General features: G+C 41.2%; 1 protein-coding gene across 3 annotated transcripts; it reads left to right on the top strand.

Moving 5' to 3' along the window:
- Positions 1 to 3,479: 3,479 nt before the first annotated feature.
- On the top strand, positions 3,480 to 57,055 carry LOC127625713 (inter-alpha-trypsin inhibitor heavy chain H3-like). 3 transcript variants are annotated; one of them, XM_052101067.1, is made up of 22 exons: positions 3,480 to 3,625; positions 4,001 to 4,164; positions 4,773 to 4,877; positions 4,977 to 5,139; positions 5,308 to 5,418; positions 5,518 to 5,640; positions 16,991 to 17,107; positions 17,274 to 17,442; positions 18,114 to 18,224; positions 18,825 to 19,006; positions 19,113 to 19,292; positions 20,225 to 20,352; positions 21,713 to 21,903; positions 26,227 to 26,283; positions 27,548 to 27,598; positions 31,863 to 31,901; positions 32,086 to 32,127; positions 32,312 to 32,440; positions 32,557 to 32,731; positions 34,098 to 34,246; positions 45,379 to 45,463; positions 55,895 to 57,055. In XM_052101067.1, exons 1-22 carry the CDS (start codon positions 3,548 to 3,550, stop codon positions 56,007 to 56,009), a joined length of 2,664 nt encoding a protein of 887 aa, XP_051957027.1. In that variant the 5' UTR covers positions 3,480 to 3,547; the 3' UTR covers positions 56,010 to 57,055. The 3 variants fall into 3 exon arrangements, with proteins under 3 accessions (XP_051957027.1, XP_051957028.1, XP_051957029.1); XM_052101068.1 differs by lacking the exon at positions 27,548 to 27,598; XM_052101069.1 differs by lacking the exons at positions 26,227 to 26,283; positions 27,548 to 27,598.
- The last annotated feature ends 3,893 nt before the right edge of the window (positions 57,056 to 60,948 follow it).

Genomic DNA, 60,948 nt, shown 5'->3' with positions numbered 1-60,948 from the left:
TGACATGGCCTGGAGCTGACTCTGGCGTGGCATGGCCTGGAGCTGAATATGGCGTGGCCGTGGCATGGCCTGGAGATGACTCTGGCGTGGCTGTGACATGGCCTGGAGCTGACTCTGGCGTGGCTGTAGCATGACCTGGAGCTGACTCTGGCGTAGGCAGAGACTCTGGAATGACCTCTGTGGTCGGCAGCAAGGACTGAGACTCGGAAACAACCTCCATAGTCGTGAACATGACTATGGGCAGAGACTTGGAAATGACCTCCGGGATCTTAAACATGGGCAGAGACTTGCAAACGATCTCCGTGGTTGTGAACATCAGCAGAGACGCGGAAACGACCTCAGTTGTTGTGAATATAGGCAGACTTGGGAGAACACATGAACAAGATAACCAAGCAAAAGACTGAACTAATAAACAAGATAGCAAGACAATGACCATGAACCAATGAAATAACTAGAACTGATAATAACATAATGAAACAATAAACCAATGAAAACAAGACATGTGAACATGGATGGAGGGAAAAACAGGACATCACATGACTAGTGTAACACATGACATGAACAGGAACTAAACTTTTCAAAATAAAAGACATGGAATCAAGACATGAACCAAAACACATCTAAACATGATAAGGTGATGTGGGCAGGGGCTTCATTACATTTATTGGTGATTGGGAAGGTTAATGTTATTAAAATGAATTGTATTCCAAAATTCAACTACCTGCTACAGATGTACCCCTCTCTTATGTCAAGCAATTTGATAGCATGGTGAAGTCCTTGGTTGATTGACAAAGATTGGCTACGCCTACCCAAGATATTGTTTTATTATTATGCATTTGGTCTCAGTCACTTGGCTCATTGGTCGCTTCCACCTGAGAGACCCTCTCCCTGGTTTTGTATTTCACCATGGCAAAGCCTTTCTATCAAACTAACCAGAGAAGTTAAGTTACAACATGTTATCTCGAATTTGCACTTGGAATGGACAAAAGTGTCCAGAGTGTTTAATTCAGACATTTATTTAAATGTTGCCTCGAGCATATGGCTGAAACCCAAATTATGTATTAATAAGTCCCCTATCTGCTGGTCAGAGTGGATTGTGTACACTCACCTAAAGGATTATTAGGAACACCTGTTCAATTTGTCATTAATGCAATTATCTAATCAACCAATCACATGGCAGTTGCTTCAATGCATTTAGGGGTGTGGTCCTGGTCAAGACAATCTCCTGAACTCCAAACTGAATGTCAGAATGGGAAAGAAAGGTGATTTAAGCAATTTTGAGCGTGGCATGGTTGTTGGTGCCAGACGGGCCGGTCTGAGTATTTCACAATCTGCTCAGTTACTGGGATTTTCACGCACAACCATTTCTAGGGTTTACAAAGAATGGTGTGAAAAGGGAAAAACATCCAGTATGCGGCAGTCCTGTGGGCGAAAATGCCCTGCTGATGCTAGAGGTCAGAGGAGAATGGGCCGACTGATTCAAGCTGTTAGAAGAGCAACTTTGCCTGAAATAACCACTCGTTACAACCGAGGTATGCAGCAAAGCATTTGTGAAGCCACAACACGCACAACCTTGAGGCGGATGGGCTACAACAGCAGAAGACCCCACCGGGTACCACTCATCTCCACTACAAATAGGAAAAAGAGGCTACAATTTGCAAGAGCTCACCAAAATTGGACAGTTGAAGACTGGAAAAATGTTGCCTGGTCTGATGAGTCTCGATTTCTGTTGAGACATTCAGATGGTAGAGTCAGAATTTGGTGTAAACAGAATGAGAACATGGATCCATCATGCCTTGTTACCACTGTGCAGGCTGGTGGTGGTGGTGTAATGGTGTGGGGGATGTTTTCTTGGCACAGTTTAGGCCCCTTAGTGCCAATTGGGTATTGTTTAAATGCCACGGCCTACCTGAGCATTGTTTCTGACCATGTCCATCCCTTTATGGCCACCATGTACCCATCCTCTGATGGCTACTTCCAGCAGGATAATGCACCATGTCACAAAGCTCAAATCATTTCAAATTGGTTTCTTGAACATGACAATGAGTTCACTGTACTAAAATGGCCCCCACAGTCACCAGATCTCAACCCAATAGAGCATCTTTGGGATGTGGTGGAACGGGAGCTTCGTGCCCTGGATGTGCATCCCACAAATCTCCATCAACTGCAAGATGCTATCCTATCAATATGGGCCAACATTTCTAAAGAATGCTTTAAGCACCTTGTTGAATCAATGCCATGTAGAATTAAGGCAGTTCTGAAGGCGAAAGGGGGTCAAACACAGTATTAGTATGGTGTTCCTAATAATCCTTTAGGTGAGTGTATATGAGAGTGGAGTGTTGAGATCCTTTGAAAATTTGGTTCAACATTTTGGAATTCCGATATCTCAGTTTGTTAGGTATTTACAGCTGTGCCCCCCTAAAGCGGCAGACACTCTGGATGATTACTGCTTTTGGAAAAGGTCATGAGGCATCAGTGTATTACTCCATGATAATTCAGATTCAGTGAGGGTTAAGTATTGATTCTGTTTTTAAATGTTTTTCTTTTTTTATTTTAATATATAAATCAATAAAAAAATTTAATCACAAAAAAAGGTTTGAACCCTGAAACTGAAGGATTCTAATTTGGTGGTCTCAGAAAACGCTTCATTGTAATTACAGACTAATATGTCAAGTCTGCTTTATTTCTGCTTGGAGTATAGTCCCCATAGCTTCAGCTACTGAAGCAGCGTCGAAGTGACTGACTTGAAAGGGAACTTATGTACACCATAAGTGAGTGCATGAAACACTAAATTTAACATGTGATACATCACATTTTACTAAACCCAAATACATCAATGACAGTCAAAGTGTAATCATAAAACTATTTCCTTAGTGATAGTGCTAGCTGGTTTGTAGCTCTGTGTGTTTTGGAGGGCAAACATTTGAACTCACCGAATGCGTATTTACAAATGTAGATTTCAACCCCAAATTCACAAAATATCCATCAAAATAGAAAATTTTAAAACTGAGATTCACTACAAATGGGACAGAATAGTAAAGTTTTGCTTATGCTGAATTTAATCAGATCACAGCTAGCTAGTTCTCGGTCTCATTTGGCTTGATGACTCCTGCACGTAAGGTTGAGTGTGCACCAAAATGTTAGAGCGGGATGTCATCACTCACTCATTTTAATAATGAATTAATAATTTTAGTCATTGACATACAGTACATATACTATTAATCTGAGCTCAATTGCATTTGTATTAATATCTGTATATATTTATAGTATTATACTGTACATTTCATAATGTAGTTGAAATTATTACATAATTACTGTGTTTTTTGCATTAATGATGATATAATCGGTCTTTATTGCTACTAGACAGAAAATTGCCTTTGTAAATGATAAAAATGTGACTGCAAAACTCCGCCTTATGTGAGGTTCATTTCACAAAAACAAATAGCAAAAGGGGTGGTTTCAGCATCCTGTCAAAAATAGCCAATAGCACTGTGTGGAAAAGAGTATAAAGGCAGTATGTGTTTTGAAGTTTCTTCCTGAGCAGTTCATGATGGATCGAACTGCAATCAGACTGATTTTCTTGGGCGTCTTTGTCATCATTGCCACTTCAGCTTCTGTTAAGAAGGTGAGGGTAAAAGATCACTTTAAGATGTGAATTGTGAGGATGTGAGTCAAAATTCTTAAGAAAAAAAAAAAAAGCTAAATTAACAGTGTTGTAATGAAAGTGCATATGTACCAGATACATTGCTGAAAATGTTTGAAAATGTTTACTGTGTTATGCAATTGTTGACCGGAAAATGCAATCTGAATCAAATTTGAACATTCTGTTGCTCACTAGATGTAACCATAAAATTGTAGTTGCCCTTTAGACCAAAGACCTTTTCTTTGTGTTATTTGGAGCAGTAAATATTTGAGCAATCCCACGCTAAAAGTAAATATGCACTAGCCAATCATTCTCTGCTTTATGAGCATAACATTTACTTTTGATTTCTCAACACAGAAACAAAACGTGGATATTTACAGCTTCCACATTAACACTACTGTGACCAGCCGCTATGCCACCACAGTCATCACAAGCCGTGTGGTGAACACACTGAACGAATCACAAGAGGTCCATTTTGAGGTCAAGATACCCAAGAATGCCTTTATCAGCAAATTCAGAATGTGGGTACATATGAACGGTGTTACACACTAAGAGATACAGGAAGAGAAAGAAGCCATTTTCAATAATACATATTTACATATTCAATAATAACTCACATACTCACACACTGGGATGCGCTTAAGAGTAATAAATTGGCAATAAAATGCCAAAAATAATCCCATAGATTTACAGTACACTGTATTAGGACCCTTGCCATTTCTCAGGACCAGAATATCATAGAAACCATTGAGTGGGCTCTTTTAATTTGGGTCAGTGGGTAACCACTTAGCGACCACCCAGAAAAACCTTGAAACCACCAAGAATACTATAGCAACACAAAGTAATGTTATGACAACCACTCAGCACACTCTAGCAAAGGGATTTTCAAAATACATAAATCGTGGGCTAATTTTTAAAAATTGTTGAGTGACCAGGGGTCAGTAAATAAAATTACCTGGTGAAACCTGGTATACTTAACTTACAGTGGCAAGAAAAAGTATTTGAACACTTTGGAATTAACTGGTTTTCAGCATTAATTGTACATAAATTGTGATCTCATCTTTATCAAATTTACCAGTAGCCTCGGTATGCAGTATATCTCACTGCTGGTGATTGTCTTTCTCTGTAGGACCATAGAGGGCAAGACATATGACGGGGTTGTTAAGGAAAAAGATGCAGCTAAGCAGCAGTACACTCAAGCAGTATCACGAGGACAAAGTGCTGGACTGATCAAGTACTGAACATTTAAAAAATGTGTACACTTAGAATAGAATACTTCCATTCTAACAATATAGCAAAGTTATTTATGAAATGGGCTCAATTTCTGTTTCAGATCTGTTGGAAGGACTTTAGAAGACTTTAAAACATCAGTTACAGTGGCTGCTCTCAGTAAAGTGACCTTTGAGTTGACCTATGAGGAACTGCTAAAGCGTCGTCTTGGCAAATACGAGCTACTCGTTAATGCCCACCCGATGCAGCCAGTGGCAGACTTCAAGGTCGGAGAAGAAACAAAGAGGAATCAGATGATAATATAAGATTGATAGATGCATGGTTAAAATACAGGGTTAAAAATGTGTACATTTATTTACGCTTATATACTTACATAAGCTTAAATAAATCTATATTTAAATCAGATTTTTTTTGTTTTGTTTTTTTTATGTTAGATTGATGTACACATCCATGAGAAACCAGGAATTTCTTTCTTTGAGGTGAAAGGAGATCTGAGTACCAATGACCTGGCCAATGCCATCAAAACAACCAGAGCAGATGAAGATGTAAGATCTTCAACTGAGGAGTGGATTACAAAAATGCAGTTTAGATGTTCTCATTTTACTTCAAACTAATTTATCAGATGACCAAACTGTCAATTTCAGGTATGGGTGTCCTTCTACCCCACTCGAGATCAGCAGACAAAATGTTGTGGTGAAAATGGGCTGAATGGAGACCTGCTCATAACATACGATGTTGAAAGACGAAATCCACAAGGGGAAATAATGGTGAGTTTTTCCGAAAAGTCCATCAGATCCAAAGTAAAATTTGTGTTATCAAAATAGACTATTTAGACAGACAAATGCTGAGAGTTTCTGAAACAGGCCAAGATATAGACTGTTAAGAATAGTGGGGCAATGACATAAAATGGGGGGAATAAATATTAAACCATATATTATGATTAAAATTAGAATGTAAAGTAAAACTTTCTTGTCTAACTAACCCATTATTGCAGTGCCAGCATCTCAAGTATACTACCAGTTTTTGCATTTTGAGATCAATAACATGTTAGACATGGTTCATATTATTTATACATATAAATACAAAAAATAATCAGCTGCAATTTGATCAAATTATTATTTATTAGAAGACAAAAACATCTCAAAATTGGTACAACAACATAAATAATGTTGCCAGTTTCTGTGTGTTGGTTATTCATGGTACTATTCAACCATCTCAAAATCCCCTTTCAAAAACGTTGCCTCCTGTGGGTTTACCATGGTACAGTGATGGTATTGTAATATTGCGGTACTTTGATAAATGCATTGGTCATAAACTATATTTTCATGGTACTCCAAGGTACTTCAAAGAATAACATAGTACTACCACAGCATGCAATTTCATGACATGGTAATATCATGCTACTTTTTCATGTTCTGGTTTGATACTCTTTAGGGTGGAAATGTCATCAATAGTCCTTCAAAAGCTACACTAGCAGTGATTACATTTAATAGACTTTTTCCTATACTTTCAAACGAAAAGATGCAGTGTTCATTTCAGTTGATTGAAGGTAAATATTCTACTTCAAGCTCTATTTTTGTTCTCTGAAGTAGCCTGTCTGTCATTCTGTCACTGTTTTATTGATTAAGAAACGACTCCAAAGTAATCAGTGCATGATTCAGCTTCAACGTGCTGAAAGTTCACTGACTTGTGAGTAACGTTTACAAATATTTTTATATATATATATATACTGTATATATATATATACATAGCTTTATTTTCAATTATGATACAGAAAGAAACATTTATACATAAAATTACAACAATTGTTTTTCTTTTCTTTCACAAAAACCAAAAAGAAAAAAAAAAACGCAACAGCTAAATTTTTTTTTTAATTAATTATCTGTACTAATCATTAGTTCCCTGTCTGTCGCTCACTTCGATGTTGTGTCGAAGAAGCGACTCTAGGGGTCTCTCTTGAGAGCCTTTTCCATCTCTGATCAATGAGAAATTGGCAGACAGAATTTGCATGTCCCGCCCCCGGACATACGGGTATAAATGGAGGGAAATGCATCCGTTTCATTCAGAAATTTTCTTCGGAGCTGACAGGTTGTGTAAGCAGCGAGCTGCGAGTCACAAACTGTTCCTCCCATCTCTGAGCGATTGCTGTTTGATCATATCAGCGGCTTTCTCCTTCTCTGCTCGGCAGTGCAGCTTTGCCCCTGGGCTCTTTGACAGCGTTAAAGAGTTTATTTCACTAAAAGAGCATATACACAGCTGGCGTTGAACGTCCTTTTCAGGACGCGTCTTTATAAAGATGCCCTTCCGCCCCTGTGTAGTTCCTGGATGCGGTAGAGTGCTCTCCACTCCTGACGGCCACAGGCGCTGTCTCGTGTCTGGGCAGTGATCACACCAAGGCAGCGTTTGTGGATGGCTCATGTTCTCACAGCGAGAACATGACCATGGTAACGTTGTGGTCACGGCTTTCCTTCCTCAGAAGGAACGCCACTCCAGCCGCCCCCCGCGTCGCTCCTTCTTCCCACAGGATTGAGGACGACCCGGCTGGCGATGGAGGAGATTTGGGGATGGCAGTGGGCGCGGTTTCACGGGTACGTCCCCGCGAACCACCTGCCCCCCCGACAAGCTCGTTGACTTCCGTCTGTGCTCGAGGCAATGGCGGCTCACCTCACGGCCAGCCTGCCAATCCTCTTGAGCCCCCTGAGTGGATGACTCGACTGGGCTGCCACCTTCGGGCCAGTATGCCCAGACTGAGGCTGACGCCCAGATGTCCGACATGCTTGCCCGGGCCGTCGTCAGCGTGGGGCTGGATTGGAACCCTCCGTCCTCCCCTCAGCCTTTGCGGCTGGATGATTGGTTCCTCGGGTCTGCACACCGCTTCCTTTGTATGATGAGCTGACGAGTTCGTGGAGAACACCCTTCTACAAATTCTAGGATCATTAAGAATGGGAATATCTATATCTATTTCCAAAAGTCATTTAAAACAGGGCAATTCAAATGCATATGTTTTACATCTTTGACAATTTGATGAAATATCAGTATTTAACATGTGAAGTTTTTGATGAGTGTAATATGTTCTATGCAGAATATTACATTGGATTTGTCTATGTTTGGTAGATATTAACATAGTTTGCATTCTTTCCATAACACACTCCCACTCTACAGGGTCATTTGTACAGTCAAGATCTCCCTCTCACCTTTGTCTCAATTCTATGTTGTCAAATGGCTTAATATTATCTGTTAATGTGCTGTATCCTACAGAAGCAATACCTCTTGGAGATGACACCATCTTGTTAAACAAACATTTTTCAAGAGGTGATAGGTTTGTAATGTTAGGGAATGTCTGGGGAGTGATCTCTTTTACCCAGTGTCTGTGGCATATATTTAAAGAAATTATGTTTTGGAATTGTATATTTCTGGGATAGCAACTCAAAGCTCATTAAAGAATTGCTAGTATACAAGTCCTTAAGCATATTTATACCTTTACTAGTCCATGCTTTTAGGAAACTATCAGCAATACATGCAGGTGTAATGGGGTTTTCCTAAGGGGGGTGGTGGGGGGGGTCTGAGTGGAGTAAAACTAAGACCAAGTAGTTGATGTGATTCCACCCAAGCAGAGAATGTATGAAGGATTATCAGATTGTTGGTGTATTTAGATAAACTTCTTTTGGGCCCCAAAAAAGGAATGACCTTTAATGGGATGGAAGTCATGTCCCACTGTTCTATTACTTTTCAGCTAGTATTAATCTTATCAGGATTCAAACAGACCCATATAGTGCAAAGTTGTGAAGCTAAATAATAATGTCTAAAATTTGGAAGATTCAGTCCACCTATATTATATGGTGCTTGGAGTTTAAGAATTGTTACTCTGGGGTTTTTACCTTTACACAAACAAGAAAGCACCTTATTTAGTTATTTAAAGTAAGACATGGGAATGTTCAAGGGAAGACACTGAAATTTATACAAATGTTTAGGTAAAATGTTCATTTTTATAATGTTGATTTATACCAATTAGTGATAAGGGTAGTTCTTTCCATTTATGCATATCCTCATAAAAAAAAGTAAGGAATAATTTATCTGGAACATGTCATCATGTGTTAAACCAATATGGATACCTAAATATTTAAAACCTCTGGGGCACAGTTTAAATGGTTTGAATATATGATTCGGTATATTAATAGGGAGGGCTTCGCTCTTGTCATAATTCAATTTATAGCCAGAGATTTTACTATATTTCTTAAATACATGCAGTAAGGGGGGTATAGAGGATTGTCGATTGGTCAGGTATATTAACAGGTCATCAGCATAAAGGGATAATTTGTGTTCTATAGTGTCAAATTGAATTCCTTTTTTACAGTATGGGTCCTTATTGCAATTACGAGAGGTTAATTAGCAAGGGCAAATAATAAGTGGGATATTGGACAGCCTTGTCTACAGCCTCTAGATAGTGTGAAAGTGCTTGACATAACACCATTGGCAAATATTTATGCTTTAGGGTAGTTAAAAATAGTTTTTATCCAATGGACTTAAATCCAAAGCTCATGGCTTCTAGGGTTGCGAAAAGGAAATTAATTTCTGTCAAAAGCCTTTTCAGCATCCATAGACAGAATAAAAATAAATTATTTCTACTTCTGCGCAATATCAATTATATGTAGAAGTCTTCTAACATTATTGGAGCCTTGTCTATTCTTAACAAATCTGTCTGATCTGGGTGTATTACTTTGGGTATAGACTAGTTTCTAGTCTTAGGGCAAATTATTTGGTCAAAACTTTATAATCAGCATTAAGGAGACTTAATGGCCTATAAGACCAATATTTCCGCCTGTTCTTCCCCGGCTTAAGAAGTAATATTATTGTTGCCTGCTCCAGAGGGTGTGGAAGTGAGCCTCTCTCAAGTGATTCTTTAATCATGTTTGTTAGTGGAGCTAATAACAACAATATTTGAAAACGCCTTAAAGTACTCAAGTACTCAATTGGAAAGCCGTCTGGCCCTTGGGCCTTGTTTTTTCCAAAGCATTTATAGCTCCAAGTACCTCATTCTCAGTTATGTCTGAATTCAATAGTACATTATCTTAGTCATCAGTTTTAGGTAGTTGTATTTTGCTAAATTGTTTTAGCACACATTTTCCTGGGTGGAAGTTTTGTATAGATTTTCATAAAAATCCTTGAAGAAAATATTAATTTCCTTAGGTCCTGTTACATGTTTTCCATCATTCAATTTTATGGAGTGAATATGTATATCTGATACTTCTTTCTTTATTTGCCATGACAATAGTCTGCTAGTCTTATCTCCAAATTTTAGCAATTATATTTTGTTCTTGCCACAATCTGGGTGCACATATTATTGGATAAAATCCGTTTTTGAGCGAGTTGAGTCAAACATTCATCTTTATTTGTCAATGAATGTTCTAATTCTAATGATCTTATTTCTTTTTTAATTTTGTTAAAACAGCTTTCTTTTATTTATGTTTATATGCCCCTTATGAAAGAATATGTCCTCTCATTAATGATTTAACCGCCTCCCATATGTTTGAGTTGCCCTCAAGAAATATTTGAATTTGAGTGGTCATGAACTGTATAAATTCTGGATCTTTTAGCATGTAAGTTCTAAATCTCCAATTTTTGTAATAGGGTAAACAGTTGTTGGTTCTTACATAAGCTTAGAAGGGTTGTGATCAGAGATGGAAACGGGAAGGTAACTGCAGTCCTTCACTTGATAAGCTATTGACTGCATTGCAAAAAAATCTATTCTTGATTAAACATTGTTCCCTGAGGGAGGGAACGAGAGGTTGTGTTGAATGAAGTGACACAAGGGGTCTTCCTTGGGAGCCTCGCGTACCTCTTAACTTGAGAAAAGGCCAATGAGAAATTGGTAGACAGAATTTGCATGTCCCACCCCCAAACATACGGGTATAAAGGGAAGCAGGTGTGCTTCTGTCAGTCAGATTTTTGCACTGAGGAGCTGAGAATACAGTTTACAGTGGTAGGTCTAGTGTCGTGGCAGAAGGGACACAACGTCTCCCTCCCTCCCTCCCTCAGGGAACAGAGGTTACAACAGTAACCGTGACGTTCCCCTTCTGTCACTCACTCAACGTTGTGTCGAATGAAGTGACACAAAGTGTCCCATTCAAAAATGCCATGCCCTAGGCTGTGTTACGTGAACTGCTGACACAGGTGCAAGCAGGATTCTGCGTGCTAGAAGCAACTGTATCGGCTGCACTTAACGCTCCCCACAGCCCCCAGAAAAGGTGTTATATACAGACCTTAGGTTCCCAGCACCCCTGAAGGGGGAACAGGTGCTACATGACTAGCATGGGAGCAAGCCTGTCAGCTATGCCTTTTCCCTCTCTATGTCTCTTGCATAGAGTGTGAATCTTAACGCTATGAAATGCGTCGGGGAAGGCGGCCTTTCCCGATCCTATTTTTTCAGGGGGAAAAGACCCTTTGGAGGCCACATCCTGCCCAGAATAGGGGGAGGTGACATGTGGCTAATACACCACGTGGGTTGTGAAGCTGCATGTGGGAGCGGCACTGTGGCAGGTCCTGCCTGATGAGGGAGGATCTCTACAAACACGGCGACCAGGGACAGTGGGACTGCCCGAGGAAGACGAGGATCTGCCGATAGGGTATACATCACAGGGAGTTGCCTGAAGAGGGAATTAAGCCTGTGGAGCCCTACCCCAGTAAAGAACACTAGTGGCTCTTTGTGAGTCTGGTTGCAAATTGCTCCGCTGAATTCACAGGCCAGAAGGCTAGGGAGGAAGAACATCCAGGAAGCGACGCTTAGTGGCTAACCTGGGAGAGAAAGCACACTGGACGCAAGGGGGCACAGCCTGGGTCTGGTAAGCCAGAGAAATGGCTTCAACGACCCAGTGAGCTAAATCCATATGGAGATGGCGTTCCCTATCCGCCGTCAACCAATGCAGACAAAGAGCTGCTCAGAACATCAAAAACTCTGCGTGCGGTCCAAATATATGCACAAAGCATGTTACATGACACAGCAACGAAAGGGCTGGTTCTGCCTCCTCCAGGGGCAGCACTTGCAGGTTCACGACCTGATCCCTGAAGGGGGTCGTAGGAACCTTGGGCACGTAGCCCGGTCGTGGCCTCAGGATAATGTGAGTATGTGCCAGACCGAACTCCAGGCAGGTGTCACTGTCAGAGAACGCTTGCAGGTCCCCAACCCTCTTGATGGAATCTAGCGCTATCAGGAGCGCAGTCTTCAGGGAGAGGGCCTTGAGCTCAACTGAGTCAAGCGGCTCAAAGGGTGGTCTCTGAAGGCCCGAGAGGACCACTGAGAGATCCCAGGAGGGGAATAGGCTTGGCCGGGAGGGTTCAGTCTCCAGGCACCTCTAAGGAACCTGATAATCAAGTCGTGCTTACCCAAGGACTTGCCGAACTGTGCAACTCGTTGGGTCTTTGGCTTGGGAAGAACACCAATTCGCGAACAAGCGACACTTCAGTTCGTGAACAGCTGCCATCGTTTTGTGGTTGCCAGGGATATGAGTGGCGCGCAGCGACCTGAGTCGCTGCTGACTCCAAAAGAGGAGATTGCGGGCGAGTTGTGACATATGACATATTGGCGATCAAGACGTGCTTGCCCCGAATCAGCAGGAGAAACCTCCACAGGGCAAGGATTACAGCCAGCAACTCAGCCAGCGGCAGTGTGCCCATTGTACAAGGTGCCCCAACCCAGTTGAGAGGCGTCTGTGGTGACCACAACATGTCTGGACACCTGCTGTAGGGGGACTCCTGTCCGCAGAAAACTGAGGTCTGTCCACTGGTTGAAAGTCTAATGGCAGGAGGGGGTGATTATCACACGTTATGTGCTGTGGCGTCATGCCGATCTCTGGACTAGAGTCTGAAGCAAGTGCTGTAGTGGTATCATATGCATCAACCCAAGCGGCGCAACTGCGGCTGAGGATGCAATATGCCCCAGGAGCCTCTGGAATGTTTTTAGAAGAACCGTTGTGCCGGGCTCGAAGAGGCACCTGAGCACTGACTGCGTGCGCTCACTCGTGAGACGCACTGTAATTGAGAATGAGTCTAACTCCATGCCGAGAAAAGAGATGCTCTGAACCGGGGAGAGCTTGCTCTTTTCCCAGTTGACCTGAATCCCTAGGCGGCTGAGGTGCCTGAGCACCTGGTCTCTATGAGCGCATAGTAACTCTCAAGAGTGAGCCAGGTAATAGCACGTCGGGAGGCAGAAGAGTGTCCCAAGGCTTGGGTGTTGAGAAAAGACTCAAAGCACTTACCTCCCTCTGCACACCTGGCAGGGGGCGGGCTAGTGACTGAGGAGGAGGTCCTGCGGAGGCGTCCTCTAGATTCGTCAGAACAGGTTGTGGGACTGGAGGCGAGAGGTCTGCATCCAATGTGCCAGGACTGTTGAGGTGTGGCGGCAGAGTGCCGTGAGAACGGCATTTGCGGGCCAGGTGACCCAGAGACAAAGGGAATTGCTCTTTTATTGAGAATCTGGGTACCGCAGCTCGAAGGGGGTGCAGCAAAGTAAATAAGTTTAACTGAAGACGCTCCTCCTGGCCCTCCACGGGGGGATGGATTGGTCTGCTTACCAGCTCCGGAGCAAATGTCTTGGTCCCTGGGTCGTCTGTCTCAGGAACGCTTGGGAGCCTTCTGGGTCCTCAAAGTGGTTCGTGAAACGGGGAGCGTGCGCCTACCGCGGGGTGCTCAACGCGTTTCTTGGGCAGACGGGTCATGGCCCGCACTGGAGGTGCGATGGGGCATGATGTGAGATATGGCCTCCGTCTGCTTTTTCACCGCTGAGAACTGCTGGGCGAAGTCCTTGACGGTGTCGCTGAAAAGGCCGAACTGGGAGACAGGTGCGTCGAGGAAGCGTGTTTTGTCCACTTCGTGCATCTGGCTGTGAGGTGCGCGCAGACCCGAGGAACCAATCATCCAGCCGCGAAGGCTGTGGGGAGGATGGAGGATTCCAGTCCAGCCCCATGCTGACGGCAGCCCGGGCAAGCATGTCGGACATCTGGGCATCAGCCTCAGACTGGCCGTGCTGGCCCAAAGGTGGCAGCCCAGTTGAGTCATCCACGTCAGACGCCGGACCACTCTTCGATGCAGCGGCGAGCTCATCCGGCTCGGGGGGCTCATGAGGCTAGGCAGGCTGGCCGTAAGGCGAGCCGCTGTTGCCTCGAGCCCGGACAGAAGTCAACGAGCGTGCCGGGGGCCGGCTGGTTCGCGGGGACGTACCCGGCGAAACCGATCCCGCTGCCATCTCCAAAACGCCTCCATCGCCAGCCGGGTCATCCTCAATCCCATGGGAAGGAGCGACACGGGGGCGGCTGGAGTGGCGTTCCTTCTTAGGAAGGAAAGCCATGACCGCAGCATTGCCATGGTAAGATTCTCTCAGTGAGAACACGAACAATCCACAAACGCTGCCTCAGTGTGATTGCTACCCAGACACACGAGGCAGCGCCTGTGACCATCAGGAGCGGAGAGCACTCTACCACATCCAGGAACTACACAGGGGCGGAAAGATGTGTCCTGAAAAGGATGTCCAACGCCGCTGTGTATTTTGCTCTTTTAGAGAAAATAACTCTTTCAACTGCGCTGTCGAAGCGGCCAGGGGCAAAGCTGCACTGCTGTGCAGAGAAGGAGAAAGCTGCAGATATGCGTAGCTTCAGATATTCCGTAGATCCAACAGCAATCGCTAAGAGATGAGAGGAATAGGCTGTGACTCGCAGGTCGCTGCACACACAACCGATCGGCTCCGAAGAAAATTTCTGAATGAAATAGATGCATTTCCCTCCCTTTATACCCGTATGTCCGGAGGCGGGACATGCAAATTCTGTCTGCCAATTTCTCATTGGCCTTTTCTCATAGATCAGAGATGCAAAAGGCTCTCAAGACAGACCCCTAGTGTCGCTTCTTTGACACAACGTCGAAGTGAGCGACAAACGGGGAACAGCTCTGAGTCTTCTCCTATAATGTCCACGCTGGTTGACTCTCCTCTTTAGTTCACCCGACAGGTTTTCTATGGGGTTCAGGTCAGGGATTGAGATGGCCATGGCAGATCATTTATATAGTGGTCAGTGAACCATTTTTGTGTTGATTTTGATGTGTTTCGGATCATCGTCCTACGGGAAGATCCAACTAGGGCCCATTATAAGCTTTCTGGAAGAGGCTTTCAGGTTTTTATTTGTATCTGTTGGTATTTGATAGAGTCCATGATGCCATTAATCAGAAAAGGATGTCCAGGACCTCTATCATAAAAACAGCCCCACAACGTTAAAGATCCTGATTCTTTAAGATCCATATTTAACTGTGGACAAGGTGTACTTTTCCATTTGGCTGCCTCTCTGTGTAAGCTAAACCGATGACAATAGAACCCAGTCCCATTTGAAGTTCCAGCAGTGCCTGACAAACTGAAGATTCTTCAGTTTGTTGCTGGATGAGAGCAGAGGCTTTTTTCTTGAAACCCTCCCAAACAACTTGTGGTGATGTAGGTGGTGTCTAATATTTTCTTTTAGACTTTCTGACCCGGGTAATTTCGGAAATTCACCAGCTGTGATCCTTGGAGAATGTTTGGCAACTCGAACCATCCTCCTCACTGTGTGTGGAGACAATATTGATACACATCCTCTTCCAGGCTGATTCTTAACATCTCCAGTTGATTGGCACTTATTAATCATTGCCCTGTTGGTGGAAATGTGTATTTTCAATGCTTTAGCTATTTCCTTATAGCCACTTCCTATTTTGTGAAGCTCAACAACCTTTTGCTGTACATCATAACTTTATTCTTTAGTCTTACCCTTTGTGATGGATGACTAAGGGTATTTGGCTTGGACAATTTAATGTTCCTAGTCACCCAGGTGTACTAAAACATTTAAAATATGAATAGCAATATACTTCAGATATATTTTACTCATATGAATTTCTATTGGTGCCAAAAATTGTGACAACTGTGTTTTGGAGAAAAATATTTCTTTAATAATGAGATTATTCCCTCTTTTCAATTATTTTACTTCAATTAAATGCTAGATTTTTGTGAATGTATTGAATGAAAGATCAAAGGGATAAACAATAAAAACATATTTTTTACAGCCTTCTTTGCACATATTTCAAAGGGTACCAATATTAGTGGGGGCCACTGTATATCCTGTCCTCTGAATAACACCAAAAACTTCACTGTAAATTGTAGAAACTCCTCCTAGACCCTTCAGATGGGGCTCGTGTTTATAACAATAACCTGGGGTAGTAGATTCATTTAGACTATTATATTCACCAGATTTCAGCCAGATTTTTGTAATAATCTGTAATAATTTCATTTACAATTAGTGCTTTAGTTGAAAGAGATCTAATGTTTCCTTAATATGATGTTTATCTTACATTTTTATTTTTTTCAAGTTTGACTATATTAAAAATCTTTCTAAATGATTTAGTGAGGGGTTTATATTTGGTAGTCCAGGGAACTGACACAGTCTCTACATGATATCTAGGTGATACAGACTCTATGTGTTGTAGTTTATGTGGCCTGTGTTACATCTCAAGGCAGCTAGTAGATGTTAGGATTAACAAGTTTGTCAGCTTCCTGACCTGGGACCTAGTTAGTCAGATAGTGTCATTATTACTGTAAGACTATGAGCCAAATTATTAGAGAGAAAAGTGGCACCTTCCCTGGAGGGATGGAGTCCGTCTCTCTTTAGAAGGTCAGGTCTACCCCAAAAACTCTTCCAACTGTCTAGAAATCTGATATGCTAAGCCCCGGACACAACTTAGACATCCAGCTGTTCAGTGACACTAATCTACTATAAAACTCGTCACCACGATGAGCAGGGAGGGGGGCAGAGCATATTACATTGTCTGACATTGTTTTAGCAAGTTCATACACCTCTTCAACATTGTATCTAGTGCTCTCTTTAACATTTTATCTAGTATTAAAAGTAATACTACTACCCCCATCCAGTGCTGTGCAGATTTCTCACTCCCTAGTAAGGTTATTTTTAGGGGAAAGTGTAGGGGTGGGCTTTAATGATAGCGACCAGTCAGGTAGCGGGGAGTAATTTCTTCACAAATCTGGCCCTGTTCTGAAAGACTAGACATGAAAAAGAAATGAATCATATACAGAATTCAATAAATTTTTATTTCTCTTAGGTATCGAATGGCTATTTCGTCCACTACTTTGCACCCACTGACATTCCACGTATTCCCAAAAATGTGGTGTTTATCATTGACCAGAGTGGCTCTATGCATGGCAGAAAAATAATACAGGTAAATAATAAGGAACAATGCCAATGGGGAGTTGCTTTGTTTAATTTAATAACACAATTGTCCATATCTGGCAATTTTGAGTAAACATAATGGTTATGTAGAAAGAATAACTGATATTTCTGAGATTTTCAGATGTGCTGACAGAAGTGTTTGTTTTTTTTTTTAGACTCGTTTGGCTCTGTTGAAGATTTTGAGTGATCTTGATGAGGATGATCACTTTGGACTGATCACCTTTGACAGTCAAGTTGAAATTTGGAAACATGAACTCCTCAAAGCTACCAAGGCAAACCTGGAGGATGCCAAATCTTTCGTACAGAATATCAGAGATAGGGGATGTGAGTTCTTAACCAGTCAAGTAGACATCAGACACAATCTTGCAGCAAAAAAGCTAGAATACAACATAACGCAGGTGTTTCAGAAGATGCACTTTTAAAAGTTTACATTCTTTTTAACATGACACGGCATCCTGCATGAGCTATGAAAAAAAGTGAGACATGGTGCAAGAGTAAAAGACATCTGGAAAGAGCATGTTTACACAGAAAAAACAACTAAGAAAAAATAGAAAACCTGCAAATGGATGTAATAACACATTCGATACGAATGGCCCCTGAGAAATTTGTACCTAACAATGACAAAAAGTTTTTGGCAGATGCAATTTGCACACCCGAGTAAATAATAATATTTGCATTTTGTTTAGTAACATGCACTTTTATAAAGTAGTATATAATAAAATGACATACTACATATGGTATATGATATAATGATATACTGTAGTCTCATATATACTGTAACATAAAGTCCATCACATAGTCCATGAATCTGAGTTCAAATTCCTATTCAGCGCTGTACAAAATACCCATCAGCCTACAAGGGCGACACCAATTTATCATTTTGTTATATTTTTGTCTGGGTCCACCAGTCAATTGGTGCTCAAAGAGCCTGCTGTGTGACCAAGGCTATTTACATCTGGTCCAATAGTCACTCCATATGTTTTATCTTCCTTTAGCCACAGACATAAACGCTGCAGTGCTTAAAGGAGTGAACATGATAAAGCAACACCCACGAGAAGGAACTGCTTCCATCCTGATACTGCTTACAGATGGAGACCCCACTACAGGCACACAATCACTGATACACATACATAGAGTTCACTGCCAACCTTCAGCATTTGAGTGGAATTGATGTTCATCTTAACATTAGTTCACTTAATCATGCTTCATGAATAGATCCACACTGTAATTCACATCCTTTATAGATAAAGTGTGTTATATCGTTTAAATAGTTTCTCCCATTTCATCTTAATATGCAGAGACTAGCTATTGGTAGATTGAAGTATAAATACTGTAACTTTGGTGCATTCAAGACATTGCTTGGTTTATTTGGACAACTCACCCAGCCTAACATAGATGCATGGGCTCAACCAGTGGTGTGAGTTTGTGTGTCTTTTTGACCAACCAATGGAAAACGGTGGTAGTGTTCGGCAAACCTGTATGTAAAGAGTCTTTTTAATATTTTTTTTTTTTTTTTTGCAATTCCATTTGGTGCCAGTAGAGGTACACTTCACCTTTACTTAATATAACAATCTAGTAAGCAGACCTGTTAATAAAAGAGTGTATACCTTAATAGTTTAAAAAACAATGAAGTATTAGTATAACCAATTGGGTTTCATGTGAGAACAGGGCAGTTTTCAGAACTAACAGATGTGTTTTTTTTACAGGTGAAACCAATACAGAGAGGATAATGTCTAATGTGAGGAAAGCCATTGTGTCAAAGTTTCCTCTCTATTGCCTTGGTTTTGGGTACGATGTCAACTTTGAATTCCTGACACAAATGTCATTGGAAAATAATGGGATTGCTCGCAGAATTTATGAGGATTCTGATGCTGATCTACAGCTGCAGGTGCAATACAGAAAATCAATTTTAAATTCACCCATCCATAATTCAGTATCTCTCCGATTATTTATTTGAGTATTTCAACTCCTTTTATTTTTTGTTTGTTTGGTAGGGCTTCTATGATGAAGTTGCCATTCCTCTCCTCAGTGATATTCAACTTAATTACACTGGCGTGACAAATCTTACTGAGACCAATTTTAACATGTACTTCAACGGATCTGAAATTGTAGTCTCAGGTCAAATCATGGACAACAGTGTGGAGAGTTTCACTGCTCAGGTCATCGCAATATCGGTAAGATTCTTTTTTTTTACAGCTAGATGACTAGTCTCTAGAACTGCGTTCCACTTCACTTTAAACATCCATTTGCTAACTTCCCTAAGCACTTCCCCTCGGTGAATCCCTGACTCCATTTTGGAAGTCCGTTCCACTTTGCTAAGTGGGCGAGAGAAGTTTCTACTGACAGACACTCAACCCCTCGATTTACACAGTACACTTCAGGCAGCTCCATTTCCCAAAATATCCAGATTGTGCTTAACCACCACACAACTCTTATGGATGATGGCAGTGAAGTTAGGACAGTCGAGCAGTTTACAAAAGTTATATTGAGATTTTACAGCTAAATACTTGTAGCTACCTTAAATTGACTGTTTGTTACACAGTCATAGACTATGTGTATATTACTTTTCCCATTTTTGTTTGTGTAAAACTTGATTAACCCTTTATGAAAATGTATTCTAATTAAAAGTGCTTTTTTTTATTAAAGAATATATATATATATATATATATATATATATATATATATATATATATATATATACTGTATATCCCTGTATATACAAGTGATCTAGTGCTTAGCCTAAGGGTGTTCCAGTTAAACCCATTGCACAGGTTCTGCCAGTAGTGGGCACTCGTGCAACATAAGCAATGATGTACATACAAATCCATGAAACAGAGTGAAGATAGTGAGGGAAGGAGATACAAAATTTAAGTGGACCACAGCCTGGGTCTGTTTATCAAGTTTGAATTTGTGAGAGAGTGAGTGGGCTGGTATCTTCTCATTTATGACAGTCTCAAACATGGCCAGAAGCACATTGGATATTAGGATCATGGGCGGTGTGTTAATGTTGGGAAAATGTCAACTTTGTTTTTAAAATAGTTTTATAAGTATGACCGACAGCATGTATGATGAAAATGTTCACTAGTATTCTTTAATTTCTATGTAGAAATACAATAAGGTGACATATCAAGACACTGTAAATACAAAAGACCTCAGTGATGTTCCACCTGAGAATAAAGATTTCATGCAGAGATTGTGGGCCTACCTTACAGTGAAGCAACTTCTGGAGAGACAGTAAGTTCATGAGTTTTCTGACTGTCTGTAGAACAATACATTAAGTTATCTTAACAATTAGGTTATGCCAACAAATGTCACTTTAATGGATAAGATCCTTGAGATCCAAAACACACACACAGCATGCAAAATGTCACACATCTCTTGCAAAAGCAAACATTTAATTCAGAACTATATTAACTCTTCTCAAAGTGGTGTTTTTGCATCAAAACTCTACACACAAACCATCAAATGATTAGCTCTTATACACGCCAACTACACACGGATGTGACAAACGTAAAACATTACTATCTTGTGTCTTATACATGTTATTGTCATAGCACTCACACTTACAGGTATGTACACAAATGATATATTATGTATGCATATTCAGTACATATTAACACGTTAAACAGAAATTCCTAAAAATATTGTATTTTTATCACAAGCTCTGATTTCTAAGTGAAGAAATTAGTTATAAGTGCTTTCACACATGAGCACTGATTGTAAGTAATCGGTAAATGAGTGTTGCATTTTGAATGGCAGTGTTTTCCAAATGAAACAAGTTAGTTTTGAATGATTTTCTTATGTAGAGAACTGCGTTTAGTGTTTTGTAAAAAGTAGTTTTACAATTGCAAACTGAGTGTAAAACAGATAATGTACTTGCAGTTTTGGAGACTTGGTCTGAAGATGAGGTACATGAGTTAATGGTTTCATAGAGTGTGCCTCAAGTACCAATTTTAGTGTGTAAGTGATTGTAAAAAAAAAAAATATGTAATTGCCAGCAGCTATATCACCCTGTAGCTATAGACTGGTTACAAACTGAAGCTAAGCAGGGTTGAGCCTGGTCAGTACTTGGATGGAGCCCTCCTGGGGAAAACTAAGGTTGCTTCTGGAAGAGGTGTTAGTGGGGCCAGCAGGGGTGCTCACCCTGTGGTCTGTGTGGTTTCTAACACCCCAGTATAGTGATGGGGACACTATACTGTAAAAAGGCACTCTCCTTCGGAAGAGATGTTAAAACAAGGTCTTGACTCTCTGTGGTCATTAAAAGTCCCAGGGCACTTCTTGCAAAGAGTAGGTCCTGGCAAAATCCCCCCATTGGCCCTAATCAATTCTGGCCTCCTAATAGTGCCCATCCCTGAATTGGCTGCATCACTATACTCTCTTCTCTTCACAAACAGCTGGTGTGTGGTGAGCATACTGCCGCTTTATGGCTGGTGTTGCATCATCCAGGTGGATGCTGCACACTGGTGGTGGGTGAGGAGAGTCCCCTTTCTGTATGTACAGTGCTTTGAGTGTAACGTAAGAAAAGCACTATATAAATATAACGTTAATTAATGTATTACATGTTTTATGTCTTCTCTCTATATTTCTGTGTCAGGGTGCTTCTTAAAGGACAAGAGAAAGAGGATGAAAAGAAAGAAGCTCTCAAATTATCCCTGAAATATCAGTTTGTGACCAGTCTCACCTCTTTAGTAGTTACTAAGCCACAGGAAGACGAAGTGGAAGTTGCTGACAAACCCAAAGAGGGAGGGGAGCCACCCAGACAACCAGTAGCTATGCCACACAATGGTGAGAACTGAGAAGTTAAAACAAATATTGCCCATATTGTTATTAAAAGTTTTACAAACATTTACCTTTTAACAAAGTAGCAAAGCCCAATTTTATACAGCAAACGCATTGAAATTTGGCAGTAGTAACATGAAAACTTGAACTAATGCATTAATACACATAAGTTCCCTTTCAAGTCAGTCACTTCAACGCTGCAATTGGGAATCTTCCCAGGAGTGACAATCTCTGAATCTTAGAATCACTCCAATCTGGATTGGCAGATGCCACTTGATGCTGTGCCCCTCATGCCCCTCATCACGGGCATGTAAACCGGAGCACAGAGCCATATCATCAGAAGCTTTTCCTCAAGGGTCGCAATTAAATTTTTTGTGCTCTGGAAACCCAATTCATTGTGTAATGTTCTCAGTTTCAAGGGGAGCGGGAGTCGACGTTGCAATCCATGGAAGTCTGCTTTTATTCTCAGGTTTTCAGACACACTTCTGCCTTTTCTCAAGATCTTTAGATTACACTCACCAGCTTCAGGGATAATAGATAACATAAACTCAGAAATACTTCTTCTTCTTCTTAGTGTTTGCATTGCGTTCCCACCCACAAAACAGCATCTTGTTCAGCCAGGTGTAGAGCCTCGAGTCCGCCATTGAAATAAGTTAGCGGACACTCAATGTACTGCATGGTTTCTGGTTCCCCACAGCTGCAGTTCGGGTTGGTGGCTTGCCCCCACCGAACAAGGTTGACTGCACATCGACCCTGTCCCATTCGGAATCGGTTCAGTGTTGACCAGTGTCGTCGAGGAAGGTTGAAGCCAGAGGGACAGACCGACGGCTCAGCTACGAGGGCGTGGTTCACAACATCAGTTGCTGCCCACTCATCACTCCATGCCGAGTTAACTGTCATATCCTCTGGTGGTGGGTTCAACCAGACAGGTTTTCTTGATGGTAGGCGGGCTGCTGGATGCAGTGTGATGTCCATGTTGAGTGGCAATTTGTCATTCACTTGGACAAAGAAATCTGCCCTTAAGCCACTTCCATACAGAAATGTGTGTTTATCGCTTATTTACCTCCCAGATGTCCCTAATTGTATTCCTGTTAAGTTTTGGTAAAATGGGGAGACTATTGAGAAAATTCATTGGAATTAGCCAGTTTACTACCTTTTGAATTTCACAAATAAATGCAATCAGAAGACAAGGAATTGCAATCAAAAGGGAGCAGTTGCCCTTCTGATAGGACTGTAATATTGGTCCTGATGTTGCGCCTATCGCAGGTTGCCATTGACCGGTTCTGACTCAAAAGCTGTAAATCGCTTTGGATTAAAGCGTCTGCCAAATGCATAAATGTAAATGTAAATATAAAAGCGAATCGTCATGGCCCGGTTCAAGCTGGTAACCTGCACCAAGTAGTGGTGGAAACTTTCAGTCTTAGTATAAGGACCATCCATCGATGTGTATATGCTGTGTGTAGAGCTATTAAAAAGAATTGATGTGGTGTAATATCAGGGATTACATATGATAAATTTCTGATATTCAATAGGCTATTTTGAACAATCATCTAATCTAAAGCATCGCCATCACAACTGCATTATGTCCCGCATATTTGTCCAGCAACTTTTAATGACCAACTGAACTTTTAATGATCATCTAAAATGTATTTAGTGTCATAATGCAATTTACATTTTCTGAAGAAGCTCAGCATATGCGATCCGAGGTAAAGAGAGTTATTTTTTAAATATTTAAACATTTTAAAATTTTCAAAAGCGAATTTTCTGAAAGTGAACTCGGACAAATAGTTCTGATAGTTTATATTCTTGGAGAAAATGTCATTCAGCTGACTTTTTTCATCTACAGAGCAGGGTAAGGCTAATTTAAGTTTGTGTAGAGAAAAGGCATATATATAGGTCTAAAAATAGATTTTTTTCCGTTTGGTAATAATTTTTTTTTATTGAATGCTTTTTAAGTTTGGTAATTTATTTAATTTAATACAGGGAATTTTACCGGCATTTTTTCAAAAGTAAGCTAAACAATATTTTTATAGAATTGAGCAATAAGTTCCAAAAAAGCACACTGATGCTTTTTTCCTAGTATTGTGTATTTATTTTTAATTTAAAACAACATAAAAATGACATGTTTTGTATTGTGGGCTAATTCCATGACTGCCATCTATTATTTTGAATGGTGTGGAAAAGCAACTTTAATAAATAAACAGATGGCTACCGTGATTAAATTAATCACAAACAGTGGCTATTCATTTGTTCTCTGTGCGCTTGTCGATATGCTTAATTCGAGATATTAGTTTGATACTCCTGGAAATGTCATGTTTGTAGAATCGGATCTATATCATGTACAACTAACTGGCTTTCAATGATTGTGGCAGGGTGGAGGGCGGGGCCGGGTTGTGATCCTACACACCAGGTCCCGTATTAGGCTAATTAAGCCTCCGTGAGGGATAAAGGTCAACTGCAGGGGATCGTGCGGGAGAGAGAGAGCTTGTTTACGGACATGTCTTTTAAGTTTATCATTAAAGCATTATTTATATTGAAAAGCCGGTTCTCGCCTACTCCTTTCCATTGAATACTTTACAATGATGTATACCTTGTCGTCATGATTAACAATGGCTAACAATTGGAGGAAATTCTATCACGTGACACTGCAATTTTGCATTAATGCCAATTTTGTTCATAAAAAGTGTTTCAAAACCAGTTTTTCTCAACATTTAAAGTATCGACGCAGAGTTTATGTGCTAGAGTTAAACGGAAAAATATTATGTTGACACTTGTGAAATTTGAGTGATAATTTGCATTTCCATCAGCTTTATTACATGTTTTATGATATAAAGCTAAAATATGATGAAATATTATATTGGTAACACTTTCCAAAAAGATTATATTTGTTAAAATTAGATAACTGCATTACATAACATGAACAGTACTTTTACAGCATTTACCTCTTGATTAAAGGAATATTCCGGGTTCAATATAAATTAAGCTCAAAATCGACAGCATCTGTGCCATAATGTTTATTTTCACAAAAATTCATTTGGACTTGTCCCTGCTTTTTACATTTTTTTATTGAATCAAAAAAAATCAGTCAAGTATCTCCAAATTTTGACTGGTATTGTATATCCAAATTCTGCATTTGCCACCAAAAAATAAAAAAATACCAATGTGACAGGGCGGAGGGCGGGGCCGGGTCGTGATTTTACACACCCGGTCCGTTATCAGGCTAATTAAGCCTCCGAGGGGGATAAAGGCCGACTGTGGATGGTGGTGCATGTGTGTGTGTGTGTGAGAGAGAGAGAGAGAGAGAGAGAGAGAGAGAGATCGTTTATGGGCAGCTGCCCGTCGTGTGTTGATGTTTGAGTCTTTTGTTTAAGTTTTTCATTAAAAAAAAGGGTTCTCTCCCCTTTTCTACACAATCTGGTGCTCTAAATGTGCTCTAAATCCTCGTGGTGGCATAGTGACTCACCTCAATCCGGATGGCAGGGGACCAATCTCAGTTGCCTCTGCGTCTAAGATGTCATTCAGCGCATATTATCACGTGGCTTGTTGAGTGCATTAACATGGTGTCCTAGCGCGTGTGGAGGCTCACGTTATTCTCCGCGGTATCCACACACATCTCACCACGCGCCCCACCAAGAGCGAGAACCAAACTTTATAGTGACTATGTGGAGGTTAACCAAATGTTACTCTACCCAGCCTAGCAACTGGGCAAATTGGTTGTTTAGGAAGCCTGACTGAGTCACTCAGCATGTCCCTGTCCCTCCTTTTCTTAAAAAGAAGCAAAAATCTTGTTTACAGAGGGGCACTTACAATAGAAGTGAATGGTGCCAATTTGAACTGTAAAGTTTCAATTGTAAGTTTTGGGGAATAGTGTTTATGGCATTACAAAGAAAAATGGTAAAATTGGAAATAACTTCTAGGACATGACACCAAAAGGTAAGTAAGTGATTTTATCATACAAAAATTATGTTAACATGAATATTGTTTACGTTTTGTGGATTTTGTAAACAGTAAGTATTTTACTGTTTATGTACTGGCATCATACACATACAAGTTCATGATACCCTTACGAAAATCGAGAGTTCATGTCAAATTTGCCGCAAATTCACCACTGATAATTTTCAAATGCAAATAAGCTTTTGCAAACTTGCGGCAAACATTTGCAGCAAATCAAAAGCTAATTTGGATGATAAAATACTAGAGGCAATTTTTTTTGTAAGAGTAATTGACTAGTGTATTTTTACAGTCATTTGTGTCAATCGTGACCTTGAATAGATTTAGTTATTTATGTTGATTTCTAAATAATGTATCACTTTTTTTTTTTTTTCCCAGCAAGGCTCAGTGTTGCTTGGCCTCATGGTTCAATTGTTCCTCAGATGGGCTATTCAGGTAAAGTATATAGTGGTTAACTATAACGAAACATCCCTATAGTGACTTTATATCTGCGTCACGAAAACAGCCTCCTTGGTCCATTGCTTTCATCGCCAAATTGTCAGACTTTGTCTGTATTTTAAATGTCACTCTAATGCTGTATTCAAATTATTCAGGAGAATTTTAATACATTACCCAAGGCAACATTGAAAATTAAATCATCATTTACTTGTTGATTTATTTATTTATTGCTTAGCTGCTCATTGTTTTGTTTTCCATGGGACACAAAGGGAGTTTTCAGAATGTCCGAGTTGCAGCTCAAATAATTTGAAAAATACCATAAAAAAGATCATAAAAATAAACCAAGCTATTTGTGCACTGTATCTGAAGCCGTTTGATGGCTTTGAGTGAGGAACAGATCCAAATTTAAGGCTTTACGCATTGACCAGCATTCCCATCCACCGTAACACTCAAATCTAGCTCTCTACTTATATAAACATTTAAAATGGCCGCCTCAACAAGCGTTATGTCAGCTTTGATATAAAATGTGATTGGTCCTCGCATGTCTTGTGATCGATTGTGACATTCTAATGTTTGAAAGTACAGTATATTTCTGAATGAGATGTAACTGCCTTTATAGATAGAACGATTTTGAGTTTAAAAAAGACCAACAATTAAAAATAGCACAGATGGGTGCAAAAACTGTCCAGTACCCTTTATGAAAATTGAGAGTTCATGTCAAATTTACAGCTAACTTGCAGCATATTTCTGCTTTTATAATTTTCACATTCAAGTGAGCTTTGCGGCAAACTTGTGGCAAATTGTCCACTGTTGCCAAAGGTTTGCTGGAGGTTCACCACTACCGGCAAAGAGCTGCAAACTTCTGGCAAACATTTGCGGCAAATCAAAAGCTCATTTGCATGTAAAAAAATAAATAATTTGATATTTGCTCCAAAACATTCTTATATTTCAACTTCTTCAATCTAGACAAACTTACCTACATTACAGCTCTGCAAACTCTGGACATTCTCTCAACAATCTTCAAATATATATATATATATAAATGTTAGTTTTGCAAAGAAATTCATGATCTTAGTGTACAAACTTAGTGTATAGTGGTGTATTTTCAAGCATGTAAGCATAATCCTTTAATTGACATGATTTTAAGATCACAAGAAACCTAAATCTAGGCACGTCCAAACTTTTGACTAGCAGTGTATATCAAAATATACTAAAAATACAGATAACATATTTATCTTTCTTTTTTCTTTTTATACCCCAGCAACAACAAATCGTTTTCTACTGGCTGGTTATGCACATCAAGGGACTATTAGTAAGCAAAAGTAGTTTTCTTGCAACAATTTAATGGTTCTTATTTAATTTATGTAATGTGTCTTGGTATGTAATACTGTGTTATAAGTAAAGTAAATTGTTTCCTCTCTTATCATAGAGATTTTTTTCTTACTTTAGTATAAAAAAAGAAAAAAAAGAAAAGAGAAAAGAGTCAAATTTACTTGTAAGCAGAACTATACAAAACCTTCACAGGGATTATGTTATTCATTTTGTAAAAGCTGAATCAGAGATATAAGTATAGACATGAAGTAATTTCTGCAAATTATTCATATCATTGGGAGCAGCAAAATTAAAAGCAAAATGGCCATAAACAGTTTTTCTTTTGGGAACAGTCAGAAGGATGGAATTTAATGACCTGGCTGAATATATTGCAATATGATGCTGTCATGTATTTTGAACATAAACTGGTGTAAAACCAACAAGGTTCTGTAAATAAATATATACCAGTGGAGCTCTCACCTATTATGTAATGAAGGCCAGCTTATAATAAAATTAAACTTAAATGATTTCTATAAGGCACATCTAATAGCAGCATAATATAACACATCTAGACTTTCAAAAACATCTTTGTGTTCACATTTTAAACTACATCTCTATAATCAATAAAGGGAGAATAGTTGTCTGAACAATATATATATATATTTTTTTTTAAGCAGACGTTGTAAAAGCAGATCTATTTTGGTATTAAACAGCCTAGACTTCACCTGTACCAGTACATTTTTAAGATGAGTACAAAGGACAGTGACCTGTCAAGCTGGATCCCAAGATACTTATAGAAGGTAACAATCTCAAGTTTTATTCCAACAGTGTTAGTATTATTGTTAGGACGTGAAATATTCCATCCAAACCACATTCATATTTTTTAGCTGTTCAAAACAATATTAAAATCAAAGGAAGCCTGTTGAATGGAGAGAGCCTAAAACCGAAACCGAATATAAGATAGTATCGTCCATGTAAAGGTGAATATAATATTCTTATTATCAATAGAAAGAGAAACATTAATATAGATTGTAAAAGGAGTAGAAGCTAAAATGGAGCCTTGAGGAACACCCTGCTAATAGGCAATGGTTCAGAAAGCTGATATTCTGTCTTTACACATTGTACCCTATAAGAGATAATTTGTTAAATGGGTCAGAGAGAGAGAGATCTGAGACACCAATACATCGTAACTACTTATCAAAATGGAATGGTCTACAGTATTGAAGGCTTAAGAGAGACAGAAAAATAGCTGCATAGAATTGTTTTGCATTGAGGGCTTCATAGATGTCATTAAGTTATTAAGAAAGGTCATTAATTGTTTATGAATTTCTATATCACTTGTGAGACATATGGCAGAAGCGATAATGGTCAATAACAATTTGGATCCATTTTGTTGCCGCTTTTAAATAAGGGAGATGTGTTGAATAGCCTCCGTCTGCTTACTCAAAGTTGAAAACTGCCAGGTGAAGTCTCTTGGCTTGGTGCACCTGCAGGAGTGCCATGACATGCAGGGTGGAGGAGGCGCGTCCAGCAGTGCCTTAGGCCTTAGCCGCCAATGACGACGTAAGCCTACAGGCCCTGGACGGGAGCCTAGGATGACTCAGCTAGGTGGCGGCGCTCTGTGGGCACAAGTGCACTGCGACCACCTGATCCACCTGAGGAATCGCCGAGTGCCTCCTTGCCGCCCCACCATCGAGGGTAGTGAGAGCAGAGGAGTTCGCGAATCGGGTTCAGGCAGTAAAAGGTGCCTGAAAAGATACACCTCCAGGAACAAAGTAATGGGCTGCCGTGAGCAGTGCTCTGGCCCCAGGAACCATTCGTTGAGCCACGAGGGTACAGGGGGGAGCGAAGGGTTCCACTCCAGCCTGACACTTGTGGCTGCCCGGGCAAGCATGGTCTCCAGCTCTGCGTCAGCCTGTGACTGGGCGGGAGTCCAGCCATGTCTTCCGCGTCAGGCTTGATAAGCCCGCTCCCGTTTGTGTGTATTTCCTGGTTGCGGTCGTTGTCTCTCCCCGTCTGATGGCCACGATCGCTGCCTCTCGTATCTGGGTGCTACCCACATGGAGTCAGTGTTTGTGGATTGTTCATGCCCTCACTGCGAGGGCATGACCATGGCTACATTGCGGTCACGGCTCGCCCTCGTAAGAGCTCAAGCCACCTCAGCCGCTCCCCGACTCGGTCCTTCTAACTACGGGTATGAGGCAGTGTCGGCTAGCACTGGGGGCAATATGGGGACCTCAGTGGGAGCCTCTACGCCGGGTATAACCCCACGGACCTCCCACTCCCCATCATGATCGTTTGCTCCAACCGGGTTGCCGGATCGCTTCACGGCGGACGACGATGAGATCTCGATTGCGGCATTGGAGAGTGGGTTCGTCATGTCTGACACTGAGGACTCGGCTGGACTCCCACCCTCGGGTGCGGCTGCTCAGTCACAGGCTGAAGATTGGTTCCTGGGGCCAGAGCGCCACTCACGGCCACTCTCCGCCCCCATTCCTTTCTTCCCAGAGGTGCATGAGGGGCTCAGGCGCTCATGGCACGCACCTTTTACTGCCCTTACGCGAGCCGTGAGCTCCTCCACTCTCACTACCCTTGACGGCGGGGCGGCAAGGGGCTACACGCCGATTCCTCAGGTGGACCAAACGGTCGCGGTGAAGTAGGGGTTTTTACAGCCCCTATTTCATTATACCCAAAAACGGCGGCGGGTTGCGGCCAATCCTCGACCTGCGAGTTCTGAACCGGGCTGTGCACAGTCTCCCGTTCAAGATGCTCACGCAGAAACGCATTCTAGCGAGCGTCCGGCATCTGGATTGGTTTTCGAGGGTCAGGCATATCAGTACAAAGTCCTCCCATTCGCCCTGTCCCCTCGCACCTTCACGAAGGTCGCTGAGGCAGCCCTTACCCCAATGAGGGAAGCAGGCATCCGCATCCTCAACTATCTCGACGACTGGCTAATCTTAGCTCACTCGCGAGACATGTTGTGTGCTCACATGGACCTGGTGCTCAGGCACCTCAGCCGCTTGGGGCTTCGGGTCAACTGGGAAAAGAACAAGCTCGTCCCGGTTCAAAGCATCTCTTTTCTCAGTATGGTGTTGGACTCGGTCTCAATGATGGCGCGTCTCACCAGCGAGCATGCACAGTCAGTGCTGAGCTGTCTGCATACGTTCAGACAGAACACGTTGGTCCCACTGAAATCCTTTCAGAGGCTCCTTGGGCATATGGCACGACACACACCACGGCACACACCGTGTCCTCTTCACGCTGGCTTGTTGCCGCTCTCTCAGCCCCTAATCAGACCTAGCATTCTTACGGGCATGAGTTCCCCTATGCCAGGTCTCCAGGCACGTTGTGGTTATGACAGATGCCTCCCAACGGTGCTGGGGCGCCGTATGCAGCGGGCACTCAGTCACCGGCCCTTGGATTGCCCACGACTGCGTTGGCACATCAACTGCCTCGTGTTGCTGGCAGTACTACTTGCCCTGAGGAGGCTTTTGCCATTGATCTAGGGCAAGCACGTGTTGATCCGGACGGACAACACAGCTTGCATATATCAACCGCCAAGGTGGTCTAGGCTCTCGCCGCATGTCACAACTCACCCGCCATCTCCTCCTTTGGAGTTGGCACCGACTCAAGTCGCTGCGAACCACTCACATCCCAGGCTAACTCAAAAGCACAGCGGACGCACTGTCTCGGCAGGTTACATCCAGGGGAGAGTGGAGGCTCCACCCCCAGGTGGTTCAGCTGAACTGGAGTCGATTTGGCCAAGCGCAGGTAGACCTGTTCGCTTCCCCGGAATCCTCCCATTGCCCTCTATGGTAATCTATGGTAAATCCCTGCGGTGGTAGACACGATCACTCAGGCGAGAGCCCCCTCAACGAGGTGCCTTTACGGCCTGAAGTGGCGTCTGTTCGCTCAGTGGTGTTCTTCCCATGGAATATTTGAAAGAGGCCAAGAATTAACTTTTCCAGATATAACTAATCTGTACATTAACTATTGACTGATTGACTATGATTGTGTTGCGTTGTGCTGCATTTTCACGATCAGTGTGTACATAAATAGACAAATTGCTTGTTGCTTGAATCTTATTGCATCACAATAAGGTTATGGCACAGTGTAAAGTATAGGCCAACTTATAAAAGTAACTTTAACTTGTTTGTTTAATAACTTGTTATGTATTAACAAATTGATTTATGATACTTAGCATGAAAGGCTGTATTATAAATAGCATTTCTTTGACTTCACAATAACTAAACCTCCTTCTTTAGGTGACAGTGTTATTGCCTCATCACCGATCTCTCGTTACGGTAAATATGAACATGCTGTACAATGATTCTGTCTTTAATTAGGAAAATCTGTAAAAAAAAATAAAACATTAAATGTATTCACAAATGCTGTATAATAGATAGCCTTTCTTTGACTTTTTAATGACTTAGTCTTATTCTTTAGGTCACATAGGTAATCATGCTCTCAAAATGTTCCCACATGTAGGTATGCGTGGAAAAGCTGCAACATTGAAGAGTCTTGAATCAGGTAAATGCATACAAAATGTACATTAAGTGTATTCACATTAATTACACTTTTGTTGGCCATAGGAATGCTTACAAATGTTCGCCCTACTCTGTCAGGGAAATAAAGATCCCTCAAACTTTTTTTCTTTTGTTATTTGAGAGACTATTTTTTGTAATAATTATAAAATGTAGTTCTTGTTTATCAGGTTCCAAGGATTCAGTTTCAAGAGATACTAGTAATCGGTTCTTGTTGCCTGCTGTTGGTCAGCCTAAGCCACTTTGTTATGATGTTCCTCTTCCTCACAAAATCAAACTGCTAGAGGATTCTAATTTAGGTCAGATATGAATATATATTTATTGTGTATATTTATAATGTTCCTCCTTTTTCATGAATAGAATGTATTATTATACATATCTTTATGTTTACTGTGGCATTTTCTGTGCATCCTAGAGTTCTCTATGAATGGAGAGTCCAAGACGTCTACACGTGGATTTGGTCAAATTGCCTTTCATTACAAAAAGGGCCAACACCTGATAATAAACACAACATCCATTAGATACAATGATGACCAGAACAATGTGGAGTTTTTGTGGGGCCAGGAACCAACCCAACACAATATAGCGGGGTAAATAATTCAGTTGTTAAGTAAATAGTCTAGCTGTTCTCAGCCTATAGAACACAAAAACATATACACTCACTGAGCACTTTTTTAGAAACACTATGGTCCTAATAAAGTTCCCGGTCTTCTGCTGTTTGAAGCCTATCCGCCTCAGCTCAAACCAGTGTGACCATTATCCGTTGACCTCTCTCATCAACAAGGCATTTCTGTCTGAGAACTGCAGCTCACTGGAAAATTTTTGTTTTTGACACCATTCTGAGTAAACTAGAGATTGCTGTGCATGAAAATTCCAGGAGATCAGCAGTTACAATACTCAAACCGGCCTGTCTGGCACCAGCCATCATGCCATGGTTGAAATCACTGAGATCACATTTATTCCCCATTCTGCTGGTTGATGTTAATATTAACTGAACATTAAATGATTTTATACATTGCACTGCTGCCACACAATTGGCTGATTAGATAATCGAGTGCAGGTTTTGCAAATAAAGTGCTCAGTGAGTGTACATTTTTGTACATTTGAGAGTTTTACTACATTTTCTTTTTGAAGACCTTATGAAATCAATTGACGAGCATAGTTTTCTTTCATATGTTTTCCCATATTGCTAAATTAAACAGAAACACATTGAAAGGCTGTTCTATTTAAAATATATATATATATATATATATATATATATATATATATATATATATATATATATATATATATACACAGTGGGTACGGAAAGTATTCAGACCCCTTAAATTTTTCACTCTTTGTTATATTGCAGCCAATCATTTAAGTTCATTTTTTTCCTCATTATTGTACACACAGCACCCCATATTGACAGAAAAACACAAAATTGTTGACATTTTTGCACATTTATTAAAAAAGAAAAACTGAAATATCACATGGTCCTAAGTATTCAGACCCGTACCCACTATATATATATATATATATATATATATATATATATATATATATATATAGCATTAAAGGGATGGTTCACACAACAATGACAATTCTATCATCATTTACTCACCCTCGTGCCATCTGAGATGTTTATGACTTTTTTTCTTTAGCAGAACGCAAAGATTTTTAGAAGACTAGCTCAGCTCTATAGGCCCATGCAATACAAGTGAATGGTGGCCAGACCTTTGAAGCTCCAAAAATCAAAAAAATCTTACAGAACAGAAAAATGTTACATGTATACTGCATATATACATGTTTAAGTTAGTTTTGTCGATATTAGGGAGTACACTAGCATATAGATGGCATAAAACAGGTATGTTCTAAAAACCACAAAACTGTAGACCCCTTTTCATAACCCTACTACTGTGATGTAATTCTATGTGAGGTAGAATTAACTTATGAGTCACTCTGTATCAACAGTGTGCATCTGATCCTGGGAAACAATGAAATAGATGTTACTATGGGAAATATTCGTGTTGTTATTCTTCTTCATAAGAAAGATGGGAATGTGTTTCTCTGGCCAGACATTCGGCAACAACCAAAAGATGTTGGTTTGTCTGGCATTTTAGGTAAGTGAGCAACACCACCTCAAAACCAAGGTTATTATCATTAATGAAAACGATCACAAAGACGAAAACTGGCATTGAAAAAATATTTTCATTAATTAAAATAAAAACAGGACTTAAAAAAAAGAAAACTAAACTGAAAATATAAATGTGCACTATAACACAAACTAAATAGAATCATAGAGAAAATTACTTTATGTATCTTCAATGAACGTAATCTTATTTAAATAATCTCTCAAGCCTGATTCCTCTATATATTCAATCAAAAAGAAACAGCGAGCGGCCGTTTGATTGACATGTAAAACCTAGCGCACACCACAGGACTCAAGCTTGTCTCCTTTGTTGTCAGCAACTGTTCTACTACAAGAAGTGCTACATGTAGTGTGTGCACTTCTGTTAATCGCAAACGTTACGACGGATTTCAAACCTGCTTGAAATCTGGCCAACAAGGCAGGTCTCCACACTGTCCTGACAATTTAGACACTGGAGTCAAAAGGAGAGCAACCAGGAGACAAACAATAATTCGAAAAATATAGCTGCAGGCAGTGATTAACAGGGTTAAAGCCTTTAAAGCACTTTAATTATTAATCAGTAAATCAATTACATCTGTGCTTGTTGTCAGATATCAACTAAAACAGTGATAAAATGTCATTATGTTCATAAATGGTGGTACCATTGAGAGATGGGCTTTGTAACATTCATAACTGATTTACACAAATTGAATGCCATATTTATTTATTTTTCTAAATTTTGCAGACAAATAGGCCCACTAATTTTTGTTCCAATCGGCCTTATTAGCATTGTATAAAGGCTGTGAGCTGGCTCTTGTAGGTGAACATTGGGAGCCGGCTCGCAAGAGCCGAATCTATTTATAAAAATATTTAAAAAATAAAAATAAGATATGAATAATCTAAAGATTTAATAATAATAATCTAAAGACCCCTGACAGCGCCGCAGACTGTTAAAAAAAAGGTTATTTATTTTCCCATAAAAAAAGGTTATTTATTTTCTTTAGCGTAAGAAATATGATAAAGTGTTTCTTCAAGAAACGTATTTTTCCTCGCAGGAAGCTGAATAATTTGTGAAGATATGGGGTGGACATGTTTTCTTTAATGCTGGCTCAAGTAAGATCAAGGGAGTCATTACATTGATAAGTAAACATCTACAATTCAAATGTCAAATTCAGATTAAAGATACATTTTGAAGAGTCATTATTGTTTTAGTTGAAATTCAGGGGCAAAGGTTGATTTTGGCTAATATTTATGCACCTAACACTGATGATCAGTGCTTTTATAGATCTTGAAGGGAGGTTGCAAGCCGGTGGGACCCCTCATGATATAAAATTGGGAGGAGACTTTATTCTTTTGATGGATTCAGTCCTTGATCATAGTGAAGCAAATGTGTGTAAGCCCCCTTGAGCACATTGACGCTTCACAGGATGTGTAAAAATGTTGCTCTTACAGATATTTGGAGACTTTTGAACCCATCTGGTAGGGACTATAATTTTTTTTCCATCAGTCCATGAGAGTTATTCATCTGTTGTTGATTTTTCAATTGGAAACATATTAGTCTCAGATCACGCCCTGGTGAGTTTAGAGGTATTGCCACATACGGAGAAACTAAATCTACAGTACTGGCTCCACTGCTAGAAGTTTATGCGGAATCATTAAAGAATGGAAAGCTTCCGCCAACCATGACACAAGCATGGATCAGTTTGATTCTTATAAAGGACAAAGATCCAAGCGAGTGTAAGAGTTACCGTCAAATTTCCCTGATCCTGCTAGGCGTAAAAATATTGTAAAAAATTCTGTCTGTCCGATTAAGTTATGACATCTCTTATACATACAGAACAGGTGGGGTTTATTCGGGGACACAGCTCTTCTGTTAACATTAGGCGTTTCATCAATATTATGTGGTTAGTGGTGAATGATCAGACTCCAGTCACGGCCATCTCAATTGATGCAGAAAAGGCGTTTGATATGGTAGAATGGGATTATCTTTTTAAGATTTTGGAAATATACGGGTTCGGGAATACTTTTATTTGATGAATCTAGTTACCTTATAGACACCCGGTAGCGGCATATTTTACTCTGGATAAGGGTACCCAGCAGGGTTGCCCTCTTTCCCCATTATTCTTGCCCTAGAACCATTAGCAGCCACGAGAAGAAAGGAGGATGATTTTCCAGGGGTGATGGCAGGAGGTGTGGTGCACACACTTCTGCTTTGCACAGATTATATTTTATTATTTGACTCTGACCCTTCTAGATCTATGCCTTGCCTCCACAGAATTATTAATACCTTTTCTAAGAGTTAATTGGTCTAAATCCAAAGCTTTGTCTCTGACAGCATACTGCCCGATAACAGCTTTTCATCCGGGTGCCTTTCAGTGGCCCAAACAGGGCATTAAGTATTTGGGTATTTTATTCCCAGCAAATTTGTGTAATTTAGTTCATTTTGACCCTTTAATAAAAAGGTTTTCGAGAGATGTGGGCTTCATTACATTTAATGATGATTGGTAAGGTTAATGTTTTTAAAATGATTTGTATTCCAAAATTCAACTACCTGCTACAGTCTCTCCCTACAGATGTCCCCCTATCTTATTTCAAGCAATTTGATAACATAGCAAATTCCTTCATTTGTCAGTTGGCTAGGCCTACCCAAGATTTAGTTTTATTATAATGCATTTGGTCTCAGACATTTGGATCATTGGTCACTTCCACCTGAGAGAGCCCCTCCCTAGTTTTGTATTGAACAGCAAACTAACCGGACACGTTAAATTACACCGTTATCTCGCATTTACACTCAGTATGGACAAAAGTGTCCAGAGTGTTTAATTCAGACATTTATTTAAATGTTGCCTTGAGCTTATGGCTAAACCCCAATTTATGTGTTAATAAGTCCCCTTTCTGCTGGTCAAAGTGGATTGTGAGGGGAGTAACTACACTCGGAGACCTATATGAGTGTTGAGATTCTTTGAGATCCAATGTTATTCAACATTTTGGGATTCACAGATCTCAGTTCTTTAAATATTTACTACTGCGCCACCTGCTCTGTCCTATTTTTGGGAGTAGCATACACCCCCCTAAAGTGGCAGATACTTTGGCAGTGGTGATTACTGCTTTTGGAAAAGGTCATGTGGCAGCAATGTATTACTCCCTGCTAATTCAGAGTCTGGGGGACAGAGCTTCAACTTCTGTCAAGAGATTATGGGAGAAAGATTTAAAATTGGCATTGGAGGATGGAGAGTGGGCTAGAATTCTAAAAAATGTCAAGTCTGCATCTAGTAACGCAAGGGTGCACCTTATGAAATTCAAGAATTTACATTGATTCTGTTGGACCCCCTGTAGATTGTATAGGCTTGGTCTTAAAGACACACCCACCAGCTGCCAATGCCAATCAGAGGATTGAGACATAACTCATGTATTTTGGGTGTGTGTTAAGATTCAAGAGTTTTGGTTGAAAGTTCAGTTTTGTGTGTGATGTAATTTGACCAATTGTCACACATTATACATACATTTCTGCATATACATGGTGAAATTATTTATTTTTCACATATCCCAGCTAAGCTGGGGTCAGAGTGCAGGGTCAGCCATGATACGGCGCCCCTGGAGCAGATAGGTTCAAGGGCCTTGCTCAAGGGCCCAACAGTGGTGTCTTGGTGGTGTTGGGGCTTGAACCCACGACCTTCTGATCAGTAACCCAGAGCCTTAACCGCTGAGCCACCACTGCCCATGTATGATGTATTGGGCATTCAGGTTTTATTTAGCCCCAGACTCTGTATTTTGGGTGACAGGATGATCATCGATGTTGAGAATAGACACATAAAGAGTTGGGTCCTAACCAGTTTCATTATCACTGGACAGATTCTTTTAATGGGTTGGAGGTCAGCTGGAGCGCCCTCATTTCTGGAGTGGTGCTTGTAGATGGGGAGGGTGGCGGCCTTTGAAGAAGGGTCATTTTGAAGACTACGGATATTGAATTTGTTTGTGGAGAAATGGGGCAGATATCTGACGTTGCTGCACGTGTGATTATTATAATTTTTTTGTTTATTTTTTTATATTTCTATATATTTCTAAATTCAAATTGCACTTTAAATGAAATTAAAAAAGCAATTAAATTAACAAAGTTATTAAAAATCTTATATATAACCACCTCCCCAAATCCAAACATTTACCATCTCCAACGGCCCCAAGTATTCGTCAATGACACCAGGTGACATATTACTAATTATTAAGAACTAAATACTATTATACATGTAAAGATAATTGTAATAATCATCAAAATAAATAAGCCTAATAAATTCCCTTTGTGTTACCCCCAAGGAGTACCCTTGCAACAGGTGTCCCGAGGCGTCCTGGTCACGACCGACGCCTCCAAATCAGGTTGGGGCGCTGTGTGCAATGGCGCTGTGTGCAGTTGGCACGGGCCCCCGCTGCGCTGCCACATCAACTGCCTTGAGTTGTTGGCTGTTTTCATTGCCCTGAGGAAGTTTCTCCCATTCATTCGAGACAAACATGCCCTAGTCAGGTCAGACAGCACCTCAGTGGTGGCCTACATAAATCTCCACGGCGGAGTACACCCCCACCACATGTCACAACTCGCCCGTCGTCTCCTCCTTTGGAGCCAGCAGCGACTCAAGTCGCTGTGTGCCACTCACATCCCCGGCAACCTCAATGTGATAGCGGACGCACTGTCACAACAACGCTTGCCCAGTGGGCAGTGGTGGCTCCACCCCCAGTCAGTCCAGCTGATATGGGAACGGTTCGGCAAGGCCCAGGTAGACCTGTTTGCCTCCCAAGAAACCTCCCACTGCCCGCTCTGGTATGCCCAGACAGAGGCTCCCATCGGGGCAGACACTTTGGCACACAGCTGGCCCGCGGGGCTGCGCAAGTTCGCATTTCCCCCAGTGAGCCTTCTTGCACAGGTGCTGTGCAAGGTCAGGGAGGACGAGGAGCAAGTCACCTTGGTGGCCCCCCATTGGCCCACTCGGACTTGGTTCTCGGACCTCACGCTTCTCGCGACAGCCCCTCCCTGGAGAATCCCCCTGAGGAAGGACCTTCTTTCTCAGGGACGGGGCACGCTCTGGCACCCGCACCCAGACCTCTAGAACCTCCACGTCTAGAACTTCCGCGGAAGATCTAGCTGGTCTACCATCGACCATCGTAGATACTATCAACCAAGCCAGAGCCCCCTCTACCAGGCATCTTTACACCCCAAAGTGGCACCTATTCGCAAATTGGTGTTCTTCCCGAGCTGAAGACCCACAGAGGTGCGCGGTTAGGTCAGTGCTCGTGTTCCTACAGAAGAGGCTGGAGAGGAGGCTGTCCCCCTCCACCCTCAAGGTGTATGTCGCCGCCATCGCGGCTCACCACGACACGATAGACAGCAAGTCTCTAGGTAAGCACGACCTAATTATCAGGTTCCTAAAAGGCACCCGGAGGCTAACTCCCTCCCGGCCAAGCCTGTTCCCCTCCTGGGATCTCTCGGTGGTCCTCACAGGCCTCCAGAGATCCCCCTTTGAGCCGCTAGATTCAGCTGGACTCAGGGCCCTTTCTCTCAAAACTGCCCTGCTGATCGCGCTCGCCTCCATCAAGAGGGTCAGGGACCTGCAAGCATTCTCTGTCAGCGACAATTGCCTGGAGTTCGGTCCGGCAGACACATACGTGATCTTAAGACCACGACCGGGCTACGTGCCCAAGGTTCCTACCATACCCTTCAGAGATCAGGTAATGAACCAGCAAGTGCTGCCCTGGGAGGAGGCAGACCCAGCCCTTTCGTTGCTGTGTCTGGTACGTGCTTTGCGTATCTATCTGGACTGCTCGCAGAGCTCTAGACGTTCTGAGCAGCTCTTTGTCTGCTTCGGGGGACAGCAGAAAGGGAATGCTGTCTCCAAACAGAGGCTCGCCCACTGGGTTGTTGACGCCATTTCACTGGCTTATCACACCCAAGCCGTGCCCCCCCTCCCCCCTTGCGGGTCCGAGCTCACTCAACCAGGAGTGTTGCGTCCTCATGGGCACTGGCCAGGGGCACCTCCCTAGCAGACATCTGCAGAGCAGCAGGGTGGGCAACACCTATCATGTTTGCGAGATTCTACAATCTCCGAATTGAGTCAGTATCGTCCTGCGTTCTCTCAGGTCCGAGCCCATAGAACTCGGTAACACGCTGATGATCTGGCCGGGTGAATCGCTTGCGCCTAGCGCCCTTTCCATCAGCCGAGGTACAATAGTGCGCCTTTGTTCCCAGGAGACCCTATCTTTCGGATCCCTGGTTGATTCCTCCCTAGCCCTTTTGGGTCTGCAGTTCAGCGGAGGAACTCGTCGACCCAAGCCACTACGGGTACTCAATCTACCCTGTACTGGAATAGGTGCTCCACAGGTTAAGGCCTCCTGTTCGGACTCCCCTTGTGTGTAATTCCGCGGTACTGTCCCCCTCACGAGCGGACTCCCGTATCTCCCTTAGGCAGTTCCAGCTGCCTCGGTCGCCGTGCTGTAGCTTCCCCACTCCACGAGGCTGGATCTACCACCGCGCCAACTTTCCCACATAGGACCTAAGCGGCCACGTGATGTATTCGCCACTCTTTGCCTCCCCTGCAGGGTAGGTGTGGTCTCCGCAGGGTCTTCTCCCCCTGAAAGAATAGGAAACGGGGTAAGACTCCTTTCTCTTAATGCATGTAAGGGCCCTGGCTGTAGTTGCTCTATACGAGAAACATAGAGAGAAAAGAGGCCCAGCCAGGCTTGGCCCGTTCCCAGGTTGGCAAGCATGAACTTGTTCCCCTCACTAGGGTAACCAGAAGGATTCTGATGACTTTAATGGGGCATTGGGGAAGGGTACGTGCAGCCTGATACAGCTGGTCGCCTTTGCACGTAAGGATACCTGCCCGCTCCTGTATCAGCAGTTCACGTACACGGCTCAGTGCATGGCATGATTGAAGAGGGACCCCTAGAGTCCCTTCTCCGACACAACGTGGAGAGAGTGACAGAAGAGGAACGTCTAGGTTACGTATGTAACCTCCGTTCCTCGATGGAGGGAATGAGACGTTGTGTGTTCCCCGCCACGTCGCTGAGCCGAGCCACTGTTGTGGCCGGACCATTTCCGGCGCCTCAGAAAAATCCTGAATGAACTCCTGTATTCGCTCCGCTTAAATGCCCATATGTCCGGGTGCGGGATATGCAAATACCATCTGCCAACTTCTCATTGGCCTTTTTTCATAGAACAGAGGTATATATATATCGGTGCTCAAGAGAGACCCCTAGTGTCGCTTCTCCGACACAACGTCTCGTTCCCTCCATCGGGAATGGAGGTTACATACGTAACCTAGACGTTTTCAGTTGAATGAAACAGAGATAAAGGAGTGATAACTAACGTCTGTTCTTAAAAATATAGTTTTTTCAAGCACGTGTCTTTTTGACTAACAGCATTTCTTGTCATGAGTCACTCCTAGACGTCTTCCAGGTCACCCACCTGTTGCGGGTAGATGAGCAAAAATACACATGCAGGAAATACCTGTGGTGAGCAGCACAGAGCTGAGCGGCATCTGGGCAGAGTGAAGCCAGGAAGATAAGTTACGTATGACTTCCACCTGTGCACCACACCGGCCTCACGTTCCAGCGAGGGGAAGTGGGAGTATTTAAGGAGAATAGACCGTGGCAGATGGGAGAGAGATGTACAATGCTTGTCTGCATGTTTAACTGTTTTTATGATTTGACGCAGCTAGCTGGAAAGCAGTGCGTGTTTTTGTTTCTTTATACGCTGAAAAGTGTTATTAAATGTCTATGTGTTTGTCAAGCCGGTCCCAGCTTCCTCCTTTACCTTCTTAAGTGTTACAACCTGCATTTGAACAAGGAGATTGTGAACTGGATTGAGCCTCATCACATTTGGCATGTGGGAGGTGCTATTTCACACACAGGGCGCACATAAAAAATAACGAACGTTAATATAATCACTCATAGAAAATGTTCTTAAAAGCTAAGATCAATGGTTATTGGGAAAGGGGGCCTGGGTAGCTCAGTGAGTATTGACGCTGACTACCACCCCTGGAGTTGCGAGTTCGAATCCAGGGCATGCTGAGTGACTCCAGCTAGGTCTCCTAACCAACCAAATTGGCCCGGTGGCTAGGGAGGGTAGAGTCACATGGGGTAATCTCCTTGTGGTCGCAATTAGGGGTTCTCGCTCTCAGTAGGGTGTGTGTTAAGTTGTGAGTGGATCGCGGAGAGTAGCATGAGTCTCCACGTGCTGTGAGTCTCTGCGGTGCACAACAAGCCACGTGCCAAAATGCATGGATTAACGGCTTCAGAAGAGGAGGCAACTGGGTGAGTAACCGTGCCACCACGAGGACCTACAAAGTAGTGGGAACTGGGCATTCCAAATTGAGAGAGGATAAAAAAAATGTTTTATTGGGAAACGGGGCCCAGATCTCTTTGCATGTGCCTGTCTTGGCAAAGTGCTTTCATTCATACCTGTCAACATTTGGGTACCAAAATCCGGGAGACCTCTGAGCGGTTGGGTTGTGGTGGTTGGCAGAGGCAGGTTTGATTTAATGTGCTGAGTAACATAATTTTCCCCTCCGTGTCCGACATTAAAATCAGTGCGAAACACATTGCAAAAAGCATGGGCATTGTCGATATGGCTTCGAGATATGAAATTAAATTCTTCCGTCCAGCTGTTGCTAATTTACATGTATATTTAGTTTTTTGTTCAGAGCACCATCTACTACCTGCGCAAATATCAACAGCACAAATGGGTTGTAGGTTGCCAGGTTGAGTTCACAAATGGGTTGAAATTGTGTCGATTGTGTGAGTAGGATGTGTTTCATACAAGACCTGGCAACTGGACAACCTTGGAATAATATATTGATGTGATTATTAATATAACGAGGTTTGGGCCATACAAATTACGGGAGTTTCCCGGGAGAAATATCAAAACGGGAGGGGGGCGGGAGATGGGTGTGAAATACAGGAAAATCCTGGGAAAAACAGGTATGTGTTGACAGGTATACTTTCACTGCACTCATGAATAGCAGAGCTCACTGCGCACATGTATCAAATCAGATGCGCATCAGCGGCTTTTCTTTCATCTGTTCTTCAAAATATACTCATGTTTCATCAAGCGTGCGTCTTTGTGTGTAATTTCTTGTAGTATATCACTCTGAGAAGTCTTATAGGTCGACTTCCCCTGTGGCTCGTACATCAGCAAAATACTCTGTATGAAAAAATCTGCACTTGGTGAGTGTTCATTTCAAACCTCGTTCACCAGGAGTAGGCTGTACGACAAATTCAGGAGCAAGGAAATCAAAACAGTGTCATTGACATGAAAGTTTTAAATGATCATGTGTTTGTCAATGGTGAGACACCCAGCGTGCCACTTGATTTTTAACAAAGAGCCACTTGTGGCTCGAGAGCCATAGGTCCCCGACCCCTGAATTAGAAGCAGGAGTGATGCTGATATCTGGCATGAGCAAGTTAAACTCGCTTTACACAATCATGCAATTGGCCTTTTTCACTGCAAAAAAACCCTTTCAGGTGCGGCCGTGATGTTCAGGTGTTGAACTATGTTTGAGGCATCCTTCACATCCATAACAGTTTCCGACCCGATCTACAGCTGCCATTCAAGTTGTTTACGTGTGATTTGAATTAAATGGGAGTAACGAGACTCTCCTTAGCCAATGATGTTGATAGATAAAAATTAAATCAGGACAAGGAAGAAGCGAATACAGACGGTGGGAAAATAGTGCATTAAAAGAAGAGTTACAGCACTTAAAATGTAATCAAGTGAACGTTTATTGTATACCATTTTTAAACTACTTCAAGTACAATTCCTGGGAAAAACTAGAGAGCTAGAGAGACCTACACCACACTCCGGAGCAGCGTATGCGACAATACGGTCACCTTAAAATAGGGCCCCATGTCATTCACCCGCACTGCCTATTTCATTTGAAACATTTGAATTTAAAATAGTATGTATATAGGGAACATATTCTTTCAAATTAACTGATAAAATTGTACACAAATATACTGTCAAAGTGGTCAAAATAAACAACCTGGAGTAATTGTTATATCTCGCTTGATTAGATCACCCAAAACGCGTCTTAATACCAGGTATACACAGGGCCTCAGTCAGGGATGAATGATCTTGTAGATGATACATCCAGTCTGCGATCAGTCATGTAGTGTGCGCACCAGTGTGAACGAATTATTGTGAAGCTGCCTTTTTACTTCATCCGACAAACAACACACGAGAGACTGGAAGTTAGATATTTCCAATGGAGAGGCAGACGAGGCCGTATGGAGTTCCGAACATCTGTGGATGCCAAATTTTCTGATTTAAGTAGAGCTTCAGCTGCGTTAAATATTTCAACTTGTGCTACTAGCCTGTAGGTGTCCACCCGACTGGACGTGATGTATTCATTCAAAACTATGAGCGTGAAGTGAGAAATATCAACAGACTTTGTTCTAAAGGCCTACTACTTCTATAGAAGTCAGAAATAATATATTACGTTGCAAATATATCATAAAAGTCTTTTGTAAATACATTAAATGTCTGATTAAATGTGTCTTAATAATCTGCACGTTTCATTTATTTCTGCACATGCACGTTTAAAACAAATCTATTAATTTTTAATTAATAGATTTGATTTGATTTTTAATTAGTTGTACAAAAAAAATGTGCATGCTCAAAGCCTAGTGTCATCATTGGATTAGCTTACTACTATACTACTCTATGTCTGCAGTATATAGATATGGCAGAAATAGAGTAGTATGGTAGAATGCTATTCTAGAAATAGCCTAAAAATATAAAATCATTGAAAACAAGAATATATTATATCCTTACAAAAATCTAATTTTCTGCAATGTGCCGCAATTTCGCCACTGATTATTTTCACATGCAAATGAGTTTTGCTGCAAACTTGTGGAAAATTGTCCATTGTTGCCAAAGGTTTTCTGCAGGTTCACCACTACTGGCGAAGAGCTGCAAACTTCTGGCAAACATCTGCGACAAACCACAAGCTCATTTTCATGTGAAAATAATCAGTGGCAAGTTTGCAACTACTTTGACAGAAATCTAAATATTTTGTAAGGAATGCTGTAATAATGAAACCAACACTGGTGTCAAATCACAATATATGTATAATTTTCAAGGAAAAGGCAATATTTCATATGAGGAGATTCAAGGACCACCCTTACCAATTTTCAAGATAATGGACCAAGAAGTGAGACCTGTACAGTAAGTGATAATTACATTCCTGTAAACACACACACACACACACACACACACACGTACGCATGCATAAACACACACACACACACTCTGTCCCCTAACCATACCCCTAAACCTAACCCGCATCTTTAGTATGTTTTTTTCAAGCCTTTTGGTTAATGAGGACACTTGAGGTGTTTATAGCATAATTACATGTGTAAAATCTAGAATTGTGCTAGTAAATAGTCCTCCTAAACCATATATACCTGAGCACTCTGGGTGTGCCATGGGAAAAAAAGAACTGAAGCTTAATAAAGAAACATGTACCGTTTACAACCATTACATTGATATCTTTTTAGCTAAAGATTCTCTTTTTAGCTCTGTTAATGACTTAACCAAACACGTTAATGTAACTTTTATCAATGGAATAGGTAAGCCTGTTAATGTTTATTAGATAATAAAAATAAGGTATGATGAATTCTGTGGAACAGAAGAACACATTGCCATAAGAAGATTCAAAATCTTTGCATTTAGGGAGTACAGGAAGGTTTGATTTATGTATGACTACAATTTAAACCAGAAAAAAACTAAACTATTTTTACATTAATTATCGAGGCTATATAAAAAATAAAGGATAACATCATGTCTGACTCCATGCAAACTAACAAACAGTCTGTTGATCATGCATACTGTATTTTCCGGAAAATAAGTCTCAGTTTTTTGTCATAATCTGAAAGGTCCTGTGACTTAGTTCTAAGTGACTTATTTACATAATTTATACATAATTGATCTCTGCTGGTCATATCAAAACACACTTGTAACCTCAACTCCGACCTCGGTGAGATGCATCATTCAATGTTATTTCCAATATGGCGACAATGAGCACAAGTGTAAATATTTGATGTCAAAGTCTTACTTTCACTTTAAAATATATGTTGTTTGTAATGCCTTCCATCTATAATTACAATGAAAGGAAAACAATCTTTTAAATATAACAAGTTTGAATATCTTCAACGAAAAAGAATGATTGTTTAATTTATACTGCAAAGATGCAGATTAATAATAGCTGCACTCGAATGCGCAAGCTCATTATTGTGTTGCAGGTTATTGAATCATAAGTATCCCAATGTTCAGTGGATTATTACCCTTGCCGGTGCCTGAATTCGTGTTCATGATATACTGATTCATGACATTGGGAGCTAGGGAGCTGATTGAGACCAACAATTTTACCTGGGTCAAAAATGGTCTTCGGTGGTGATGACGTATACGGTCATCACCACCGAGTTAATTTATTGTTATTACGAGTTAATTTATTAGATAATTGCATTTAATTAATATAAAACATAATTACATTTCATGCTCTCATTGGAAATTCATATTTGTTTTTGCCATCTTTCGCCAAGTATATGGAACCTTTTGAATACAATTCATAACCTTTTACTTTAAGGTGCAATGTTAATTAAAACTTAACCAAATTTAATTAAAACCTTATTTCTATAATAAATTTTTTCGGAAGACTAGTAGCTACATTGACCTAACCACAGAAATGAGGAGACATCCAAAGTACATAAAACAGGTTTAAAGTCTGAACCTTCAACACTTAGACAAATTATGGACAAATTTTTGCTCCTATCTAATATATGTTCTGTTCTAATGATTTTTGATGTTAGGAAAAAAACTAACTTTATTTGCCTTCAGATATGACTAAAGATGACTTCTTGATGTCTGATGAATGGAAAATAATATCTGTTATGGATTAGGAAACATTTTTACTGGCTCCGTCCCAGCTCAGTAAAGTGTTCTACTCGTGGATACAGTGAGAATATTATAACTAGTCTTGCTAAAATAATTTCTAAAAAATATTTCAGAAAAATAGTAGCCTAAATATGCTGGCGGACAAAAGTTTGGAATAATGTACTGATTTTGCTGTTTCGGGAAGGAAATTGGTATTTTAATTCACCAAAGTGGCATTCAACAGATCACAAAGTATAGTCAGGACATTACAGATGTAAAAAAACGTCTCGGGTTACTTAACTGTAACCCCTGTTCCCTGATAAAAGCGGAACAAGATGCTGCGCTGATTTAGTGCTTTCAAATCAAATCAAATCACTTTACTGTCACACTACTGTGTACACAAGTGCAACAGTAGGTGAAAGTCTTGTGTGCAGTTCCGAATAACAATAAAGAACATATTTACACAACACAATTTACATAACAAATGTACACATACTTTCACAACACAACATACAATGTACAGTAAACAATACACACAATATAGAATATACATACAATCAAAATAAAAAATATGGGTGAGGGTATATAAAATATATATACAGTAGTTGAATTGGGGAGAATATATTTGACAGTCCAGTGTGAGATTATAGATGAATAAAGTGCAGTGCTAATTATTGATCCTGATAGATCAAGTGTTCAAAAGTCTGATTGCTTGGGGGAAGAAGCTATCATGTAGCTGGCTGGTGCGGGTCCTGATGCTGTGATACCGCCTGCCTGATGGAAGCAGTGAGAGCAGCCCATAACTCGGGTGGCTGGAGTATCTGATGATCCTCCAAGCTTTTTTCACACACCGCCTGTTATAGATGTCCTGGAGGGAGGGAAGCTCACCTCCGATGATATTTCTGGCAGATCGCACCACACTTTGCGGTTGTGGGCGGTGCTATTGCCGTACCAGGTGGTGATGCAGCCAGTCAGGATGCTCTCTACAGTGCTGGTGTAGAACCGTGTGAGGATGTGGTGGTTCAATCCAAACTTCCTCAGCCGTCTCAGGAAGAAGAGGCTTTGGGAACAAATTTGGGTGTGACCATCTGTGAATATGTGTGCAACACGTCAATTAAATTGACTAGAATTTATAGCCTCTGCTGATTACATCATTGGATGCACCTGTAGCAGGGCTATAAATGGATGCATCACAGGTGCATCATCAGGTATTTTGTCTGAAGAGCAGTCCTGGGGCATCCCAGTGCGGCAATGAAGCGCAGCATCTCGTTCCGCTTTTATTAGGGAACAGGGATTACAGTTAAAGAACCCGAGACGTTCCCTATCAAAAAGCTACACTTTGATGCTGCACTGATTTAATGTTTTGGGAACGAGAATACCCACGCCACCACACTGTGGATGTCTGGACCCCTTACAGTTGTGTAGTTGTGCTCACAAGAGCGCGAGAGATCTCAGACATGAGCTTGTGATGTTGACTCAAGGACATAAGAGTGGCATGAACATCCAAACTATAAAATCTTATGAATGTGTGTGGAAAGGACCAGCCTGCCGCATCACAAACATGCTGCAGAGGGACACCTCTAGCCAAGGCTTTAGAGGAGGTGATTCCTCTGGTTCAGTGAGACCGGATACCTACTGGCGAAGCTTGACCACGCGCCACGTAGGCCAGGGCAATAGCGTCCCTCACCCAATTGCGACATTGTCTGCTTGGTGTCCCCCGTGTTGCGGCCCCCATGGCAAACTAATAGTTGCCCTGACTTACGCCACTGGCTAGTGCGGTGGACATAAGTCTTAAGGGCACGGACTGGACAAAGTCTGTGAAGTCTTTCCTGCTCCGGCGTTGTGAACAGTGGGGGGCAGAAGGCTTCGAGAGTGACCGGATGTACAGTCGAGAAAGGAACCTTAGGCAAGTAGTCAGGATGAGGGTGTAAAATTGCTTTAGCCATTCCTAGGGCAAAGTCTAAGCAGGTTGGCAAGACAGACAGAGCCTGTAGATCCCCAATTCTATTTAGAGAAGTAATTGCCATAAGAAAAACCATCTTGAAAGTCAGAAGTTTATCAGATGCTGACTCTAGAGGTTCGAAGGTGGTCTCAACCAGACCCTCAAGGACTATTGCTAAGTCCCATGAAGGGATCCTGGTCCTAGCATGAGGTCTCAGTCGCTTGGCTCCACGAACGAAGCGAGCGAGCAGAGGATTTCTCCCCAACGGCACCCCGTCAATCAAGGCGTGGCAAGTCGATAGATCGGCCACCCTTCAGTGGCCAAACATGAAGGTTCCACAGCTCGGGCCGGGGATGAAATATTGTCCCCTGCACCTGGGACAGAAGGTCCCTCCTATCCGGAATCGCCCAAGGCGAGCCATCGAGGAGAGACATTATCTCCAAAACCATACCCTGTTCGGCCAACGCGGTGCTATCAGTAAGAGGCAAGACCCTTGCTGGCGAACTCTGACCAAGACTCCTGGGAGCAGAGAAACCGGAGGAAACGCATACAGGCACATTCTGGGCCATGTATGTGCCATCGCGTCCAGACCCAGTGGGGCTGGGTGACTCAGAGAGAAGTAGAGGGGACATTGCGCTGTCTGTTTGGAGGCGAAGAGGTCCACTTCCACTCTGTAAAATCTAACCCAGATTTGTTCCACTATCTCCCCCGTTGGTAAATCTGCTCCCACATTCAGGCATCCAGGGATATAAACTGCTCTGATTGACAGGAGCTTGCCCTGGGCCCAAAGGAAAATCTGTCATGCCAGTCTGTTGAGCTGGCATGAATGTAGACCTCCTTGATGAAGGTTCCACATTTAAGAGACTACTGCTGTGTTGTCCACCTGCACCAGGACATGGCAGCCTCTTAAATACTGGAGGAAATATTTCAGAGCCAGAAATACCGCCATCAACTCGAGGCAGTTGATGTGCCAATCTGATGACCCTCCCATTCCCTTGAGCTGGACGACCACTTAAGGCTGCACCCCAGCCCGTTAGGGAGGTGTCGGTCGTTAGCAATTTGAGTGGGACCCAAAGTGAGGAACCGGGGTTTCTGAACCACATTGAAAGGGTACGAATCATGCGGTGTGTAACCCTTATCTGCCTTAGGGGACTGGCCCTTGGATGAAATCCCCTCATGCTGAAGGCCCAAAGGGATGCCACAGGTGCCATGAGACCTAGTATTCATTGATACTGACGAACAGTGCAACCTTGGCCTAGCCTGACTTTATTCAGGGTGTTCTGAATGGACACAATTTGAGCAGGAGACAATTGTGCCCACAACATGATCGAATTCCATACAACTCCCAGATAAGTAATTTCCAAAGTGGGAGAGAGAACGCTCTTTTTAAAGTTGAGTCTCAGACCCAGAGAAACCAGATGAGCTAAGACGATATCCCCATGCTGAACTGCCAGTTCTTGTGACTGTGCTAGTATCAGCCAGTCATCTATGTAATGCCCCCGGAGTTGCAAAGGAGCCAGTGCTGCATCCATGCATTTCGTGAATGTGCGGGGTGATGGAAAGCTTCACCCCTGAAAGCAAACCTCAGGAACTTCCTGTGTTGTGGAAGAATTTCTCCATGAGATCGATCGTGACCAACCAATCGTGATGTTGGATTTGAGACACGACCGTCTTGACAGTTAGCATCTTGAACTTGAACGCCCTGATTGAGTGATTCAAGCCTCGTAGGTCTAAAATCGGACGCAACCCCCCACCCTTTTGGGAACCAGGAAGTATCTGCTGTAGTAGCCACAGTAGACATGCTTGTTAAATTTTGTTCAATTTTGACACTTCCTGTTGAGGGGATGTCGAGTATTCTGCATCCTGGACTAAGGCAGGAAGCAACGGAACACCCAACATTTTACTGGAAACCTCTAACTCCCGAAACACCAGAGGTGGCAGGAATGGAGAGGTTTCGTGGGGGTATCGGGAAGGTACAGGTGAATGCTTCATGTACCCCCACAAGGCTGGGCACAAGACAGTCAGGGTTTTTTCTTTGTAGAAATGACTGCCCTGAGGGCTTGCTTTGGGGGCTGCTAAGGGCGATGAGCCGGCCCCCAGTCTCTACGAGGGGGAACACGACTCGCCACGGTTTGTTTTTGAGCCTCCCTTCTACGGTGTCCGATGGCTCCTCCCCTTGAGTGCGGCGAGGAAGGAATTTACCGAAGGCTTCTTCTTGACTCTTTGCCTCCTGGAACCTGGTAATAGCTACATTCTTAGCATCACCAAATAAGCCATAAGGTGAAACCGGGACATCTAGAAGGAAAACTTTGTCCTTGTCTCCGATGCCCGACAGGTTGAGCCATAAGTGTCTCTCCGTGCTGACTAAAGCAGACATAGACCGGCCAATGGCGTGAGCCGTCTGCTTGGTCGTGCGGAGAGACAGATCCATGGCTCAACGAAGCTCAGAGAAAGCCTCTATGTCGACCGTGTTGCCCGCACTCAGGTCCTTCATCAGATAAGCCTGTTATGCCTGTAACACTGCCATAGTGTGCAAGGCAGCACCAGCCTGACCTGCTGCCCGATAAGCCTTCCCCACAAGCGTGGAGGTGGTCCTGCACGGCTTTGTGGGGAGAGTGGGTCTCTTCAGTGAAGATGCTGAGCCAGGCGAGAGATAACCCGCAAGTGTCTTTTCTACCGGCGGCATCACTGAATACCCCCGTGCCTCGGCACCCACGATAGTCAAATATGTCAACGTCGAGTGCACGAAGACACGGGAAGTATAAGGTTTCCTCCATGAATGAGAGAGCTCGTCATGGAGGTCATCAAAGAAAGGAAGGGACTGATATAGCGTTCCTTTTTTTTTTGGCCACCAGACAGAAATATGTCTTCTAGTTTGGAGCATTTGGGGGTCTCTTGTTCATGTGGCCAGTCTGACTGTAGTCTGGCCACTGCCGAGTAACCACCTCGAGTAATTCCTCAGCCACTTTATTATTGTGCGTGGAATGTTCAGAGGTTCAGCGTCCCCATCGTGAACCGAAGAGGCGCCGAAGCGCGCTTCAGACTTACGAGAAGGATCAGCTGGATCTGGGGAGAGAGCGAGCAATAGGAACGGACCCGTCTCTCACTCCTCAGCCAGATCTATGCGAGAGCCCCACGATGAAAGAGTGGGCGCTGGTTCTTGGAAGCGAGACAAGTGTGAAGCATTTTGACTGTAAACAGATCGCAATTCTCGCACCCACCCTGCCCCAATGCAAGAGCAGCATGCTCTTCCCCAAACACACAAAACAAAACTGGTGTGTGTCCGTTTCAGCCATAGAGCGTAAACATGGGAACACATACCGCTTGCTTTGTTTATCAGTCATTATTTTTCTTCTTTTTTTCAAAGAAAAGAGAAAGGTTTCTGCGCACTGCCTAACAATTCTAACTCCTAACAGAGGAAAGTAGAAAGTTCTGACAGTCAAGAAGCACAACACACACAGAATGATCTGAAGACAAAAGATCTGACAATGCACCTGTGATGCATCTATTTATAGCCCTGCTACAGGTGCATCCAATGATGTCATCAGCAGAGGCTATAAATTCTAGTCAATTTCAGTGACGTGTTACACACATATTCACAGCTGGTCACACCTAAAGTTGATCCCAAAGCGCTAAATCAGCTCAACATCAAAGTGTAGCTTTTTGATAGGGAACAGCACCATCACTATTTGAAAAAATACATTTTTGATTAAATCTAGATAGGCCCTGACCCCATTTCCAGCAGCCATTACTCCAACATCTTATCCTTGAGTAATCATGCTAAATTGCTAATTATGCACTAGAAAATCACTTGCCATTATATCAAACACAGTTGAAAGCTATTTGTTTTTTTAAATGATGCTTAACATTGTCTTTGTGTTTGTTTTTGATTTGCCAATGTATGCAATAGACTGGCATGTCTTAAGGTCAATATTAGGACAAAAATGGCAAAATAGAAACAGCTTTCTCTAGAAACTTGTCAGTCAATCATTGTTTTGAGGAATGAAAAACTAATGATTTGATACAAAAGTGTACACTACAGTTTTCAAAGACAAAGGACAACTGGCTCTAAAAGGACAGAAAGAGATGTGGAAGGCTAGATACAACTAAACAAGCGAATAAGTACATCAGAGACTCTAGTTTGAGAAATAGCCGATCAACACCAGTTTCATGTACAACAGTAAAGAGAAGACTCAGGGGTGCAGTCCTTATGGGAAGAATTGCAAGAAAAAGCCACTTTTGAAACAGAAAAACCAAAAGAAAAGGTTAGAGTGTGCAAATAAACACAGATATTGGACTACAGATAATTGGAAAAGAGTGTTATGGATCTTAATCCCATTGAGCATTTGTGGGATCAGCTAGACTGTAAGGTGTGAGAAGTGCCCTAAAAGACAGCCACATCTATGGCAAGCACTACAGGAAGTGTAGGGTAAAATGTCACCTGAGTATCTGAACAAATTGACAGCTAGAATGCCAAGGATCTGCAAAGCTGTCATTGCTGCACTTGGAGGATTTTTTGATGAGAACCCTTTCTTGTTCTGAAAAGTTCTAAAGTTCTGAACATTATTTTCAAATTGTAATAGTAATATTTCACATTATTAATGACCTGACTATACATTGTAATTAGTTGAATTCCACTTTGGAGAATAAAAGTACCAATTTCTTTCCATGAGAGCAAAATCTGTACATGTATTCCAAACTTTGTACATATACAACCTTTAACTCAACTGCCACAGTTGCAATAAAAAAGTATATTAGATTCCAAATAGATTAGCATATTTAATGTGAAACTCAGTTACTGTTTCTGCTGTAAAATCATGATAAAATACATGATCAATCCAGCAAAACATTTATTTTTGTGCATGTCAGAATAAGCCTACCGAGCGGATCCCTTGCACAAGTGGTTCTGTTATGGCTTGCGCAAGTGGCATCACAATGAGCACACTTGCACAAAAACCAGGCTTCGAGTCTCAGTTGAGAATCATATTTAGCACGTATAAAGCACTGAAACCAAATTGCCCAAAATTTCACTTGGGCAGCCGCCAAAGAATTGTCAATGCTGGAAAAACTAATTCAATGCAGGTTTTGTGAAACGTAAAAACAAACTTTATGCATTTTTACTGCATGAAATATGTGAACATGCAATATGCAATACATATAAAAGAGGATATTAAGAAATGTTTTTGTGTATTAACCAGTGCCTATGTTTCCTCCTATTTAACTCATAAAATAGCTATAGATATTCAGCTAGCTAGCATCAGTAAGATTGTGCATTTAACATGTGTACATTTGACCATAACCTGTGACTGGAACACATTGAGGTCGAATTTTAACACTGGTTACCTCCAAATTTCATCGGGAATGCTGAAACATCATGACACATTGCTCATTTCTATTTTCAGATACAACACTTTTTTAATATTTTGTATATGAATATGAACTACACAGACTCCTTGACCGTTGTCATGTATCTTTCCGCTTTTAAAAGAAGCAGTGACAAGTTACAACTCGGAAAGTGAGAAGCAATTCTCTTTCATTCAGCTGCTGTCTTTTGCATTTTTTAACTGTTGGTTTACTGTATATAAACATAGGACGTCTTTGAATAGGCAATGCACCTTCAGTGTTTGCATAATTTGCGTAATTACACCTTGCTTTGGACTATGTGTGTGCATTATTTTGGTCATAATACGATTCCAGCTTTGCAAAGGAACTTACTGAATGATGGTACAAGTAAAAACACTTCAATAACAGGTTTACTGTTACAGTAAATGAATATTTCAAATGTCATGACTGTTTGATAGTTTATAGTTCTGGGTGTTAACAGTTGTGCTTGAGATGAACATTTTAATTTATTCAGATGCAAAGTTTTGGATGTGCGTTATGTGCAAACCCTGCAATTTTGTTTAACAAATTTGTTTAATAATGTTGAGGTGCTTGTGCATTCTCATTAATTGAGTTTGCTGAATTTGAGGGGCTGCAGATGTTAGCTAATCAGAACAGTGGGCGTTTTACATTGAGGCACTTAGGCCAAAATTGAGCGTTTCAGACAGAGGGCCAAAAATGGTGGAAAATAATCATATATTACTTAATTGTATAACCCTTTTATAAGATTATCATTGGACCTCAGTGAAGATAATACAATTATTAAATAAAAAAATAGCACTTCAAGAACCCTTTAAATCAAGCAGGGTCACATAATTACTTTATTGTGTAGGCCTATAACACATCATAAACAAATAATCATCATGAGCATTACATTTGGTATTCTCCAAATATTCCATCATGTGAATTATATATCATAATTTTCAAAGTAAAGCACATGAGTCAACTTATTTTGCTTATGTGGATGCACAAAATTATTAATAATGACACAGAAACAAACTTAATTTAAAGTGCACGCTTGCTTCCAGAGTCTCCGTTTCGAGAGCATACATGTAGATATGGCCTCTGAAACACCTTGGTTATTATTATAGTCATTATAATCTCTTATTAAATCCCATTATTAATTTATTTTAATTATCACAAAGATGTATTTTGCACCCCTACTTACGTAAAGAAAAAAAAGAAGATATTTAATTTCTTGCAAGCTAACGTTTTGTGTGGCATTGTACACCCTGGCACACCCATGTCTAAGCTACTTACACACACAAAATCACAAATCCACGTATATGATTTTCCACAAAATTGCCATTACCTCACTGAAAAATATGCACTATATTTATATAATTTATAGGTATATATACTTTATGAATGCATTTAATTAAACATCTTTCTAATTGTAGGGAAGGTGTAACAGACTACAGGCTTCCTTCAACTCCTGTTGTTAGATGCTGGCTTGTACCATTCCACATTGTGATGGAGGGGAGCATTTCTAATTTCACTGTTGCTCAGCTTTAATCAAAACTACCCACACTATTTGTAACATTACATGTGAACAAATGATAAACTATCATAAAATTATTCTATGCAATACCTATTCATTTAAAAAAAATTTACACCCACCTTAACCTTTGCATGTATTTGCCAACATAAGAAATGCATATGGTTAGAATCTGGAACTATTTTGTTAGTCTTGTTAGACTAACTTTAGCCTTTGCTTTAGGAAGTATTTCTCAATCATGTAATCAACAGCATAAGAAAGGCATACGGTTAGAATCTGGAACTATTCTGTTAGTCTTGTTGTTTGGCCTTTGCTTTGGAAAGTATTTCTTAACATTTTCCATTTTCAAAACGAATATGATTGTAACCATAAATATCACTAAATGAATGTTTCTGAAAGTTATACCTCTTGTGATGGAACAAACCTTTGACAATATATATATATATACTGTATTCACACAAACTATATATATATATATATATATATTAGGGCTGTCGATTTAACGCGTTAATTCAGTGCAATTAATTTGACAAAAAATAACCCAATTAATCACACTATAATAAGGAAGATTCCTGAGAAATGCAAGCTTGTAGTACCACCTGTTTACTCCAGAGGGCAGTAAGTGAAATTTCAGCTGTATGAGCAACGTGCAGTTTATACAGTGAAGAAAACACTTCAGTAGGAAGAACAACACAAACATACGTTACATTCTTGCGTTCAAAACACTTGAAGGAGCACAAATGCGAACTAAGGGATCTTAAGATGTGTTTAAAGATTGAGTATTAAACTATATTTAACTTGAAACAGTGAACTAAACATTTTATGTTTATGACACAATGCACCCAAGACGCTACACAAGCATGTCTGACGCAGGTGTAAATTGACAGGCTCTTAAACAAGCCCTCATAATAAATCTCAAACTGATTGACAAATTCACTTGTGAAATGGATTGCTGTGAACTGTATACCAATGATTGACTTATGATCAATAATATGGTAGTGAACAATATTGTATTCTAAAGTCACTTTTTGTAATGTCTTATCAATGATGAACTCTTCTGCTACAAGAATGTAATGCATTTTAATTATCTGAATATTTTTTTATATATATATATATATATATTTTTTTATATTTAAAGATAACTATGTATAATTATATATTGATATAAATATGTATAATCTTTATATATTGAATTATTGTTATATGAGGGGCTTTCTCAGCAAATATTTGTATATACGATTAATCACGATTAATTAATCGGGACACTATATCATTAATTCGATTAAAAATGTTAATCGATTGACAGCACTAATATATATATACAGTATATAATGTATAAAGCATAATGTATTCTAGCCAGCTCTTTGTTTTTGTTAACATTTGCCCAATTTAAATGTTGCCATGGTGTAAGACTTCTTTGCAGTCAATGCGATGGTGAAGAACACTGACAACACAGTCACCGTTTACAGACATTGCTCAATGCAAGAGATGTAAACTCACGGCAATACATTGAATATAATTAACTATTTACGGTGACATCACCCTGGCATAAATATTATGCTGCATGCAGAGAAGCGCTGGTAAGTTGGAAACAGCACACACTTCTGTTTGTTTGTAAGCAGGCACGTAAGTCTTATTCAGGCCAGGGATGGACTGGCCATCAGGACTTTTCCCCTGTGAGCCGGTCGGTTGGTGCCGATAGGTGAAATAATCGGCCCCCCATATTAAGCTTAAACAGTTCCTTACCGTCAAAGTTAAAACAGTGGGTAGATGATATGAAGTGATGGCCCGAGATTAGCTACATTGACATCATAAACTACTTCATCTTCTCTGAAGGTGTTGATGGTGAAAAACTAAAATTACAAAAGCACAGAGGCAAACAATTATCTGTACAGCAATGAAATAGGATTCAGGAAACATGGTGACTTTATTTGTTTGAAAGCGGAGGTAGAGCCAAGCCAGAAAGTTAGCTAAACACAGCCTGGCTATTTTTGAAGGAATGTGACAAGACGTGACATTTGTTTTACGTTTATTGTTTTATTTCTGTAAAAATGTTAAATTCATTTTACATTATAGTAAGCATTATAGAGATCCATGAAAATTTTCAGGTGCAGAATGGAGTGTTGAGTTGAAAAACAGGGCTTGCACGTGTAGATGATTAGCGAAAGTGGAATGCAGAGACAAAAAAGAATCTTGAGCCTAAATGGCTTTGTCAGATAAGCTTCAAATGCTACAAAGCAGAGCAGGAATATGATATGGCGTTTAGGGCTTGAATTGAATTAAAGACAATACAGCAAAGTGCATAGGAGCTGTGGACAAATGCAAGGAAAATCTGAATGACAGCAAGTTCAGAAAAAATGGTTTGGTGCATACTGCTACAAAGTGTAGAAAATCCATAAGTCAGCACATGAATCCCAGTTTTCCTGGCAACTATGCCACAAAATATAGCACGATGAATGAAATTACAGCTAGCAACCAACCGAAAGAATGAACGGAATAAACCTAACACACATGGGAACTGTTATAATTAAGCAAGAACCTTGGCTGTCCAGATGGATTAATTAACACCTTCAGGCTTCTAGAAATGAAATATCCTGTGCCAAATAGAAGCCACACCTAACTCATTAACCAGCTCACTCAGAACTAGAGTGACATTAAATTAGTAGATGGTGAACTGCACATGCAGAAAACTGCTAACAAAAGATATTAATTGCAACTTGCAATGTTTTGCACATGTCTCAAGACAGAAAAGCTGTTTATCTGGACACCACATGAAAATGTCACGTTTCCAGTGCCATTTGATGAGATATACTGTGTGTGAAGGAGCAAGTACAATGCTTGCAAGGCTTTTACTTTCCATGCATGCTAATGATACTTGTGGATGAATTTGCTGGAGGACGGTTCAAGCTCGATGACAGATATGGTCAGAGGTGGGTAGAATAGCCAAAATCTTTCCTCAAGTAGAAGTAAACGTAGTAAGGTTAAAAATTACTTGAGTAAGAAAGTATCCAATTTAAAGAGCACTCAAATAGCGAGTAACTAGTTACTTCCACATATAACATATGGGCATTTACACCCCAATATTCCATTACATAATACACATTTAACATGTATTACACCAGGGGTGCCCAATATGACGATCGTGATCTACCAGTCGATCACAAAGGCAATGCTGGTAGATCGCACAAAATTGAAATATGCTTTCGTTAAATTTTAATTTGCCTCTTCCCAGTCGTACGAATCTCAGAGCACCATTATCTCTCTCGTGTCTTATCGTCGAGACGGGCTGTGGCAGGCGTCGAGACAGGAGACTCTGGTTTGGTGGCTATGTCGTGGAACACTGGTTCGGGGTCTGCCTCCCCCACAGTGAACGCAGAACCAGTGAACAGTAGGGCGAGGTCGATATATTGAGCCAGGCTGAGGGAACAGCGACCACTAGGCATACAGGAAGAGGTTGGCTCACTTAGCCCAAAAAAAAAAAATGTCTTTAAGGGCTACATCATCGATGTTAACCTGGCTTGCCAGGGCACAAAATTCCACCACATAAGCCTCCAGGGGTTGATTCCCCTGACGAAGAACCAAGAGCTGAACTGCTGGGTCCATAATCGGTTGGTCAGGTATTCTGTAACGTTGTTGACAAAACAGGCAGAGACGATGATGATGATGAAGTTAAGATGAACCCAAGTGCAGTTTATTTCTTCAAACGTAAAACCAGAATCCCGAACTATTAATCAGAAAGGAAACAAAAACAGGAAACCATGGACCTAACTAAACTTGACAAAACTAGACTTGATATAACATGACATAACTTGACTATGGCTACGACTAAGACTAAAGCAAAACAAAACCACGAGGTTACAAGTACACTGACTTGACTAAACTTGAACAAAACAAGGTACATGAACACTGACTGGACTAAACTTTGGCTTGACAACAAGGTTACATGTACACAGGCTAGACTAAACTATGGCAGAACAACAAGGTTACACGTATGTGGAATAATTAATGCTTCTCAACAACTTCTCTGGTGATGTAATGTGGAATAATGAAGGCCTCTTTCAAACTTCTTTTGTTGGGTAGCTGCAGCTACCCCCTTTTCTCTTTACTCTCACATTTCACACGTAGTTCAAACATGTATGTCACCCCCATATAAGGTAAAGAACTATTTAATTGGTGAGGGTCCAGTGGAATGTGGTTTTCTGGACCATATAACAGAATGCTGAAACAACAAACGTTGAAGAGAGATTTTGATACCATTGAGTGTCTCTGTCATTTCTTTCTTCCCTCAGCTGAGCCGTATCGAGACGGGGATTGCAGATCAACAAAATAAATTAAATACATTGGATGACAAAATTATCTAACAACGTACAATACCTGACACCCGACAAAGGCAAACATGAGGGTTTAAGTACACAAGACATGGATAACAAAGGCCAATGAACAAACAGAACAAGACAATTAACTAAGACCAATAACAAACTAGAACAGAATCAAAGTAATAAAACAATGAACCAATGAAAACCATGACACTTGAACAAGAAGGGAAAACAGGATATGTCAAGACTAGGAAACAGGAACTTAACAGGAAATTTCTAAATAAAAGTACACAAACTAAAGTCAACTGAGAATGTCACAGAAGGCTAATGGTACATTTGTACATATGATTTTGGAATGCCCTCCAGTCTATCAGTTTTGGAATAATGTTTCTTCCAAGTTATCTGATTTAATTTCAGCCTGTAGACATAACAGTTTTGGTTTTGAGCGGCTTTTAAGCTCTTAGCATTTCTAAACAAATAAAATTGATTGTGCTTGCAGGTATCACTGCAGCAAAGTAAATGATTGCAGTTAGGTGTAAGCCACTCCATACTCTCTCCACTAAGCTCTGGATTCTTTCTTTTTTGGATGTAATTTATATGGAGCACTCAACTACTCAAATAAATGTTGCTAATAAAGCAA

Source organism: Xyrauchen texanus, chromosome 32 (genome assembly GCF_025860055.1).
Source record: "Xyrauchen texanus isolate HMW12.3.18 chromosome 32, RBS_HiC_50CHRs, whole genome shotgun sequence".
NCBI classification, from domain to species: domain Eukaryota; kingdom Metazoa; phylum Chordata; class Actinopteri; order Cypriniformes; family Catostomidae; genus Xyrauchen; species Xyrauchen texanus.
Note: the sequence above shows the minus strand (reverse complement) of the source record. Positions and strands in the feature narration are given on the sequence as shown.

Excerpts from the sequence above, each read along its gene's own strand:
- LOC127625713 (XM_052101067.1), top strand. The coding sequence starts at position 3,548 with ATGATGGATCGAACTGCAATCAGACTGATTTTCTTGGGCGTCTTTGTC. Across the intron at positions 27,599-31,862 it reads TGCACATCAAGGGACTATTA|GTGACAGTGTTATTGCCTCA; the intron begins GTAAGCAAAAGT and ends CTCCTTCTTTAG. Across the intron at positions 32,128-32,311 it reads ATTGAAGAGTCTTGAATCAG|GTTCCAAGGATTCAGTTTCA; the intron begins GTAAATGCATAC and ends CTTGTTTATCAG.